The 69,619-nt window shown below is 43.7% G+C and overlaps 6 protein-coding genes across 6 annotated transcripts; 4 read left to right on the forward strand and 2 right to left on the reverse strand.

Moving 5' to 3' along the window:
• Positions 1-1,861: 1,861 nt before the first annotated feature.
• Positions 1,862-10,892, reverse strand: LOC115792609 (schwannomin-interacting protein 1). The gene is made up of 7 exons (XM_030747210.1): positions 10,709-10,892; positions 9,676-9,871; positions 8,204-8,301; positions 6,600-6,684; positions 5,361-5,474; positions 5,092-5,209; positions 1,862-4,750 (listed from the first exon to the last, which is right to left on the reverse strand). The coding sequence occupies exons 2-7, from the start codon at positions 9,868-9,870 to the stop codon at positions 4,656-4,658; spliced, it is 705 nt and encodes a 234-aa protein (XP_030603070.1). The 5' UTR covers position 9,871; positions 10,709-10,892; the 3' UTR covers positions 1,862-4,655.
• Positions 10,893-13,071: 2,179 nt separating this feature from the next.
• LOC115792611 (protein FAM122A-like) lies at positions 13,072-19,620 on the forward strand. The gene is made up of 9 exons (XM_030747213.1): positions 13,072-13,826; positions 14,571-14,655; positions 16,869-16,925; positions 17,048-17,094; positions 17,171-17,228; positions 18,863-18,927; positions 19,006-19,061; positions 19,165-19,249; positions 19,332-19,620. The coding sequence occupies exons 1-9, from the start codon at positions 13,726-13,728 to the stop codon at positions 19,453-19,455; spliced, it is 678 nt and encodes a 225-aa protein (XP_030603073.1). The 5' UTR covers positions 13,072-13,725; the 3' UTR covers positions 19,456-19,620.
• Positions 19,621-25,961: 6,341 nt separating this feature from the next.
• On the reverse strand, positions 25,962-31,336 carry LOC115792615 (chromatin complexes subunit BAP18-like). The gene is made up of 6 exons (XM_030747216.1): positions 31,018-31,336; positions 30,196-30,290; positions 29,360-29,461; positions 28,651-28,880; positions 28,031-28,135; positions 25,962-27,917 (listed from the first exon to the last, which is right to left on the reverse strand). Exons 1-6 carry the CDS (start codon positions 31,036-31,038, stop codon positions 27,853-27,855), a joined length of 618 nt encoding a protein of 205 aa, XP_030603076.1. The 5' UTR covers positions 31,039-31,336; the 3' UTR covers positions 25,962-27,852.
• Positions 31,337-31,421: 85 nt separating this feature from the next.
• LOC115792619 (ribonuclease kappa-B-like) lies at positions 31,422-34,034 on the forward strand. Its single transcript, XM_030747224.1, has 3 exons — positions 31,422-31,632; positions 32,588-32,670; positions 33,356-34,034. Exons 1-3 carry the CDS (start codon positions 31,555-31,557, stop codon positions 33,498-33,500), a joined length of 306 nt encoding a protein of 101 aa, XP_030603084.1. The 5' UTR covers positions 31,422-31,554; the 3' UTR covers positions 33,501-34,034.
• A 5,662-nt stretch (positions 34,035-39,696) lies between these two features.
• Positions 39,697-42,273, forward strand: LOC115792608 (uncharacterized). Its single transcript, XM_030747209.1, has 3 exons — positions 39,697-39,970; positions 40,973-41,203; positions 41,726-42,273. Exons 1-3 carry the CDS (start codon positions 39,713-39,715, stop codon positions 41,987-41,989), a joined length of 753 nt encoding a protein of 250 aa, XP_030603069.1. The 5' UTR covers positions 39,697-39,712; the 3' UTR covers positions 41,990-42,273.
• Positions 42,274-43,764: 1,491 nt separating this feature from the next.
• LOC115792598 (uncharacterized) lies at positions 43,765-58,383 on the forward strand. Its single transcript, XM_030747197.1, has 9 exons — positions 43,765-43,798; positions 46,150-46,438; positions 47,321-47,380; positions 47,489-47,545; positions 54,852-54,880; positions 55,074-55,094; positions 55,192-55,614; positions 56,578-56,808; positions 57,972-58,383. The coding sequence occupies exons 2-9, from the start codon at positions 46,150-46,152 to the stop codon at positions 58,233-58,235; spliced, it is 1,374 nt and encodes a 457-aa protein (XP_030603057.1). The 5' UTR covers positions 43,765-43,798; the 3' UTR covers positions 58,236-58,383.
• Positions 58,384-69,619: the final 11,236 nt, after the last annotated feature.

Genomic DNA, 69,619 nt, shown 5'->3' on the forward strand with positions numbered 1-69,619 from the left:
ATAAATCCTGAGTTTGCATGCTCAAAGTTGGAAATAAAATAATTTTAGTCGGCTTCAAAAAGCTGCGGATGGATTTAAAATCACTCACCTTCTCCTCCGGAGGAGCTCCTGAAGCTTTGAAGGGTCTCATTTTCTGCTCCTCGCTCTGCCTCCAGTTATCTGAGGCTTTAATTAGAAAGAAAAGTGAATGCATCAACCCCTCCTCTTCCTCTCCCTCCAACTCGTCTGCTCCCTTCCCTCCATCATCACCTCCATCAGCTCCGATTCATACAGTAATACTAAATAAACAGAGGACAGAGCTGCAGACCAAACACGCTCAGCAGTGTTGAGGGTGATCAAACACAACAGAGGTATGAATAAATATAGCATCAAATCACGCTGGTTAAAGTGCCGCTTCGCCTCAATTTCTGTCACATATTTTCTCTTTCTATTAAACATGGCCAAAGTTTCTAATAGTGAACTCAGTGTTTGTACAGTGATCCTTGTAAGTCAAAAGCTCAGGCTGCAGGCTGCCCTAAACACTCAGTTTACTGCAGTTTTTTCTACTCTTAGATCTCTATGATGTCATTGCAAGGGTATATTCCTAATATGGTCATCTTCAACTCATAGACTGGACATAAAAGATGGACTGGAGCCCCCCACTGTGGCATCACCCATTAGTAGTAGTTTTTTTTAAAGCCATAAGTAACCATTTTTGGACACATTATATGGTCGATGATCTCAAGCGCAGAAGCCCCAAAAGCTTACTGTTCAAGCCAGTGACTGTAGAAAACATGGATGACCTGACTGTTCCCCAAACATGAAGCCAAGAAGTCTTGATCGCCCCCTACTGTCTAGCATAGGTTATAAACCCCACCCTGTTCCATCTGCTAACAGATAAACTACACAAACTGATACAAGGAACCGCAGGCATCGCTGTACTTTCTTCATTATGTTAAATATGTGTTTCATAAGCTAACCAATATATAAATGTCAGCTAAGAAAACACGTAGTGATTAACTATAAGGGGCAAATAGCAGAAACTGTAAAAATATTGGAGGCAGGGCTACATAATGTGTGTGTGTGTGTGTGTGTGTGTGTGTGTGTGTGTGTGTGTGTGTGTGTGTGTGTGTGTGTGTGTGTGTGTGTGTGTGTGTGTGTGTGTAACCAGTTAAATTTTGGCATAGTCTTCTTTACAGTGGGAGGAAGTGGAGCCAGGTCATCCATCTTTTATACCTCCATTGGATCAAACCTTCTGCTTTTGCGGCCAGCCAACCAGAGAAGGTTGGTGTAAAGGCAGAGTGGTCTTAAAGGAGGAGGAGCTAAACAACCACAAGGTAAATAAGGATTATTATGGTCAGTGAATCATGCCGAGCTACTCTAGTAGAGTCCCAGAATAAAATTAAAGAACAGATCCACTTCAAGTTGGAAAAAACTTTGATCTTAGGAATATTAGAATATTAATACTACAAAATACAAATTTTTCAGATTCTTTACATCACCTGATGCACCCCAAACTATAAACTTCATCAAAAAGGATAGCTATGAGCCTACTCTTAAAAAGTAAAGAAGGTGACACAACAGTTTTGAGATTTTTGGGGTCAAATACAATAACCTGTTCATCCAGGTGTTTATGTCTCTAAAACATTCAAACCATTAAAACATTATGTAAAACTAATTAGTTTAACTAGGTGATTTGGTGTCATCTGGATTCATAGATAAATCTGGGTATCATCTGCATAGAAATGGACACATCAAAAATTACAGCAATTCCAAAGCATAACAATATCAGATCGACAAGTTTTGCTTCTCAAAATATATTTCAAAATTAATGTTTACATTTACAAATATATTTGTAATTAATTCTATTTACATTTTAAAATACTTCTCTAAATATTCTGAAAGTCACAGTGAAATGATAAACAGTCTTATATCAGTGTTATAACCTGCTAAGAAGGGTGCTTCATGGGGAAACACTTCACTTTATACATTTTTGCTTCCATAAACTCAAAACAGCATCATTTCAGTGTGACTTTAAATATTTAATTGTAAATGAGAAAGCAAATTTCCCTTTACAGTATATTGCTTTCAATGTAAATGACATTCAGCTTCTCATCACAGGTACTGGAGCACAATCCTAAATATCCTTGACTAGTGTATAAATGAAAGATAAACTGCTGCAGTCAGATGAAAACATATTCAGGGTGTTATTAAAACTATATGACGTTAAGAGATGACATCAAGTTTTAAGGAGGAAAATCAAAGTAAGGCAGCAATCATGGTACATAGTTGGCTAAATTAAGTGGATTATTCCCTTACATTAAAGTAAACAATGATAGCACAATCACCGACGGTACCTGAAGAGTTTAGCATCAGTTAAAGAGGAATTTCACCACTGATAAGTTATTTTTAGTTGTTTTTTGCTGTAATGTGACGACAGTACATTCAGTTTTGGTGAAATTCCCCTTTTATTTAAAAAACAACAGCTGAATATAATGTCCACAAATCAAGAGATCATTTAAGCTCTTTTGCTCCACATGCTATATATGTGTACTGTTCCCTTTTTATAGTAACAGGTAAAAGTATTACAGTAATTAATAAAATAAAACTTAAATAAGATAAGTTAGATTTGCAACAGTCCAAGCAGTTAAATCCCTTTTGTTGAATACATTTAATTAGTCTCGCCACAACTCAAAATCACTGAGTTGGATATGTTGGAAATATGTGAAGATATGATTTTTAATGAAATTTGATCCCAAACCTCCCAAATCTAAACGTACTGTCAGGAGTCAAATAGCTTGATCGGTTTAACTTTGCTGCTGATCGATCGGCAGGAATTAACACACTTCTTCTAAACTTAACCAAGTAATATTTAGAGCCCCAGTCGGACATGCCTAGAGACCACCTGACAACCACCGGTTTCTGGTAAAAATGTGTTTCACCCAACTGGTTAGTGAGCGGTTGCTGGAAGTTGCTAGGTGAATTCAGTTGCAATGAGGAAGAAGGTGCAGCACCAAAAACCTCTGTGATTGTTTTGGTTGCTAGCAGGTTGCTAGCAGTAGTTTGTATGGAAGAGGCCAACTTCTCTGTCTGTGAATACTCACCAACAACAAGCTGAATGGTAAAGAAACCTATTGCCTTCAAAGTAAAAGTTGCACCTTTTGAAATCTGTTGGTCTCAGCAGTAAAGCACAACTTTTATTTTGAAGGCATTTCCGGTTTGCGTTGCACTTTTTCCCTGCCGCTCAGATGGCAGTTGTTGTCTTCAATGCAAACTGTGGGCAAACTTGGCAATCTGCTGTCAACCAAAGCAATCAACGAGGAGGATTTGTGGTGCAGCACCATCTTTGCAACCCATTTTACCCAGTGACAACTTCCAACAACCATTCACCAACTGATGGAGGAATATAAATTTTTCCTTTTGGTTTGGTAACCATCAATATGTCCCACATTTCATGGCAGTCCATCCTGTAGCTTTAACATATTCCTCTGGAGAACACGAAGTCTCAACAGAACTCCTCTTGGTGGACGGAGTGAGGATAATAACACAGCTACGCTGTGAGCATGATGGCTTAAAATTAGGGAGCAAAAGTATTTTTTAAAAACAGCTTTTTACAGACTTCACATGTGGTTCAAATCAGTCGAACAATCCGGCTGATTTTTTTTTCTTGCAAAAATATTAAAAATGAGCTAAAACTTCTGCCTAATTTACAAGTTAGCAGTATGTACGTGTCATTTTTAGGAGACAGGGTCATATATGAATCTGTGGTGCAGATGGTCCAGTAAACGATCTTTGTCATGCAGCAAAAAGTGTTTGAATTCAAACTTTGTGAAGTTTGACACTCACTAAGAAAAACGCTGGCTTCCTTTTTAAGATCTCACCTGCTGAAAACCCATGCAAGAAGATTACATGCAGGTTCCATAAAGGGGACTCATTATGCTTTGGCTTATTGTGTATCACATGATTTTCACATCCATGAGATGAGCAATCAGAAGAAAGTGGGCTTTTAGGGAGGGGGGCCTTAAAGAGAGGAGCTTTAATGATTGGGTAAGAGGATGAACTCGGGGGGGACGACATATGAGGGGCTCGTATGAGATGAATAAGGATTATAATTAACTGATTCATTCAAGGCTACTCTAAAAACAGAGAGCTGGAAACAAACATATCAGCTCCCATTTAACCATCAGAACTGGCCTCCCAGTCTACTAACCCATAATCCCACATGTCTGATGAACCCGCCTGTTTCCTCCACCTTCGTTTCCAGACACAGTAAAAACGTGAAATCACAGATCCTGAGCAGCTTGTAAGCAATCGTGCCAAAGCCAGAGATCTGCATTAGCTGTTATTTTGAATGTTTTAAAGATCTCGTCGTCTGGGCTGCCTTTACACTGTTGGACGTGTTGACAAATGGGTCCGACTTCCAAAAACAGCCGTCAAACTTGTCGTGACTCCCCTGTGAGGTACCAAGTCGCACATGAACCTTCCTTCTTTTGTGTAAAGGCCGACCTTCTGTTCCCATTGAACCCGATCCTCCAGTATTATGTCCCTGTTGTTTCTCTGGATGCTGCTGATTGGTCGGTTTTGATTAACCGGCCCATCCTGGTCCCAGAGAGGCCAAAAGAAGAAGCGCTCTGCAGAGACTGTGCGGAGCGTCCGTCCGCCGTGTGGTTCTGGTCTTAGGTCAGGTCCTGGACGTCCAGCAGCATGGCGTCCTGCTTCGTCCTCAGCTGGTCTCGCACCAGGAGGTGGGCCACCAGCTCGGAGCTCAGAGCTGGAAAACAAGGAAAACTGAGTCAAAGGGTGACGTTTCCAGGATTTCTGTTGGCGGTCGACCGTCTAACCAGACCACAGGAAACACCATTCCAGCACCTCGTTATGCTGTTTCCGAATGGTCTGAACTGCCTACCCTGTGACATCCCATAATGTTTCTAAAAACACCTAAAAAACTAACAGAAGTCAAATTTTTTGTTTTTGTTGAGTAAAACTAACAAAGACAAAATTAGTTATCAGTAATTTAAAAAAGAAAAACAGTAAATGAAGTCCAGATGTGAGGCTGCGCGCAGTGCAGTCGTGTTTCCGGCGTGTTCGCCGATCTTCCATGAGACTGCGTACCGTGAACGTCCTGTTCCAGAGACGTTCTCAAGCTGCTTAGCTGCTGCAGTGAACGCTGCTGCAGCTCCCAGCACTCCAGATGTTTCCGCTGGGCCACGCAGCTGGTGCCGGCCAGACGCTGCAACACACACACACACACACACACACACACACACACACACACACACACACACACACACACACACACACACACACACACACACACACAGATGAGCTGCAGATCATTGAGCAGCAGGTCTGTCTCAGTCACATCTCGTTCTTTCTCTCACCTCCTTCTCCTTTTGTTCAGCCAGCAGTTTGTCTCTCAGCGTCCTCAGAGCGGTGGCCACTTCCTGTTTCAGCCCGGCAGCATGGCAACCATTGCGCCCTGTTCCCTTTGTAGCCTGACAGGGGCAGAGGTCAGAGGTCAGACTACGGACAGCACCAGGTTACTGGTGAGTTAAGGGTGGGGTTGGTGTTCATTAACACCCGTTTTTATAGATTTTCATACAGATAAAAAAATCTCATGACAGAAAAACAGCAACAATATCTGAAACCTTGTCAAAGACTCACTGTGCTGCCCCCTGGTGGTGGACAGTGTAGTTAAACTCTGCGGTGCGTAATTACCAAAAGTCCCTTTGAATCATTGTTCTCAGACAATAACAGCTGCAGTCAAAATTATTCAAAGTTGGAAACCAGGAGGACAGTTTGAACCAGAGGGAGTGAGAACATATCTAACTATATCTGAGGGATTTCAGAGCACATGACACTCACACAGAGATAAATAAAACTATTCCTTAGACTAATTATTTAACCCTTTGTGGCTTCCAATCAGTGTTTCAGATTCTTTTAAAATTTTAGCTCTGCCTCACGTATAAAAACTTCCAGCTCATTAAAGGGAACTTCAGCTTTTGTTTGCACTCGTGTTTTATCTCTCCTTAAAAACTCCTAAAGGCTGATTCAGTTTTTCTGCATCATCAGGCTGCTTTTTATTGCTGCTTGGTGATGAATGGTCTCCGTGATCTTCTTTAGGCCCTGCTCCTTCAGCTCCTGCTTCGGTTAGACCCCCCCTGCAGATCTCTGGCAGTGACACTCACTCAGTTGCTGTTTTGAAATGTTTTGAAATGTCCAAATATCCTTTGAGAAATGTTGCATCCACGCCCAGAAAGCTGTGCTGCCACTCTGCCAGACGTGGAAGTTGTTTTTCCTTTTGTGTTCTTTCAGCTTAACAAAGTGCTGCAGGCTGCACGTCGCTGTCAAACCTAAAGTCAGAGCTGTTTCAGAGTTTCAAACACCTCTCTGTGTTTGGCAGTGATCTGGGAGGCCTTGTAGAATATTAAGTGATTATAAACAACAATTTTGGAAGGTTTCATAAGCAGGTGAGACAGAGCATGAATTTCCTAAATCTTAGAGTCTAAATCATTTTGCTGCATTTGCAGGAAAACACGTTCATATTTCTCTGACTGTATCAAACTGTTGGTGTGGATATTTGTCCTGAAACCAGCTCCAGTCAGTAGTGAAGGACACACCTTTTTATTGGCTCCCTCCTCCTCCTCCTCTTCACTGTCGCTGTTGTTGATGAAGCACAGCTGCAGGTTTCTGTGGTTGTGAAATCTGTAAGCAGATAAAAAAAACATCCTGTGTGCATCAGACTGAGTCTGATGGGAGATTTCTGCTGATGTTTTCTGTTTATCTCAGCTGTGTATTTATCCTCTTTATTCCCACTGACTTTAATCTAGAAATGAAATCACACATCAGCAGGTTTTTACTCTGTTCATGGCTTATTTTCAACAAACTCCTCGTGACACACAAGCAGGGCAGATACGGTTATCCAGCTAGCTGCAACTCATCCACGGATCTGCTCATGGTTGATCCGTGATGCAACGGTTCGTTCACACTGGACTAAAAATGAGGCGTAACCTTGTTGTGACTAGGAAAAATTGCTGGTTGCCTGATGACTGAATTGAAATTTTTCACATCCAGCAACTGAGTGCAAGTAGTTGTGATGACTAACTGCACAGACACACTGCCAACATGTTGCAATTAATCTGAGTCAGTCTGCACCATGAGGGCAACTTGCCTGCAACGAGCCTCGATTCAGCTGGCTGTGTTCAATTCAGTTCAGTTTTATTTATATAGCACCAAATCACAACAAACAGTCGCCTCAAGGCGCTTTGTATTGTGGGTAAAGACCCTACAATAATACAGAGAAAACCCAACAGTCAAAACGACCCCCTATGAGCAGCACTTGGTGACAGTGGGAAGGAAAAACTCCCTTTAACAGGAAGAAACCTCCAGCAGAACCAGGCTCGGGGGGGGGGGACACTGTGGAAGAGAGCTCTGGTTATTCCTGTATTAAAGCACAGTTGCTGAGTGCCTGTGTCATTTTGCAGTTAAATTGCCATCCTGCAGCAACTACATCACTAATTGTGTAAGAGCTTCTAAATGTCTGTTTCAGATCTGTGAGGTTCTGGCTGGACTCTGAATGGAACATGTTAATGTGGATTTCTGTGTAAGCAGAGGGCCACAAAGGAGCAATTTTTGCCAAATCATCACAAACAGATTGCATGAAACTGGCAACTTGACTCCATTCAATTGCAAACTGACAGTTGAATAACTCCATCTGACTGCGAGTGGTCGCAGACCTGATCTCTATCTTTGAAGCAACCATTTCACAGGCAACAAGATTGCAAGTTCATCGCACACAGCTGAAATAACTTTGGTTGTGCAGCAGTCTGCAGCCACTGTTTCCCAGCGTGACGTGGCTTTAGCTGATGAAGCCATTTAAAGACGTTCAGCTGAGTCATCAGATCGGCCCTGAGTTCGGATGAATCACAGGCACGCAGCCAGAATAAAGATCACTCAGGGCTGATTCTGATGCCGAAGACTAAACGATCCAAGAATCAAATATCCTGCCAACAGAGTGACAGTGAGAACCATCTCCAGGCTTCGCAGCAGACCTCTCTAACCAGCAGGTGTCACCATGGTCACTACATCCGGGCTTTATATCTGTGTTCCTGTGTAGGAGCTAGCTGGCTAACTGGTTTCACTCAGGGACACTTTGTGAGTCAAATTCAAACCAACAAACACAAACTCATCAAAAAACAAATGGTTATGTATGACGCTGCATTACCGTGCCACTCGACACTTCCGGAAGTCTTCCCCATCTTCCTCCCAGACGTCACTCCACACTCCACCTGGACCCCCCTCCATCCTCAGCCCCACCCCCCTCTGCAGAAAGACAGTATTAACTAAGTTTATTCTTTGCAGATCACCCAACAACCAACCATCAACCTCCAGGACTGAAAACTGAAGCACCGAAAGCTGCAGTTCCTCTGATGGCCTCTAGAGGCTCCAAAGCAAATCCAGGATTTGGACTGTAAGGTTTAGTCTGATTGGTTGCTGCATTTGGTTGCCTTAGTTGCAGTATTTTGGTTTAGTTACAGAAGCTGGTGTTTAGTTAAAGGTGTTGCTGTTCTATCAGTGGTTGTAACTCTGGTTTAGTTGCTAGTGTTTGGCTCAGTTGCACAAATAACCAAGTTTAGTGTTGTTGCTTTAGTTGCAGTAGTTTGATTAGTTGCTGAAGATTCTTTAGTTGCAAGGCTTCTTTTTCATATTTTGTGTTGTAGTTGCAGTGTTTGGTTTTCATTGCACAAAGGTTGAGATGGTTTCTTTCAAAAATCCTCTCTGTGGGATTTAGCTTTGAATTTCCCGTTCAGAGAGCGCGGTCTTTCTTGCTAAGCGTTTGTCAGCTGTGTGTTTTAGCTCCCAATTAAATGTTTGTGTCACTTAAATTTAATTAATTTATTCGGGTCTGATTTTGGTATCAATTGTGCAAGAAAATGTGAAATAATATTAAAATTATAAAACTACAAGTATGGTTACTAGTGACTTTAAAAACCATGTGGTCGAGAAAGCTAACACTGAGCTTTTAATAACCCTAAGCCATGCTGACTATTCTCTTGAAACCTGCACTGTTTTTTTTTTTTGCTTATTTTTGATAGAAACTGCAAATTTCATGGTGAAATTTCAGTAATCAGAAAAACCACTTTCAGACTGGAACGTCCTCTTGAGACAACTGGTTGTATTCTGGTTGTATTCTGGTTGTATTCTGGTTATATTCTTGCAAACGTGTTTCTAACATTTCATTTATAATCTGGTCTCATGCTGTAACTGTTAGCTGCTGTCTAGGTAACAGGGTTAGAAACCGATCAGCCAAGTTGCCCAGTGGTTGCTGAAGGTTGCTAGGTGTTGCTAGGCAGTTGCAAAGAGGATGATACACCAAAAACATGGTAAGTGGACTGACTCACTGCTGGAGCCCCTAGTGGACATTAGATGAACTGCATGCTCTGGTGCTTCAGTTTTCCCAGCAGAGTGCAGCCTGTACTGGATTCATAACCTCACCTGAGCCCGAGCCCAGGACCCCCTTCTGCCTGCTGATTGAGTTTAGGGTTAAACTACAGCTGATGGAAACCATGAAAGGACTACATCATCAGTTTTGCTGACAAAAACTCAGCTTTCCACTTCTCAGCTAATGCTGAAGCGCATCATGGGAAATGTAGTCTAAAAAAGAGCCTCAAACCCTGAACATTATCCACAGCTGACCTTTGACCTTTCCCTGCGCTCCTGCTCCTGCTTCTCCAACTCAGCTATGCGCTGGCTCAGCTCCTCCCAGTGCATGATGGGACGGTCCTGGTAGTCCACAGAGGACGCCTCTGCGAGGTGATCATAATGAAGCTCCTTCTCCTCCCCCTCCTCTTCTTCCTCCTTCTCCTCAGACGTCTCTTTCTCTCCCTCCATCCTCCTCAAACAAAACAGAAGATCAACCAAAAATAAATAACAGCCACTAATGTCACTTTTAATAGTGTAAAAGTAAACTGATCATTTTTTTTTATGTAAAAACTTTGAAATTTGTTCTCAGCTGTAGTTCAAGCTGAGGGTCCTTGATGGGCGGAGCCAAAGCAGCCATCGAGAAAGAAGAAGACATGGATAAACAGACCAAACTTCAGCTAAGAGAACATCTGAGATGATCCATCCACAACATGAGGTCATTCACTGTGTTACAGCCAGGTATTTCCACACCTGGATCCTTATGATGTCACAGAGAGAGATAATCACTAATGTGGTCATTTTAGGGACAGAAGCCCCGCCCATCTGCTGTTAGCGGTCTGTTAGGAGGGGCAGCCAATCAGAAGCTTAAAGATGGAGGAGCTAAAAGGGCTTGTTTCAGACAGATGATGAACTAAAGTCTCAGTTTAAGATAAAGAGGCTTATTTTGAAGTGTAAATCATGCAAAGCTGCTGTAGGATCTCAGGAGGTTATTAACACCCATAACCAATCAATAATCATGTAAAGCTGCACTTATGTCAAATAAAATCAATGGGGATCAATTACTAAGCAACAGGTTCAACAATCTGGAAAGGTTCAGATATTTTTAAGACAAATTTGCTGGCTTAAAATCATCTATCACCACTTTCTCTGTGTGGTTGCACACAAAGTTGACTGATGAAGTTGTAAAGGTTGACTGCAGCTCTTTAAAGCCTCTGTGCGGCTGGAGCTCTGCAGCGGCTCCTGTCGCCCTGCTCTGCCCGCACGTTGTTTACCAGCAGCGGGGACTCCTCGGAGCATTTTTACCCACCTACCAGTCACATCCAGACGGCTCCGGATCTCTTCGACATGTCGCCCCGCGGCTCCCCTCCGGCCCGCGGCTCCTCTGCGTGGGCGGCCCGCGGTGCGAAGCTTCGCAGTTTTTACGGAAACATCGGAGAAAAGTTCATCAAAGTTTCCTGAAACTATTTTAACTCCGTCTGAGGAAGGCAGGATCTGCCCCTTCCCTCCTCCTCCTCCTCCTCCTCCTCCTTCCGCTCTTCCAGATTTAACCTCCTGGCTTCGGCGGAGGTTTGATCGTTAAAGTGACCGACGGCAGCAGCGCTGCAGCCCCGGGAGCGGTACTGCTTACTGTCGTTACACGGGGTCGTGAGCCCGGGGGGTTGGACTGTAAGGGGCTGCACTCAGTCGCTTTGTTGGACTGGTTGCTTTAGTTGGGAGTCACAGAGTTGCCATATTTAGTTGCAGCAGCTGTTGTGTTTGATTGCGGGTGTGCGCTGAAGTGTAGGCTGCCTTGTCTCCATGTAGGTGTTACTGGTTTTTACTCTGGTTACTGGTAGTTACTCTGGTTAATTAGTTGCGTTTGCATGCGTTAGTTGCAGTGTTTTGCCAATATTTGTCATGCTTAGTTGCATATGTTGCAGCTGTTTGCCTTGTTGCCTGTGTTGCTGTTGTTGCAGTGTTTGTGTTGTTGTGACTGGTTTAGTTGCATAAGTTCTCAGTGGAGGTCTTTCTATAGTTGCAGAGGTTGGTTTATCTGAAGAAGTTGGTACATTAAATTGCAGAAGTTGCCTTTTCTAGTATTACTGCTGTTGATAGTTGCAGTGATTGTTTTTAGACCTTGCCATGTTGATTGGTCTGTATAGCTGTAGATGCAAAGGTTGCCGTAGCTGCAGGTGTTGCAGAGGTTGGTTTAGATTTGCCATGCCTAGTTGCAGGCATTGCTGTAATTACACTGTTTGACATAATTGCAGAAGTTGCCCCGTGTGGTTGCTGTAGTGTCAAACATTGTCTAGTTGCTGTGTTTCTGTTGCTATTGTATTTAGTTTCTGTGCTGAGGCTGCCGCGCAGAGTTGCAGTGGTTGGTTGAATTGAGGATGTTGCTGTAGTGTTGGGGTTGCTATGGTTAGTTGCAGGTGTTACACCTGCACAGAAACTTTTGCTCCAAGTGTAAAACTGAAGGTCTGGATGTTGCAGAGATTCATGTTGCTGGATCATGATCAGAGTTGAATCAACTGAGACACATTTTGGGTGCTTTTGGGTGTAAAATCTGAATATTTGAATTAACTTTATGCAGCTGTTTGTGTCTGACGCTGCTCCGGGTTCAGGTTCAGGTCCAGTTCTGTCTCTCCTGGTGGGAAATGTCTGCTCGGCAGTGAAGGGGTTAAGGGCTGCCGGTGTCCCGTTTCACCATATTTTGGAGATGACGACTCAGCACAGATGGAGAATTCACAACAACAAAGGAAACACCACAACATTCCGGCAACATTCCTGCAACCTAACTGCAGAGCTCTCCTGACGTTCCCTGTGGGACCTGCTGAGGTTTCCCCCCTGAACGCCTGCAGCACACGAGCGCAGGTTAATCGTGAGGGCACTTCCTGTGAGGACAGCCTGAGCTGGACGCTCAATTTAAGCTTGAAATACAAAATATTCCTTTGAGTTCTGTTTAAAGTCGCTGTCCTGGACAAATGTGACTGTTTTCTGAATTTTTAAAAACTAAATTATTCTTATAATGGTTAAAAAAAAAGCATTTGAAAATGAGCCGATAGAGTGGCCTTCATTTCTTCTCAGTTAATATCATCTGTTCCTTATTTTCACTGCACCTTTTAAAGTGTTACAATAAACCCAGATAAAATCCAATCAGATTAAAGTGTTTCATTTAAACAGTTACACACAGATTCTTGGGAGTTTTTTGACTGATTATTATTAAACAAATTAATATTTTAGCTGCACCTTCATTTACATCCATCCATAAAAAGTTTTAAAAACACAGAAAAGTACTTCATATAAAAAAAAATCAGATACTTTATTAAAGATTGATCACTGTTAACACTACAGTACACACAGAACTCCATTTAACACCAGTTTCACCTTCACACCATCCAAAGTGACAGGAAACTGATATGAACTAGTTATTTGTTATCATACCACATATTCTGCTGTATATTAGAATTAATAATAATAAACTGAATCAGTGGGAACTAGATTAAACAATTAAATGTATTTGGAAGTTATTTTTTATTCAGATGTGTTAGATACTGATTTATTTGAGCTAAAAGTGTGAGAATATCCGTCATATATGACGATAATCTGAGTTTTGGAGTTAAAAACAATTTAACTTTTTTGTTTTTAACGCGTCTGTCCTCCGGGCTGCAGTTCCGCTTGTCTCCGGGCGGCGGCGCTGTTTCCACAGCTGGTGAGCTGCCTGTTTTTGGTTGAAGGACTATGTTGTAAAAATCTTTCAAACTGTTAATTTCGGACTTTCCGCGGCTCCCCTGGAGGTCTGCTCGGTGGGTTCGGGGCCCGTGTGACCGCCGCTTCCCGGGGACAGGCGCACTGGTCCGGGTCGGAGCGTCTCCTTAGCGGTTTTCTTCTCTCCGGAGCTTTTTATTGCCAGTTAGCTCCGCGGCTAATCTTAAAAGTCGCGTCAGCTGCGCGGATTAAAAGTTTCCCCGCAGAGTCGGGCCCGTCGGTGGAGGCTCCGCTGGGCGCTTTTAAATAACTTTATCGCGGCTGTTTCTGCGTGTTTTCCTCTGTTTTACGCAGTCGTAAAATTTACGTTAGCGGCAACTGCAAGTGAAGCGCAGTTGCGTGCAATAAATGTCGCTGTGGCCGGCAGTCACACACGGATAAGGAGGTTTTCGTAAAGAGATGCGGTAAAGACAAGCGAGCTTCGGTGTTCCGCCCGCTGACTCGGTGGCTCTGGATTTGCTGCTAGTGAGGCCTGCGGGTCGGGCTTCCACCGGGCTCGAGTAGAGCCCGACGCCGCCGTCGAGAGGTTGAAGCCCGGCAGTCGGCGCAGCTGCAGCCCGGCCTGTGGACCAAGGTATGGAACGGATGGAAGTGGACCAGTGCGCAGGCGCAGCTGGCGGAGCGGGAGGCGGGGCACTCCGCAGGTCGAACAGCGCCCCCATGATCACAAGTGTCAGGTCTGTGGTACTACACCCAGCGATGAACGCCGTCCAAAAAAAACGTTAATTTTAAGGTTATTGATCACAGAAAGCTCCCAGGTAGCATTTTAATAAAATTCGTTTTCTTAATACAACGATCCAGTCTTTAATTCGGCCTTATAACCGGTACGATGTAATAAAATTAACTGTTTTAGTTGTGTTTATTCTGTTTTCCCCAGCTATCCTACAATATAAAGAGGACTAGCGAACCAACATAATACTGTTTATATGTCTGCCTGATTTTCTTTATTTCCTTAATCTGCCAGTTATTTTTGCAGCTGATGGAGCAAAGAAAGGTTTATTCCTTTTTTTATCCTCACTGATATAAACTGTACAGTTAAACTACAGTTTGTTTACTTATTATTTCAGTTAACAAATAAAAATATGTGAAATTAAATAGTTCTGCAGTTGTTTGGTTTGAAAAACACTCCTCTTACCCACTTCTTGTTTTTATTACCCTGAAAACCATTAAAAGGATTTAAATATTCATCAGGTGGTCGTCAGGAATCCTCTTTAACCTCGAACATATGAACATAAATTGTTAATCACTCAGATCTGTTTAAGGTTCTATATTGTGATGTAGACAAATAAAGATATTTATAGATGTAAATGTCCAAATCTCTTCTTCAGTTGCAGCCATTACCTGACGCTCTGTCACATTTGCATGGGAGGTTATTGATCGTGTTATTGATGATGTTATTGGTGTCTCTCTCTCTCTCTCAGTGACGGGATGACGGTCTTCAGTCCCGTGTCCTCGGCTCGGTACAGACGCAGCAGTGTCTCCATCAACCCCAGCTGCCCCTCGCAGGTCGGTAACAGCTGATAGAAGAGGAACAAATGAGAATGTAGACAAACATAAAGGTGTGACTGTCTGTTTACAGCCCTGAAGTAACAATTAAATGCCAATGATCACAAAAACTGAAGCGTCGACCTTTCCGTCAGAGCAAGAACTGTCAGTCATTTGATATTAAATTTGATAAACAGATGTTATAAAACAGTTCTCGAACAGAAGCTTTCGTTTGTTGGAAAATCCAACAGGAACATCCAGCAGGTGGTGACGTTGCATCTCCGACGTCAACAAAACTTCAATTTTTAAAAACATTTTTTAGCTGAGGCCAGACATCGAGGAAAGATGGTCAGCTGACGGTTATTCAGCCTCACAGTGTTTGCTGGGAGTCACGGTTGGCTGAAGAGTTTGAGTTGAAGGAAGCTGGGCGTCTTCACTGGTCATCTTCAAGGCTCATGGCGAGTCTGGGTATTTAACCCTCAGTGGGGGCGTCACATTGGCCCTGCGACAGGCTGGCAGCCTGTACAGGGTGTACCCTGCCTCTCGCCCTATTTCAGCTGGGATAGGCTCCAGCCCACCCCCCCACCTCAAAACCTGAACAGGATAAGCAGAAGAGAATGGATGGATGGATGGATGGATGGAGGCGTCACTTGAGAGTCGCTGATCCACCCTGTCATCATATGAGTCGTTGGGGTCGCAAGTGTGAGTGGGGGTTGGATTGCCTTGGAATAATCTCAGGACTTGGTTATGGATGGCTGATGGTTGTGTTGTAGACCACCACCTCTGTTCAGTGATGGTGGTTCTCTGCCCATCAGCCTCTCAGCTGAGAAGGTGAAACATCTTCAGGAACTTCAGGAGCAGTTAGGAAAGCCGATTAACACGTGTTTCTTTGAAGAGCCGGTCTGACCTTCACGGCAGTGTCTACATCCGTCTGGTTACGACTCCATTTTTCCCATCCTTACCTGAAGGAGTTTGGACCAGAGCGATGACGTCACTGTATCAGCCATGTTTGCTGGGACCGAGGTCTTTATTTGGTTCAGGTTTGCTGTTGTAGACCTCTGAAACTCTGGAACAGTGAGTTTAAAATAATGTTCATAATAATTGAACTTTATTTCTTACAGCAGAGTTGGAAGGTGCTTCACAGCATTAAAAACAGCATAAAAACATGAAGCCAGTTTTTAAAGGGTTTTTTAAACTCGGGGAAGCGAGTGAGGAAGCTCGTGTCACCGCGTTGGAGCTAAAAGAGTAAACACAGTCCTCTGAGCTGAGGGGTCAGGTGTTTCCTGTTGAGGGCATAAAGGTCGGCAGGCTGTTACAGCTGCTGAGACCAGAACTGAAACCAGAGGGAGACGTGAAGAGAGGCTGCACAGGAAGTAGATCAGCTGCATCAGCGTGGAACAAACATCTACAATGAACGCTGAAGTTTTATCGAGGACTGAAACCAGAAGGTCTCTGCAACCAATCAGCTCCAACCCTCACTGAACCGAAGGGGGAAAGACCGAAGCTTATGGAACAGCACGAGGCACAAAAATCATGTGACTGCTGTATCCTGGCAGAAGGAAACAAGGAGCCAAGTCTGAATCATAATCGGGGAACGGCTTTGAGATTATATTCTGTCAGACGGGGTCGCCTTTAACTGCATGCACACAGAGCCTGCTCACACCTGACGGGACAGCAAGACTGCAGAGCAGTCTGACTGACTGTGTTAGTTAAAGTACGTGTGTGTGTGTGTGTGTGTGTGTGTGTGTGTGTGTGTGTGTGTGTGTGTGTGTGTGTGTGTGTGTGTGTGTGTGTGTGTTTAGAGTTAAATGATGAACAATGGAGGTCACGCAGAGTTTTCAAATCTAATCAGTGTTAATAAAACTTTGATTTATGTCACACTTTATTAAACGAAACTCGGGCAGAAGCCGGACATCAAACTGTCAAAAATGATAACAGAGATTAACAAATGCCACACAATCATTTACAAAACGATAAGTGATGATAGGATCATAATAGAAGCTGAAAAATGTGCTTTTAGATGCGACTCCTGACGGTAAAAGCGTAGTTACAGTCTGCAAACTCAAGATGGCAGCACAGCTTACACACTCCATGCCTCCTCCTCCTCCCACAGGTGTTTTCTTTGTTTTCTGTTGGAGGAACAAACTGAAACTTGTCCTGATATATTAGAGCTTTGGTGATGCTGATGTTTTAGCCTCTTTTAGCTCCTGTTTTACACATTTTTCCTCTTCCAGCTCGTCCCTCTGTCTCCTTTCTCTCTGACCGCAGACAGGCTCGACCACAAGAGGCAGGTGAGGACAGATGACTTCCTCCCGTTTCCCACCGACAGCACGTTCTTCCTGTATTTGCTCTGTTTGTCTTCCACATAATCAAAAAGCGGTGCTTCAGTGTCTGCTTTTCTACTTCACCTCAGGAGGAGAACACGGAGATGACGCTCAGAGGGACTCTGCAGAGACTCAGGTAGTCCGAATACTCTCCTCTGGCTCTATGAGGATTAAACAAGATCACATTAACCCTTCCTCTCGCTCTCTTCCAGTCCTTCCAGTCTGATCCCAGTTCCTCCAGTCAGCCAGTGGCATGACCACACATCAGTGGTGAGCATCTACACACCAGCTTTCATGCTGCCTTGCTTTTATTTTGATGGTATTTGATGGTTTATCCTGTCAGGATGTTTTATTCCAGAGGTCCCCAACCCCCGGGCCGTGGACCGGTACGGGTCTGTGGGACATTTGGTACCGGGCCGCACTTAAAGAATAAATAACTTACATTATTTCTGTTTTACTTATTATCTGAGTCTGAACATTTTATTTTGAAAAATGGCCAGATTCTCTCTGTTACTTCCCTCTATGACTTCCTCTTGACGTGCCAAGATGCTTCTGGTCATGTGATACGTCACCACTAAAATTAAAGCTTTGTGTCTGTCTTAACAAAATAGGTTGGTCGGCCTACATAACACTTGTTTAAATATTTGAGTGCTCAACTAGAGTAGAAAAGCACCATATAAGAACTGGTCCATTTTTATTCAGCAACACCGGGGATAGCAGCGAGGCGGACCCAGCCAAGTCAAGCCGACTCTCTCCGATGCTTGACACCGCAGCTCTGCAGCCTCTCCTGTGAAGTCAAGGCTTGTATTGGTGTGTGTGCTGGCCGAACCCAGCCAACCCACAAGCTAGCAAAAATGAGTAGCAGAGAAACAAGCTCAGGGCTCACACTGATTCAGCGTTATGGTCAGCTGTATTTTTCATGCACGTTATACAGTAAAAAAATCGCCGAAGTCGCACAAATCAGATTTTCGCTCTAGTCGGATGGCTTCTGCAGGTCATGATTTTTCCTGACGTTAATTCCAATAAAATATCACCTAAATCAGTCGGATTTTCACCTACCTCGGATGAAAAATCTATTCCCATTGTAATACATTTCCAATTAAATGTGATCCATAAGTCGGATGAGTTTAGCACACTAAACCCTCCTCAGCTCCCGTCCCTCCACTTCCATGCATCGGCTCATTCATGCACAAGTACACACACTAACAACACCTGGAGACGCTTTAGTGTCTGTATCAGTTCATTTCACCGGAGACAATCATGGCCGCAGGAGGCAAGCGTAGGCTACAAACTCGCACTTACGAGCAAAAATACGAGATTATAAAATTTGTTGAAGCAAATCCAGAGATGAAGCAGAAGCAGAAAATTTCGATATTAGACCCCAAACTGTCGGATATTTTGAAGAATCGGATTTTATCCGACTTACACTCAAGACAGATTTTTAACAAGTCAGATGAAATTCAATGGGCCACGTGAATCCGACTGAGGCGATTTCTACTATCTTATTTTGAAGGCATGTTTAAATGTTACCATGGCGACCAGAGAGGATGTTATTCATGCTGTGGCGCGATGTTAGGAGTGGATTCATGTTTATTATTATACTTTGAAACTACTTTGATTACAGTCGTATCATTCATTTTGATGTATTTATCCACTTTAAAGGGCCAGTCCGGGGAAATATTTTCTAAAAGTAAACCAGTCCATGGCTTGAAAGAGGTTCGGGACCACTGTTTTATTCTAGCCTAGAGCTGAGCTGAGGCTCATGGGTAATCTAGTTTTTAGACCAATAAGAGACTTTATTGGATTTAGTTTAACCATCTTGAAGTCCTGAAAGTAAATCCGGATCAGGAGGTTTCACAGTGTGAGAAGTTCAGATCATTTAACCTGGAACGTTTCTTCTTCAGTGGTTTCCAACGCACGACAGCGGTGTCACGCCCAACTCGTCCCCGAGCCCTACCAGGAGGTTCAGGTTTGTTGAAAGTCAAAAGCAGATTTATTCTGTATTTAATGCATTGGTGTGCTGATGAATGTGTCGATTGCCCCGCAGACCTGCGGTCAGCGCCACGGTGAGGTGGCCGGCGTTGACTCCGCTGAAGAGGAAAGGTAAATTCAACAATAAATATTAAACATTTTACTGTTAATCACCATTCATTTTTCTACAGTTTTGTCATAAAGGTGTATAAATTTGGGAAACTTCATCTCTCAGGAGGGGTGGAGTCAGACGGACCTCCAAAGAAGCTTTTTGTTGCTGGAGTAACAGACCCCGCCCACCGCAGCAGCTACACAGTCAGGTGAGGATCACCTGAGAGGTGCATTTGTCTTAAAAATTTAGAATGTGAAAATTGATCTTTTTTTTCCATCTCTTCTCCTCAGTGTCTCGCAGTCAGCAGCAGACTCTCCTCCTGTGGGAGGAGTCAGTCCTCAGTCCCGCCCCCTCTCTCTCTCTCCCCCAACCTCCTTCACCCCCTTCACTTCCCACCAACACCCCGGACACTAAAGCCCACCTCACCTAGAGCCCTGACCCGTCACTGTGGATGCAGACTGACCATCAGCAGCCGGAGGAACTTCGACCTTCATCAGAGCATAAATCCACTCCAGTCATCTGTCAGCATCCCTGTAAGCCCCGCCTCTTCCTGCAGCAGAAAGAAGATGTTTTTTCACTTCTAGTTCAGCTGATTTCCTGCCCTCTCAGAGGGCCTGGATATTTTTTTTTTGGGGGGGGGGGGGGGGGGGGGTCAATGCTGTAGATTTCCAGCTGTTCCCATTGGCTGATTGGAGTGTCATCTCCAGAATCATGTCACTTTGTGGCTCCACCCCATGTGTAGGCCACACCCACTGCAGATTAAATGACCTAGAGAGACCTCATCATCATTGCAAGTAGAAGTGATTTTGGGAAAATTTGTGGAGAAATTTAAGACACACTGGTTGTGTTGTGTTGGGCTGGAAATGTGAAAAGACCCGACTTGGACTGAAAAGGATTTTGGGTAATCCTTACATGAACATCGAGCAGTAATTAGGACTAAAGAAGGAAGCAAAAAAGCCAGAGGATGTCTCGTACTTTGGCTTCATTTCTCTAAAATCTCTTGAAGCCTGAGATGGAGCTCAGCTCATGGGTGGATGAAACCACAGGGCTCCTGTCCGATTGGACCAGTCGGGTGATGCTGTTTATGAAGTTACGCGTTCTCTCCGGTTAATTACTTGGATAGGTCAGATGAGGTCTTGAGTTGTAATCAAGACTGAAATGCAGACTATTGTCAAAATGGTCTTTGGAGGAACTTCAAGAACATTTTGGTTTCACTTCAGTCGACGGGATCTGAACCAAACTCAGAAACTTCCGCAGAACCTTTTTTTTTTTTCCTGAAGTCACATTTGTAAAATCTTTCTGTAAGGAAGATGTAGAAATGATGAGGCTGATGTAGACGAGGAAGTCATGAGTGTTCATGACTTGTGGATCAGTGGAAGAACATCTGGACTGGCACTTCACTGAATCCATGAACCAAGGCTATCATTCCTAATCCCAAAACCACATGAAGGCGGGGCAAAGTTCTCCCACTGATCAAAGTCTCAGCCATCGAAGACTTTTGTGTTTTAATGAAAACTTTCAGTCATGGCTGAGACTGAATCCTTCTGTTTTTCAGGAAGAATCTCGACAGACTTTGGTCGGGTTTCTGGCTGGTTTTCCAAACTGGTCCTCAGTTAGTGGAAATGTGGAGAGGTGGTCTTGTTAATAGTGTATCTATATGTGAATAGTCGGAGCAGCTGATGTGCGCTGACCTTCCTTCAGCCCGCAGGGTCTGATTGTACATATTGAATCTGCAGAAAGAAGCCGTGCTCTTCCTCCTCTGAGGTACATTTATGCTTTAACCCTCCCTCCCGTCAGTCTGTTCTGATTTGTCAGAACCACCAGGACCTCCAGGAGAGTCTAGATTCTCACTGAGTTCTTCCTGAGGTCGTCAGAGTGGTAAAGATCAGACTGTTGATGGTACAAACCCCCTTAAAGATAATAAGATAAGTATTGACATTGTGGTAATATATCAGTCATAATGCCTGGCCTGGGGTGTGAATAGTTTAATAGTTTTATTTTAAAATCTTTGGCGCCTCAATGGGAGTGTGATTACAAGAAAACATCTGAGAATAACCAAAAACTTTCCAATACACACCAAAAAAAACCATCTCACAAGTTCACCACTCACCAGACTGTTTGGGGTAGATAGTTCCTGATGGGTGCTGGTGTACTACCCTGTGTCCATCAGTGCTTATCCAGCTCTACCTAGAAACTGTCCGGCACTCATGAGTAACCATTTGCCAAACTATCTTGCACTCATCAGAAACTGCTTGGCGTACTATTCTGTGCCAATTGGAAATTATCCGAGACTAACCAGAAACCTTCCACTGCACACCACAAACTATTGGGCAGATCATCCATCCCTACACAGTCAGCTCGCAGCACTACCCTGCAGTCAGCAGTTTCAATCAGCTACCCTGCAAACACCAGGATGATGTTTGTGAGTGGCTCACACACCCATGGAGGCTCCGTATGATTCAGAGTTCACTCCGTATGGCAGTAACCAGGTTTGTACAGGCGTCCTATAAAAATGTCACTTCTATAAGCACCAATTCACTGATCTGGATTTCATAGTATTTGAGTTTTGTCATCTCTGTGATGACTCAACACATGAGCACAAAGCTGACCTCTGGTCAGGGGTCGGAGGCGGAGATTTTATGTGGGCGGAGGTTTCAGAAGCGAGCTGCAGTTCTGCTTCCAGCGTTTGCACTTGCACAGCACTGTACAGTTTCTTAGGATCACTCATCGTGCCTGAACATGTCTTCATTTCGGAGGAGCGGTGGTCGGGTTAACGCGCTCGTTAAACGTCAGGTCTGAGGTTTTTCTTCCACCGTCACCCGTGAGATGTGTTTGTATATAGAGTCTCTATAAGCTCTTTTTATTGAAGTGTCTTCATTCCCAAAAATAATGAACCGCTGAGTGCCGGTCGCTGCTCCAGCGTCGCCGGCTTCAGAGACACGAAAGCTTTGTAGGTTTTTTTTTTTTAGAGGCAGATTTTTCTGTTGTCACGACTTTGCACAGTTAGATCATTTTAATCTTTCTTTCCATAAAGAGATTGATCGCATATCCTCATGGAAGAAATGCTGTTAAGTTTTGCTGCTTTTTCTGTTTTCTTGCTTTATTTCATGACCTGTTACCATCTCTGAGTCTGTCCCGCTCCAGACGAACGCACCCAGCACATTTACGTCCTGAGGTCGGAGGATGAGGCCGACGCCAAACCAAGTTTCAGTTCTTTAAAGAAGCCAAAGTTGTCACAGGCTAAAATAAAAACTGTTATTTCAATAAAATCCAGGAAAAAGTGGCAAAATTCAGATTTAAATCAGACATTTAATCATTTATTGAAGCTTCTGAGGCCGGACAGACTTTCCTCAGAGGTAACAACATGCTGCCAAATTCTTGTTGCTGTACAGACAAACCATAGCTTTAAGACAACTTCCTCTGTCTGTGTGTGTGTGTGTGTGTGTGTGTGTGTGTGTGTGTGTGTGTGTGTGTGTGTGTGTGTGTGTTTTAAACTTTGCACAAACACCATCCCAGGCTGTCGGTAGCTCTGGAGCGAGGAGGAGTTTTTATGTAGCTGGACTGAGCTGTGGTGGATTCTGGTGTCGAGCGTCTCTTTGGTGTTCGTTAAACTTTCAGCTTTAAACGGAAAGAGAGGAAGTCTGTCTGACGGCTTCATCCTTAAAGTGTCTCAGATTACAGTTTTGTGTTTAACGCACGTTTCCAGTGTGATTGGAGATTCTGCTCGTCCCTGTACCCGTCCCTGTGAGATTAAAGCCAGATGTTTCCTTTGGTTTTACAGAAAAAGTTGGTTTGAAATATTAAAATGAAAGTTAGCATCCAGTGACTAAAAGAATCAGCCATTATTTATGGTTCATTTTAATCCATCGGTGAGTGGTAAGTCCTCTTGGTGGCTCCCTTATTTCACAGCGGGTGGATCCACACGCCCTTCCTGAGGCAGCCCTCTCGTGGATCCGGCTTGTGTTTCCTCCCGGTTTATTTTTCAGGGTCTCCGGTGTCACCAGCAGATCTCTGGGCCCAGAGTTTCCTCTCTGAATGCTGCAGAGTGCAGATAGATTAAAAAGCTCAAAATCACTGTCAGACGATCAGCTGAGGACAGTATGATGTCACCTTTGGTTGGCGAGGCCTCCAGATGAGCGTTTTCGCTGTTGCCGCTCTTGGTTTTGAAACTTGATGTTGAGCAACACTGAATTCTCATTGGCTAACCACATGTTACCAAGGATACCATGTTTGAGTGGCTCTGATGCTGCACGCTCCTATTTGAGCTGATAATCATGCTCAGTAACAGATCTGATGTTTTACTGAAGCTGACCCCTGACCTCATAAAGTTTTCCCTGAAGAGCTGGAAGCCTCACGCCCCCTGCTGGCCTGCAGGTTTGAGGCGCGCCTGCGTTAGCGTCACTTTTCAGAGCTGCCGTTCCTCTTTAAAAACTTTCAGCAGGTCTTACCTGCAGCCACAGCCAGCCCTAACATGATCATCTTACACTTTCAGGTTGATCAGCAGCTCTGCGTCCTTTGTTTAATACTTGTTCAGAATTAGTAAATGAAATTGTTGTAAGCCCGGTAACGTTTTTAAAGCCGGTGACCGTTGTCAGCACTTGGATCTGGTTTTTAAACCATTGTGACTGCAGTACAGGTTAAAGCTGAGCGCACATACTTCAGGGCCTGCCTGCAACATTTGGCATTTCTGCACAAACTCACACCTTCATCACTCAGATGACCAAACATTCAGAGTAATCCCTGATCTGCTGCTTCCACTTCTCCAGCTGTGATCGTTGCTGGTTTTCTTGGGATTTTTTTCGGCTCAGGCTTCAGGAGCAGATGAAACGGTTGATTATTGAAGAACTCTGCAGCACTTTGGTTTAAAATGAGGAGAAACCCTCCAGTCACACTGGGATGTTGTAGTTTCAGGACTTCCAGACGTTGCCTTTAGCTTTTTATTTTGGATTTGTGCTCGTTAAAGTTGAAGCATTACGTTGGTATTGGTCAGGGTTTGGCGGCGAGTACTCGCTGAAGGTTTTTCAGTATTAAAGGAGTATTTTACTCTGGAACGCTGCGAGTCAGTCAGAAATGACCTTTCCAGGGTCCCGTACTTCCCCTACATCAGACTGCTTTGAGAGTGTTAGTTTGCCATCAGCTCAGAGTATTCTGGCTTTCATCTCACAGTCTTCATCAGTCGATGGGACTTGTGTAAGTTAGCGTCGCCGTGGGTCCCTCAACAAAAAGCCAAATAACCTGTGCATTAAATAAAACTTTTGTTTCGTTCTGCAAGATAATTTTTACAAACAGACACCACAGCGCCAACGTCAGGCTCGAAACCCGCGACCCCCACCATCCTGAGGTCACGCAGCATAAAGAGACGCAGAGCCACGAGTTCAGAGCTTTAACTCGTTTCAGGGTTTTCAGGCTGGGCGGAGGCGTCACCTGTGATCATGTGACCAGGATACCTGTTACCTGTGTATGGTGTGACTGAAGTTAAACAGTCAGCCGGGTAAAGCTCTGTCTTGTGTGAAGATCATGAGCTGTGGTTGAAGCTGAGAGTTTCACACAGTTATAATAAACATGAAGTATTTAATGTTTAACAAAGCTTAAGATCCCCGTCTTAATACAAACCTTTAATTTTGAGTGATGATGAGACTGACAGTCGATGAAGGACCAGAGTGAGATACGACTTTAAAAAAGGGCTGCTAAGAGTTTTATTGCATAGACAAAGGGAACTAAAAGCACATCACATTCAAGTATTTTCACACTGTAGATACTTTAAATTCTCTACGTGAGACAAATGAGATGATGTATTTTTATGCAACTGAAGAGTTAAAGTCTATATTCAAGTGTTCATTCCCTCGAGACGATCTCACGGCTGTAAAGACGCAGAATGAATTTTTAGTGGAAACAATTCATGTACACACTATAAATATATATAAATATTATATTGTATATGAAACTACCAATAAAAGAAAATCTGTACCTTCACGTCGAGTGTTTGTTTTTTCCAGGAAAACTTTTATCCTCATGTTTCCTTTCAGATCGGCTCTTCCAGGAATTCTGGTCCCAGTTTGGTCCTGATGGTGCAGGTATGACCCTACAATGATTACAGAGAAAACCCAACAATCAAAACACTATGAGCAGCACTTGGTGACAGTGAGAAGGAAAAACTTCATTTTAACAGGAAGAAACCTGCAGCAGAACCAGGCTCAGGGAGGGGGGGGTCATCTGCTGAGGGGGAAGAGACAGATTAATAATAACTAATGATTAAATGCAGAGTGGAGTATAAACAAAGTAAATAAGGTGAATAAAAAGAAACAGTGCATTATGGGAACCCCCCAGCAGCCTAGGCCTATAGCACTATAACTAAGGGGGGGGTCAGGGTCACCTGATCCAGCCCTAACTGTAACTGACGGCTGACAGTCAGCCACAAACAGGAAACTGAGACTCACCAAGACTGGAAGAACGTTGCCTGATCTGATGAGTCTGAATTTCAGATGCTAGGGTCGGAGTATCCTGCCTTGTATCAGCCGTTCAGGCTGCTGGTGCTGTGATGTGTGGGGGATATTTTCTTGGCACACTGAGCATCATTTAAACCCCACAGCCTACCTGAGCGTTGCTGACTACATCCATCCCTTTATGACCTCAGACGGCCTCCACAGCAGCAGATCTCAGTCCAGCAGAGCACTTTGGGACTCGGTGGAGGTTCTCATGCAGCAGCTGTGATGCTGTCATGGCAACATGGACCAAAATCTGAGGAATGTTTCCAGCAACCTGGAGTCCAACCTGGTACCAGTAAGGTGTACCTAATGAAATGGCTGGTGAGTGTGTATATTTCCAAATGTGTCCTTTGGAACAGTAAGAGGTTAAATGTTTATTATAAGTTTTACAAACTCCTCAGATCTGCACTGAAGCAATGAACACATCATCACAGCTTTAAGTGTTCTGAGTTTATTTCACATAATTAAAACTGGTTTACATCAGTCACTGATCGATGAGTCAGAATGCTCGCCCAGATACCGTTGTGGTCGCCGACTTCCTACTAAAACAAGACTGAAGGTGACTTCCTGCTGACTGACCCCGTGTGCTGACGGATCGTATCCCTCTGAGCTCTCACACCACCTCAGAGACGTCATCAGAGCTGAACACGGACAGCTGACGTGGGAAACCTGAGCAGTTTCAGCTGCTGGTGGACAGATTTAAAATTCATGAGAACTCCGACTCCAACCACTCTCCGAATGACTGCGTACAGCCAGCTTCAGCTGGACCTCTTATTATTTAGTGAGGAGCGCCACGTTTCACGTTGTCTGGACGTTCCTCTGTTTGTGTTGGTAAACGGCTTCGCCGCCGGCGACTAGTCAGCATTTATACGCCGCTGCCCTGTTAACCTGATTATTCTTAAGTGGCATCCACACAGGAAGTGATCAGCAGCAACCAGAGACCGCAGAACGTCACATTCAATGACTGAAGAGCGAAAGGACCACAGCTGACTGACATCTGACACAGAGCCTGGAATGTCCAGCAGCATGTTTCACTAACGTACGCCGCCACTCAGCTGATGTTACGACAGTATTATGTGCACCCCCCCGACAGGTAGTTGTAAATATGTGAGGTGGAACGTGAGACGATGACAGTCGGCAGAGCTCCGAGATGAGCCGCTGACACTGAACTGTCGGTGTGACATTTAAAACAATCAGATTAGTGAAGAATCATCAAAAGGTGCTGAAACCGTGTTCGTGCGGTCGGTTTAACGTCGCCCATCAGATTCTGCTCAGTGCTGATCAAACAGCTGGTAACACAGCTGCAAGGAACATCCAACTAACCACCCTCTGGCTGCAGTGCTGCATTACATCCTACCAGGCACCCATTCAAGCAGGAAGTATATATTTTAAGCCAAGCAACAGCTGCCTCTGTGAGTGTGAATACTCAGGAGGAGCTCAGGGTGGAGCTGCTTCTCCTCCACATGGAAAACCCACGACATCAACCCAGACCAGCAGCAGAAAATGGAGGATGGACTGAACTATTCAATTTAAAAAAAACAAAACATTTGAAACATCACAACCACTCTTCTGATCAACTTGATCACAGTAACGATGCAGGCAAGCGTCCATAATGCTTGCTCAGGTGGGAGGAGCCACAGACTTTGTGGCAGCGCTCTGGATTACAGCTGTTAGGTCACGTTCACACGTCCAGGAGAGCGATGAAGCCTCTGCACACGAAGAGGCTTCATCGCTCTCACCTCTGCCACCGTGAACGAGGTCACGAATCTGGATCTGCTGCGTAGATTTCCTCGACCTGAAAGTTCAAACCCGTTTTTGCAGCTCCGGCCAATCAAATCGTGTTTGTTCTGATGTTCGAGTGCGGCAGCACGTTCACTGTCGTTTATTGAAACGGATCCTCAACTTTCAGGAACTGCTGTCAAAACTGGAGGTCTCCAACAATATCAAGGTGGGTGGGGGTCAGAGTACTGACAGGTGGATGCGTAATCGGAGCCATCAGGCTCTGAGCTGAGGGCCACAGAGAGGTCAGAGCCGAGTCTGCACACGAGATCTAAAACCACTGAATATCGGCGGGCTGATTCTTTCACGTCCTGGCTGCGTTTGAGGAGCAAAGCTTCTCTTCATGATAACAGAAAACATCAGAAACAGACTTTCAAAATAAAAAAATTAAAACATGATTCATATCCAAAGATCTGCGTCACTACAACAGAAGAAAAGTCTGACCGAGCGCCATCGCAGGTTTTATAAACTCGATGAACATCGGGAACAGAAGCGTCCAGAAAATCTACAGAGGGGGAAACTGAGGTGGCTATAGAGAGGTCAGAGGTCAGCGGGACAGGAGGGGGAGGTCACTGGAGTTCATGATGAGGCTGGAGTCCAGGTTGAGGCTCTCTGAGGAAACAAGAAGAGTTCATGGATCAGGAATAACTACAGCAAACCTTTAACCTGGCAGAGGCTGATCTAAAGGAGCCCCAGGCCATCCAGCAGACCTGCGGGACCCCGACCTTGATCAAAGTTCAGCTTCTTGTTGGAGGAGCCGTCGCCGAGGCCGTCGATGTCCACCAGATCGCTGTTAACGTCCGAGTCGTTCAGAGCGCTGAGTGTCACATCTGCAGGGACGAAGGAGAAGCCAGATTAACAGAGCAGACTTCAGGGAGAGGAAATAAGATGCTAAGTAACTTCTGGAGCAAATGAAGACAGGACAGCAGGACGTCTGAAAGGAACTTTGATCAGCTGATATGCTACATCTTAACCAGCTGTTCGCCGCTAGTAAGGGCAAGTAACCGGCGCTTCAGCGTTGATCGCCTCTTGTTATAGAGTTAAAGGTCACCACACGGTGGCAGGAAGTCCAGAGGTCGTTTTCAAAGAAAGGATCTACGGAGAAGCTTCACATGATTCCGTTCAAAATAATCCTTCTTTGTCTTCTCCTGGGCCTCGGCTCATGTGTCTGAAACAAGCTGTGGTAGCTCCTCCCCTCTTTCTAAGCCAACTTTCTTCTGACTGGCTGCCCTCTGAGATGACCATATCAGAGCTAGCCCCTCTCTGTGACATCATACAGATCCAAGAGTAGAAAAACTGAAACAGAGCGGAGAGGAAAAAAAAAAAAAAAAAGGTGTGGTCTCACCTGCCGTCTTCTGCTTCTTGATGGGCGGGGCCAGGGAGGGGCTGCTCTGCATTCCCGTCGAAACAACGACCTGTGAGGTCGGCACGGATATCATGGCGGGCGCAGCGGGAGCCGGGGCCGGCGTCATGGCGGCTGCAGCTTTCTTGACGGCCTTCTTGGGAGACTCGGAGGAAATGGGGACCCGGCTGTCCTCGTACAGCTTCCTCTTCACCGTGCTCTTTATCTGAGCTCTGCAGAGGAAGAGGAGCAGCCGTCAGCCAATCAGTATCCACCCTCAGAAATTCAGCCCTTTTTTTAAATCCTTAAATTATAGGAAAAGTCTCACATTTTGTAACACTGGATGAAAATATTCAACAGTAAAGTCTTTATTTTTTATGGCAGTTGATGTAACTACACCCAACAGTAACTACACCCAACAGTAACTACACCCAACAGTAACTACACCCAACAGTAACTACACCCAACGACCACAGAGACGAGTCTGACTAGATTTTTTTTGGCCTCCATTGTTCCCTGGAACCATTTAAAAAATTAAACCTCTGAAAACAACAAACGTGAGGTGAGCTTCGTGCAGTTTCGTACCCCTCCTTCACTTTTCTGTCTGATTCTGCTGACGGCCTCGTGTGATCTTTGTCTTCTGTTTTTGGTGAATAATTCTAAATCTAAACGGCTTCATTAATAAAAATGGAACCGCTCCTTTAACACTCACACTGTGCGCTCTTTGATCACGGTGCTGATGTTGTTGAGGTCGTCTCCAAACCGACGCACGGCCAATCGCAGCATCTCGATCTCCGTCTCCGTCCATTTGGCCCTGAGGACCCAAACACTGCGTCAGCTCACAGAAACATCCAAACATGAGGACAAACCGTCCTGCATGATTCACAGTTCATATAATCGCTCTGTGTCTCTGATTTGACCCTGACCCCGTCTGCAACATGAATGATCTCAGTGGAAAAAAAGGAGAAAATTAAAAGAAAATAAAATTGTTTTACTAGAATGTGGTTCATTGATGGGATATGATATCACTCAGTGAACCACACTGACTCTGTATCAACGACCTTACTGCTGAGATAAAGCAAAAACCCCCAAAGTCTGTCACAGTCTGCACACATCTGCTGCCCTCCCCTCCTCCGGGGAATGATTTACTGATGGCTGGGTGCCTTAGGTATACAAGTACATGAAAACTGAATGAGGTCGACTAACACCAAAAGAACAAGACGTCTCTCTGGTTAGCACGTAACAGGGTGGAGGTGTACAGCATGCAGGTGCTGTGACGTCTAAACATGTAAACCCAGTGAGGCCGGCTTACAGCCCACCGAGGATGAGAAGCTGGCTTTAAGATTATTTAACTGTTCTGGAATGTATCAGGTGACAGGCACGTCTAACCTACAGCCTCTCAAACAGACTTAAAAAAGAAGAAAAAACAGTTTTATTGAAATAAAATTGTAAGAAATTAAAATTAAAATTAATTAATTCCACAGGTCAGTGGGAACCCTGTAAATATGTGTGTGTGTGTGTGTGTGTGTGTGTGTGTGTCTCTCTCACCCTGCAGGGCTGGAGTCAGACACCGGGTGGAGCTGCATGGTCAGCTCGCCCAGCTTGGTGAAAGCAGCTCCAGCTGCTGAGAAGATCTCACCCACCTGCAGGAAACAGAATCAGAGGTCTGATTTAAACCTGAACGCAGAAGCTACACCGAGCACCACCTTCAACCACACACACAGTGTGCCGTTTACCTCACACACACACAGCCAGCACTGAGCCAATACTGCACCACCAACAACTTCAAACACCTGACAGGCGGCCTGTCTGAGTCCGGCTCATCTCGCAGGTGTGCACCGCGTGCATGTGCGCACATTCACGGTGGTCTGGATGTTGTCTATAAACTGTACGCAGTCTGAGGAAAAACTGAACCAGCAAGCAGGACTTTTAACCCGGGCTGAAACAATGAGGTGACTCATCAAATAAACTGCAGCAGACTGTTAATGCTGTTTTATTCACTGATGTCTCAGAGAATGATCAATCCGCAGCAGCATTCAGGTGCGCAGATAATACCGCAGCATCACGTTTAACACACCTGTCTGTGAGGAGGGAGGACCACAGTAAAGGCTGGATTTCTGCTCAAACACGAAACGCTCAGGCGGGTAACTCTGTGCCGAAATGACTTCTACATTTTATAAATTCAGGACACAAATATTTAAAGCTGCTTTCATGAAGTCCTCATTAGTGCTGCAGTAAAATAAGTTAAATTGACTGATTTGTGAATGGAGTTCTGTGCGCAGCTGCATGGCGTGCTCGCTCTGAAAGTTGGCTTTAAAGCTCAGTTCGCCCTGCTGTAAAAGAAACGACCATAAACAGGTGAGAGCTTACCTTAGCAGAGGCTGACGTCATTTCTGACCCGCAGGTGAGCTTTTTATTTATTTCCTCCCGAAATGAAACAAATAAAACAAACCGCAGCTAGCTGCTAGCTACGATTAGCTCCGGTAAGGTTAGCTAAAGCTGGCTTCCGTTAGCGGGATGCGCGAACCTTATGACCCCAAACTCCCAAAGCTGTGACAGGTTCAGTAACGATGAGGTGCTCCGGTTTAATTTGGCTCATTTATTAATTACATATTCAAAAGAAAAAAATGTAAATATCACAACAAAGGCAGACGGGAAACAGAGAATGTTGCGCGACTTTGCAACTTTAACGCCATTGGTCAGCTTGACAGGAAAAGGCGGGGCGTGTGGCCACCGGACATTTCATTGGTCGCTGCGTTTCTGCTCACGAGCAGTACCGAACTACACCGAGTGAAGCCGAGCGGCGAGGAACAGCTGACCGAGAGGCTCGTGCCGTCGATGGATCGCTCTTCAGTTTAGAGGATAAAAATATTTGTAATCAGCTGGTGATCGATCAGAGGAGCGGGCATGCCGTCGCTGCTGTTCTGCGGGCCGAAGATGGCCGCGTGCGGGAGCGTGATCAGCATCTGGGGCGTCATTATGCTGGTAAGATCCGCGGGGGGCGACTATTTCCTGGACGGCAGGGGGTCGTCAGTGCGGATGCTGCATTCTGATAAATAACTGATTTTATTATGAATGATTTCTCTCTGCTGATTTTATCTGATGGTGGGAAAACTCCGCACAGTGCAGCAGGGTCTGGCTAATCTCCGAATTCCAGTCCATCTCCGGTACATAGACGGAGCCCCTGTAGGCCGAGCTGAATGTACTTTCGCTGGTTTCACCCTCCTCTGACGCTGCACCAAATAATCAATGATTAATACACTGATAGATCAATCAATGAAGAGCTGCACTCGTCTAATAAACGTGATGTAGGCGGCTAAAGTCTGGCTTTCCAGTCAAATGAATGAACCTCCTGTGGTTCAGTCCCCGACAAACAGAAAATCTGTGATTCCTGATCGCAGGTATTGATCAGCACGGCGGGAATCATTATTATTGGCTCAGCTGTTAAAGGCAGGTGTATGCACAGCTTTTTATGACGGCTGATGATCCGAAAACATGATTTTAAACACGTTTTTAATCAAAGGAGTCTTTAAATGGCTAAAAAAAAAAAATCAATCATGTGACTCCTCATGTGACGTCTCAAAACAGGAAGTCAGTTTTTCCACTTCCCCTCTGGCATATCAAGAAAACTGTAAGAGATGTCCTCTGGAGTCTTTCAGGACAGATTGTTCAGTTTGAAGTGAAGCAGAAAAATGAAGCTAAAAAATTAACGAGTTCATTGTTTAAGGATCATTTTCAGTTTGATATTTGGTGATTTCAGCCTTTAGATAAATGAATTTTCTTCATTAATCGTGTTTGTTTGCATGTTTTTAGAGTAAATGATTAACTACAAACTGTCTACACCCAAAATAAACCCTGCAAACACAAAGCTGTTCACTCAGTGGAGACGTTAGCTGGGTCCCTGAGCCTTATGTTGACCTCCCTTCCTGCTCCCTTACAGGCGATGCTGGGAATCTTCTTCAGCGCCAAGTCGGCCGTGCTGATCGAGGACGTGCCGTTCACTGAGGAGGACATCCACAACGAGTGAGTGTGATGACACTGATGAAGGATCATAAACCTCAGCCGAGCACCACACACACACACACACACACACAGCACCGGCTTCATTTAAAGCCTCTTAAACCTCGTTTTTCATATTTTATTAAAGCAGGAATACAAAAATGCAACAAAGACACAACCTGTGTGTGCAGGACAGAGACTCTGTGAGGCTCCACAGCTCAGTTCCTGAAGAACCCGCTGGTTCTTCAGAGTTGAAAGCTGCTCGGCTCAGTTTGTTTGTTCCATCTGCAGCTTTAATGTTCTCAGACGCTGGAACATCTTATAAATGTGACCCAATCAAAACGAGCCGGACGGGATATTCATGGCCAAACACACAGCAGTCAGTGCGCGGGATTGTGGGTTCACGGAATGTTCTTAGCAACAAAGGAGAGACTGCGCTCTTATTGGCTACCAGTGATGCCATTATTAAAATGACTTTGAATATTAAATATGCAAAGTCATTTTAATAATTTTGACAGTAAGCACGCTCTTGTTGCGGAGAACGTCCTGCAGAGAACGTCCTGTGTATCCCACGTATTTGGCCATGAATTATTCCATGTGTCATCCGACTCATTTTTCCAGACTGGGTCAGAAATGAAAAAGCTGATTTGGTCCCTTTAATGACCAAAGATGGAGATAATAATCAGATCTTCTCCTCTTTTCTGCGCAGTAAAAATCCTCCTCAGAACATCTACAGTCTCTACAACCAGGTCGGCATCAACTGCTTCATCGCTGCCGCCATCTACGTGGTGGTGGGCGCCATCTCGCTCTGCCAGGTCCGGCTCAACAAGCGGCAGGAGTACATGGTGACATAAAGAGCTGCGGCGACGGCCTGACCTCTGACCTCTGACTGCGAGGATCTGGTTCCTGTCCATAAAGTGTATTTGCGTTTCAGCTGTGGGTGATGTGATTGGCTGGGGTTAATGAGGGGGCGGGGTCAGGCATCCACTATGTAATTTATTTTCTATTTAAATGTGTTTGTTGTCGTTTTGTTGTTGTTGGGTGAAATGTTGCCATTCCTTTCTAACGGGCGTGAAAGCGACCAAACGCATCACATCAGATTTATTCACATTAAAACAGTTGATTATGACAGCAGGAGGCGGAGCCCTGAGGACGCCTTCAGCGTCAGCTGAGGCGGTTTTATCATGTGACAGAAACACGGAGGCGTGGCTCAGGCGCTGCGTCCTCCTGCTGCTTCCTGAACAGATCAGAGGCGCTGCTGTCAGTCACATTCAGTCCTTCTGTGTTTGCTGGATGATCTTTGCAATAAAGTGTGAGTGGAAAAGTGAATGTTTGTTGTGTTTAATGGAGTTTAACATAAACACAATAAAGCAGCTGAATATTTATCAGATTCATGGAGATTATTAGTTGGTTCTCTCCCACCTCTAAAGCCCAGCCGGGCTGAGGAGCAGCAGATCTGAGGAAATGGGACGTCCTCGAGTTCCTGCTCTTGTGCCACGTTTGATGGAGCAGTTTTCATCCAAACTAATAAAGTTCATAAATCCAAGTTTATCAGGAGGTTGAAAAATAAAACTGTGCTCTACGGTGTCAAACACTGTGTAAAAATCTATAAATGAAGCCTCTGACTTCAATAATCCAACAGGAGCCTGTTTTAAAACAGAGTTTCATACCAGAGAGGACGCAGAGGATCTTCAGCTTGGTGTCCTGTTTACTCTTTCTATATGACCTTATAATAATTATGAGAAATGGTTTATTTTTGCTGCATTTCCTGTTCTGAGCGCTCACAGAGAGCCGACCTACTCTAACCCGAGCCCTGATGACAATATATTATTGATAATAATATTATTGATAATAATAATGGCGCGGGGTTAAAAAAATCAGGCAGGCACGCGGACGTCCCTCACCTGACGCAAACTTACGTCAGCCGGATCCGAGAGTGACGTCGCGCTCTCGCACAAAGGCGCGCCGAGCTCAAAGTTCCTGCACGGAGACCGGGACGCAGCAGCGGGATCAACCCACGGACACGGGATCAACCCACGGACACGGGATCAAACCACGGCTAAAAATAAAGTGAGTCTCCTCTAAACGCTTCGCGGCTGTTTCGTTGCTGCTAAACGAACGTGAAGAAACGAACAAACCTGAGATTAATTTTCTTTGATCAGTTTGAGTTTTGTAACAGGAGCGGAAAGTATCGATCTCTTTATCCGGGAGATCACCGTGGAGACTGATGCCGAGTACCTGATATGTGCAGCTTGTTCATCAGTTTCTTACTAAAACGACTGAAGCGGCACACAGATGTGTGTATTAATGGATGTGTGTATTAATGGATGTGTGTATTAATGTGGTGATGCACTATAAATGTTCTACTTCACTCTGATCTGCAGCTGAGCCTCTTTTACCTGATAAACCACAAGAGGAGGATCAGATCACGTGTTCATTCTCCCTGTTAGTACACAGGAAACCAGCTGTGAGTCAGACATGTAGGAAGTGCTTTATGAGGATCATGAGAGGACGCTACTGATCTGCATAACAGACGGCATCAGTGTTTGCAGATAATGATACCACTGTGAGGTCGAATAATAAACCCTGACATCAAAACTGCCCTTAAGCAGAAGAGGAGAGACAAGTCAGGAGACAGGGAGGAAGTGAGGAGTGCTCAGAGAGAGGAAACTGTTCCAGAGGGGGGGCTGGAGAACCAGCTTCTCCAGCCCCCCCTCTGGAACAATGTCAGCGGGTCTGGAGGGTCTCAGAACCATCTCAGGGACACACTTTTTTTAATAGGTTTGATTGATCATCTGCCCCTGCTGGAGACTGCCCCACCCCCACCTTAGCTCCTCTTTGCACTTACAGTACCTTTCCAGTCTGCTGCCCCTCCCCCTCCAGGAGGCAGCCTTCCTGCTCCAACATGTCTCACACTAAACCAGGTGAGCTGTGAACTCAGGAGGATCAAAGGAAGGAAGGCGTCAGCTCGAGGCTCCTCAGGTCTGAAGGACTGCAGCAAAACTGTGGAGTGAAAGCTTTTTGGAAACGGGGGCACTCGCACATGCGTACGATGGTTGCAGCTCCTATATCCACACCGCCAACTTGTGGCCTGACAGTAGGAACTTAAACGGAGATCATTTCTGAAACATTTCCGTGTGAACGCGTCACTTTTCAGAAACGACAACAGCAGAACGACACCGTTTCCTCTGGAAACGTCGTGTAACTGGTGCCTGAAGTTTGGGAAAATCCCACAGCTTTGGAAAACCCTGGAGTGGCTGATCCTTGCTCATCTTTGCCCCCCAGCTGAGCTCAGTGCTAGACCCACTCCAGTTCGCCATCCACTGTCATCCACCTCCTACGTCGATCCCTCACTCACCTGGAAAGTGCTGGGAACACTGTGAGAATCACCACAGTACCCACAATTCTGAGGGGCAAGCTGGGGTACCCAGGTACACCATCAGTGATCATCTCACCACATGGATCCTGGACGATCTCACCGATCTGTTCTGGGACGCTCCCTTGACCCAGTGGAGGTAGTGAGTGACGGGATGATGGTGGCTGAGCTGTCGTCCCTGTCTGACCCCCCCCCCCATGCAGGTCACTCCAGAGCAGATTTAATTGCCTTTTACTGATGTTAAAATAAAGACCTGACACTTTAGAGGATGCCTCAATAGTTTGAATAGTTATGAAATCGAGTCCTTTTAAAAATAAAGTTGGATCATCTGCCAATTTGTGTTTTCACAACTACAGAAATCCCTTTAATGGGACTAAAGTTAATGTGAGAGGCGGATCAAGTACAAACGGATACGGGGAAATCGGACGTCCTTGTTGAATTCCTCTACCACCCCCGCGTTAGATGGAGCTGTTTCATCCAAAGCTGTAACAGCAGTAATAAAGTTCATGCTGTGCAGATGCTTCCAAAATGAAGAAGAATAATCCAAAATGCCCCGGACGACCCTCATGTGTCACCTGCCTGTTTTTCATGAATCCTGATTGTGTTTCATCAGTAATGGAGTCCAAAATATAATTGACTCTTTTGGCAAGAATTTTATAAGAAGCAGGACGGCAGAGATCAGTGACCTTCCTTCAGAGAGTTCAAAAGGGCTTCAACAGGTTTGTCGACGGTGCTACAATACTGAGAAATGAGATAATGATCATCAGTGCTTGCAACAGTGGACTTTTAGTTTTTGAGGCATGTATCAATCAATAGTTACACAATAATACACATCAGATCTCCACAGGACACAGAATAAAGGCTGAAATAAGAGTTTCTGTCTCAGTGATCCTGATGTTTACAGGTTTTAGAGGCTTTAATTGTTGCATGGATCTGATTTACTGTTTAATATTTCCTCAGATGGCAACGGTTTCAGAGTCGGAGTGGAAAAAAGCTCTGACCTCCATCATCGAGGAGCTGGACGACTCACAGCTGAAAGACATGCTGGAATTTCTGGAAATCCCCAAACAGAGGACGTCTACAACGAGCAGAGAGCTGATCCCCCAAAGAATCATTGAGAGCTGTGGAGTGGAAACATCCATCCACAAAATCAGGGAAGCAGTGGATCGAATCCCACAGAGAGACGGAGCAGTCCTGAAACACCTGCAGCCCTTTGTGGACGAACTGAAGAGCAAAGAGGAGGAAAAAGGTGTGTGTGTGTGTGTGTGTGTGTGTGTACAGGTTTTCCCAAAAATATAAGATGAAACTTTAATGATCCCACGATGGGGAAATTTGCATATTACAGCAGCTCAAATACAGAGAAGAAGGATGAAATAAAATAGAAAACACTATAATTTTATTCTAAAATAAAAAAAATGATCAAACAGAATGAATTGCAGACGGTGTCTGAAGTCTTTGAGTTGCGGCTGAGGAAATGAAGGCAGCTGGACACTGTTTGGTTCATGAAGATATTTCACTTTTTATAAGAAACTGATGGAGAGTCTCAGAGATTCATGTCTGCTGACCCAGCTGTGATCAAAGCTGTGACTCATTACCATCACGGGGCCAAAGTGTGAGACACTGCCCCTCCCCATCACAAGCTTTTTAGATCACCTGAGGCAAGATCTGTGAGTGGGGGCTGAAGCACCTGGGAAGAGGACTGCATTATACCCTAATCCCCCTCTCGGTGTCCTCCCTGGTAAAACGTGTGTATTTATCCACTGAGCTGATGTGGTAAAGGTCGGCTACAATGGGAGACACTGGGGAGCCCATGACACATCCATGTTTCTGTCTGTAGAAACCATCATTGTATCTGAACTATGCTGTGGTCAGGCAAAGGTCTAACAGTGTGCAGATCTGATCTGGGTAAAGCTGGTTCTGTTCTGTAAGGAGTCGACTTCCTGTAGTCGTTTTCTAACGGTCTCCACTGCCTCAGTTGTGGGTGTGAAAGCGAAAGTGAAACCACATCAAAGGTTTCATCTGGATTTAAGTTTGCAGCCCCTGTTGGTGAAGTCTGTGGAGGTTTCACTGTGATGGGGTGTTACCCACAAGCAGCGCCAAGATGGTGTCAAGATGCTTGGAATGTTGTAGGTGGCTGAGTTTCTCCTGATGATGAAGCTCCTGAGGGACTCCTTCTCTGTGGAGAAGTCCATTTATGCATGTAGCATCCCCAGGGTGAAGGCGGAGTTTTGTAGGGCAGTCGGTGACTTTCTTTTTGTAGCTGCTTGTAGGGTCTCACCTTAAGACCTCGTAAGTGTTGCTGCCACTCAGGAGTGAAGTAATCTTAGAACAGTGGGGCCCCGCCCTTATTGGCTGGGAGTGTGTTGATGCTTCACTCAGGGATGTGATGGCCTTCTCTTCTTGAATCAGAGAGCCGTTGGTGCCGTCATCCTGATTTGTTCTGCTTCAGTTTATTAATCCCAGAACGTTGATTCTGTTCATCCCGAGAAAAGTTTCACTCATCCAGGTGACTTCTTCAGTCTCAGCTGCAGATTTACCCGAAACTAGAACCACTGACTAAAATGTGTCACGAGCGACATTTCATGATCAATGACCATGACAGTTTGCATATTAATAATCATGAAATGTCGCGCATGGCTCGTTTTTAGTCAGTGAAAAAGTTCAAAGGAAACAGACTTTATGCTGAAAAGCTCTGAGACGTCCAGGCTCCGACCATCTGTGTTCAACATGGATACGTTTCTTTTTCAGGACAGAAGAGGAAACACAGAGAAACTGAGTCAGAGGATGAGACGTCTGAAGCTGGTAGGCAGACACGTCCTGGGTCTGTGGCAGCGACCAGTGAGCTGCTGAGCTGGGGTCACAGTTATGATCATGAATATTATTTGAAGTCAGTCTGATGTTGAGCTGTGTGTGTGTGTGTGTGTGTGTGTGTGTGTGTGTGTGTGTGTGTGTGTGTGTGTGTGTGTGTGTGTGTGTGTCCAGGCTTTAAGAAGAACAACATTGTGAGTGATTCGTGTTCAGATGAAGAGGCTGAAGCTGGTGAGTTAACTCTTAGAGAACAGAGACAGTGAGCAGTGAAGGCTCGCTGAATGTATGTTTAAATAGAATAAAACTCACCTTTACCTGCTCGATCAATAAATCACGTGTTTGTTTGTTCACAGATGAACTGAAGAGCCCTCAGCCTGACAAGGTAGCACTCACGAGATATAATACTGCATATTACCAAAGTCTGACATTATTTTATGATTTATGGACATTTATGCCGTCTGTATGATAAAACTGTTCACAGTAAAGGTTCTGCTCTGTTACTGTGGGACTGCACGTTCATAATAATCAGATTGAGTGCAGTTCAATAACTGAGCATTTACCAACTGTTTATTTCCAGGAGAGAAAAATGCCTCCGTGGGTGAGTGGATTTCTTTGTTTTATGATTTATGATGTTTTATTTTATGATCACAGCATCTGATCAGTTTTGACATGTCTGAATGTTTATTGATTTATTTTTTTCTCTCCATCTGTGTCCAGAGAATATCCATCCATGATCTAAAGATCGTTGGTCAACTTGGAAAAAAAGCCATTGCAGGCAAAGTGGTGCAGAAATCTGGTCTTCGTACATATCAAACCAAAGACAAGCAGAAAAAGTTTTTCTTCTTCCTCGGGGTGGCGGATGAAACCAGCAGCATTAAAGTGATGGTGTATGGAAACGAGCGCTATCAGGTTTTCACTGTGGGGGACTGCTACCTGTTCAGAAACGTCCTCATGGAGGAAAAAGTCATGAAAGTGACCAAAATGAGCAACATATCAAGGACGGCAACTCTCGATGTCCCCCAGAATCTGGAGATGGAGGCTCGGATGCTCGTTGATTTCCAGATCCCAGTTTGCTCCATCGCACAGGCCAACAGTGCTGCAGAGAGGACCTCAGTGAGCGTTGAAGGAACCATACCAGAGGTAAGTGTGACCTGATACGCTGCAGCACAGCTGGTGAAGACTTCAGAACTTTAACATTTCTTCAGCATTAATTTGGTGACAGTTGTGAGCACGTCCACTGCTGCACAGCAAGGAAATGGTTAATTTGGCAAACTTCATTTTCCAAAATATGAACAAATGCAGTGCAGAACAGCCGTAATGAGTCTGCCACAGTAACAGTGAGTGTAACATGGAGGTTGTGGAGTGACTGCTCTGAAAGTGACCAATCACCTCAGGGCCCTTTGACCTATGACCTCCACTGACCTGTAAAGTGTCAGTCTTAACCTGGACAGTGAGCTAAACACTAATGGATCCAGCAATGACAGGACGCTGTGACGGGGCCTTTATGGTCTTTACTGAGACCTTTTTTTACTGTAAAACTGCAACAGAGAGAATGAAGGATATGCATTAGTGCTTTGTCATAACACAAATTTATGTCCAAAAATCATCACGAGTCATCACAGAAATAAACGAATGAACAAACAAACAGTCTCGTGTCCTTTAGCTAGGACTAGCATAGACAGAGCTAAAGGCTAGTACCATTAGCTTACTCTCACTCACACTAGAAACCTGGTCAGTAAGCATAATGATGAAGGAAGTTACAATAAAAACAATAATTAACACACAAGCTATAGTGCAGTTCTACACTTACAGGTTATGAATGTTCACGGATGGCGTTAACACCTCAAATGCTTGAGCCAACATGGCTGCTTCCCTAAGCTAGTTGCTGCTTATGGCTGTTGACCAGTAGATGGCAGTGTTATTCACAATCAAAAACCCAGAAAACACAACAAACATGATACTTGTGACACAAAAGAGGATTTAAACATTCACCAACTTGGATTACAACAAATGAACACAGTTTGTATCATGTGTGAGTGGCAGAACGTCAGACTGAGAGCAGAGTTCAGGATCAGTTTTTGGTCTGTAATTGAAGGCGAGTTGTTTCCAGTTGTTCTGATCTTGTGTTGTTGGTTTGTTCAGATCGCATCGGTTGAAAACATCAAGCTAAAGTCCAAACGGAGAAAGAAAGCCAAGCAAGAGCTCAGACTTGAAGACAGCACCGGTTCCATCAGGATCACCTTGTGGGGTGAAGACATCAAGCAGCTCAGAGGAAAATCACATGGAGACGTCGTCAGGGTGACCAACGTGAGGACCAGCCGCTTCCATGATGCAGTATCGCTGAACTCAACAACTTTCACCAGAATTTTCCAGGTAGCTTCAGATGCTAGCTTTGGCCTGAAATGTGGTTTTTTTTCCCGAGCAGTGTTTTTGACTCCTGATTGGACAGTTTGCTCACTGTTGGTGAGTCTGCTCAGCAGGTAACCCGGCTCCTTGTTCAGGTGTCTCTACCAGATTGCTCAGTGGTCTTTCTCGTGTCAGGTGGACTCATCTCTGCCATCTTGGACTGCAGCTGCTGACATTAGTCTTTGTTCTGCTCTGTGAGCCGGAGGGTGGAGAACATGTTCATGAGCTGCTACACTGAGCAGAACCAGAACAATCTGCTGCAGAACAAGATGGTGGATTTGAAGGATGCAGGATGAGAGACTCACTGTAAAATCAGCTCATCATAGCTCTCGGTTATTTTAAGTATGGAATATTAAAAATGAGATTACAGCAGTGCTGGTTCATACAAAGATATCCAGCCTGTTTACTTCCTGTGCTTCTTTTTCAGTTTTACTTACAGGCATCAAAGATCTCTGCAGAAGATTTGATTTATTTGATCTTTCTGTGCAGGTTCAAAGTGCTGCGGTGCAGAACGTCACCATCAAGATCATCGGGATCATAAAAGCCAGCAGGACGCAGACGGAGCTGGATGCGCAGATCAGCGGCAGAGAGGTGCAGACATTTGTGGTGGATTCGTCACTGCTGGCAGACGTGGTTGGAGTCAGGCTGGAGGGCGACTTTGAGGACAGACTCCTGAGCAAAATGCCGTTCTCAGCAGATGTAGAAATTGAAGGAAACAAGATCAATAAAATGAACGCCGTTAATGAGATGTGAAGATGACGTCCAGTGTTTGGCTGGGCTGCAGCTTTGATGGCGATGAGCCGACAGCAGCAGAATGATCTGAACTGGAAGTTTACCAAAGATTTTTACTGCTCTCTGAAATCAGGCTTATGTTCTGAACCTGTGTGTTTTTATCTTTCTTCAATTCTTTGTGCAAATGAGTGGTTCTAGTTTAGTTTAGTTGTGTGTTCATAATCACGCTCTGCTGAATCTCTGTGATGGTGACGTGTGCCTGCTTGGATTGGTTTTGTTTATAAATCTGGAATTTAATAAAAATAAACGTGTTTAAAAAATCTTCCTGTGACTGATTTCATCTCACAGAAAAAGGTTCCCAGCATTTCCAACAAGAAGATCCATCATCACACTTTCCTCGGCGTCTGTCATCGTCTAATAATTGTTCATTAAAAAAAGTTCTGCAGGACTTCCTCCTTGGACTTTCTATCAAAGTGGAAGTCTGTTGGTTTAGATCTTTTTATTGATTAGAACAAAAATAAAACTGATCATTCTTCCTTATGACAAAATGTCAACCACGAAGGAGAAAACAGCAAGAAAGAAGGATGTGTTATGTGTGTACTGTCCCGTCAGTCACAGTCTGTGAATTGAATGTTTACATTTTTTAAGGATATTTATATATATGTTCATGTTCTATAAAAACTGTTTATATCTCTGTGTTCAAATAACAGACTAGTGTTAATAAAAGTTTATGATTAAAGTTTATCTGTATTTAGAAGATGGCTGAAGAGTTCAAAGGTCCTTTGGTGCCCCCTACTGACTCACACTGAATAGAGCGATCCACAGAGAAATGAATGTTTGTTTATTAATTTATTAATTTGTGTTATGTTTATTTGTAGACAGCCACAACCTAAAGATTTAAACTGACCTCAAACCTTTGCCATCTGTTATCAGACGCCTGTGATTGGCTGCTGTCACTTAAAACAACATCCTTACTGCTCCCAGAACAGTTCAGAGGGTAAGAAGCAGCCAGGTGGTGCTAATGTGAGCTCCTCTATAGAAGCAGAGGTTTTGTCAGTTTGCAGGTCTGCAGCGTTCAGGAGTGTTGACACAAGGCCAGGAAGCAAAGATGCCAGCAGTCCTGTTACTGATGCTGCACATCAGTCTGGGAAGGTTATAAAATGATTCCCAAGAGGACCACGAACTCCTCTGGACACCAAACTATTCTAGAGTCACATGTGAGGCCGTCTGTCCCACAGCTGAAGCTCGGACCACACTGGGTCATCAGTAGGACTTCACTGGACTTCAGTTCTGTGAAATAATGAAATGGTGTCACAGTCGTGCTGTTGTTCATCTCTGCTTGGATTTAGATCACTTGAACACCTGCTCTTTTTTCTATTGTGTCCTGATATTTAAAGCTTTAGCACTCTGAGCAGCTCTCTGCAGAGTTACTGATGTGAGTCACTCTCAGTTTACTATAGAACATCTGATACATTCATGGTTATTTGATAGAAAGCAGATTTGAGGGTTCTGTTATTGTCAGGAAAAATAGGAAGTCCTCTGGACTAAACCATTCTTTGCAGAAGGGGGGACCGTGACTGAAACTGGGTGTTTAAATGATCCAAAGTTGAATCTGAAGAAATAATTAGTCAATGTTGAAATATCTCCCTGTATATGAGTGTTGTGTCGTTGATTATCAGTGAGTTTGTGTCAAGCAAACAAACCTGAAAGATTATCTGAGTTGGGCTCTGCCCCCCGCAGCAGGGGAAACTTCGAGACTTCAACCTTCCCGCCTTTTCTTGAACCTGAAACTTGAAGCGAAAGAAAAACTGTGGATTAAAACGAGCAGAGGTGAGTTTTATAAATACTTTATTAGTGAATATGTAACAAAAACATTGATTTCAATGAATAATTCATTTGTAAACAAACACTGAGGGTGCAGTTTGAATTTGAAGTCTGAGATTCTGACCTGATATGGTTTCTGTTTATCTATGCGTTTCACTGGGATGATCCGACTCCAGGTTTAAAATATGTGCGCCTTAGACTCTACTGCTGAGGTTATATCATTACGAACCTTTAAAACAGCTGCAACACATCCTTTTCTGCAGTTAAAAGAGAAAGACTGAAAATGCTCATCAATGGTCCTGCAATGATCGGAGTGGCTGTTTTAAAGAATAATGGGGCCATTAAGGCCTGCTGGTTTTTTAGCATTTAAGGAGAGAATTCCTTTCTAAACTCCTTCCTAAATTTCTGAGGAATGGGATGAAGGCCGGATCGAAATAGTAAGAACAGAACCTGCATGAGACGGTTTAGGCGAGTTCAAGACTTATGAACTGTTTTCTGAACTTGCAGATGTGGAAGCAGAAACACAGCCAACTTTGGTGAAATGCTCTTTAAAAACGTTAGCCACATGCACCTTATGCATTACTATAATATTATCCACTCTAAGAGACAGGAGTGAAGAATAGAACAGCTTTATTGTCATTATATGTCACATATAATGAAACTACAGAAGCTGAAGGCTTATTCTCCAAAATACCTGCGGATCAGAGACACTTTGTGTAAACTGATCTTTAAAATAATAGACTTTGATTGACACACTACTTATGTTGCTTTATTGTGAAGTTGACGATAAGCAAGCCAATCATTGCCTTGCCTCGTTTGCCGTGCAGCTGCAGTAAGACTGACAACTCATGAGATTACAAAGGACCACTCTGATCTTTTATTCATAGTCATTTGATCGATCACTATTTCAAAGTAGTCTCTAAACAATGACCTGCTTCCTCTACTGCAGGGACAAGGTCCATACTGCCCCAATTAACTTTTGCCAAGTCATGTAAGAAGCCCTGGACATCAAAGTATTATAAATATATTTTTCCAGAAGAACAGAGCATTACAAATGCTCCTTTGCAAAGATGGCAGCTCCTCCACCCCTGGTTGACCGAGCTTGCTGATAATGAGGGCACCTGGACAAATACAGACAGACAGACAGTAGATTTAAGCTGCCAGAAACAAAAACAAATTCAGGTCTAGAGCATTCAGCCCACACCCTGAGCCGGTCCATTTTAGGTAGTAGACTTCTTGCATTAATATGGACAGAACCCATACTATTACAAGAGCAGAAGTCATCATAGGAAAGGTCCATTGACCACGAAGAATTACTTGCAATGTCCAAGTTACTACTGCTGGACCGGAGTGAACATGAACATTTCCTGAGATCAATAAAAGTAGTAGAATTAGTGCACACTTAAAAAATACAAAATAGGTGCAGCAGTGAGGATACTCTAAAAACATCATTCATAGTGTGATAATGTAGAACAGAACAGTCATGAAATAACAGGTCAGCTGGGCTCAGCACAGGTAACACAGAAACAAACCTCGTCCCTTTCAGACAGACTGAAACAGTTTCAGGATTTGGCAAAATTAAATGCTGCCATACAAAAATCCAATTCCAGCTACAAAATAATAAAACTGACAAAATAACAAACAGCTGAGCGAGATGTCATGATGACACCAAATTACCAGCTAAAGATTAGCAAGCAGAGCCAACAACAAATGTCTATCTTTAATTTATGATCAATCCGTCTTTATTAGTTGGCTGTGTACCACAGGCCTTCAAGGTGGCTGTAATTAAACCTCTGCTTAAAAAGCCATCACTGACCCAGCTGTCTTAGCTAATTATAGGCCAATCTCCACCCTTCCTTTTCTCTCAAAGACACGTGAAAGAGTAGTTGTAAAACAGCTAACTGATCATCTGCAGAGGAACGGTTTATTTGAAGAGTTTCAGTCAGGTTTCAGAATCCATCACAGCACAGAAACAGCATTAGTGAAGATTACCAATGATCTTCTTACAGCCTCTGACAGTGGACTCATCTCTGTGCTTGTCCTGTTGGACCTCAGTGCAGCTTTTAATACTGTTGATCATAACATTTTATTACAGAGATTAGAGCATACTATAGGTATTAAAGGTACTGCACTGCAGTGGTTTGAGTCATATTTACTTACTTCAAGACGTATTAATGTTGGTCTCACGTGTCTGCAGAATGTAGATTTCAAGTTTCATCCCAGGAAACCACACAGATGGTTTTGGTAGCGTGTCTGTGTGTCTGTGATGGTCTGTTTCAGAGTCTGCAGAGTTCATAGTCGTCTCTGAGCTGTGTGCTCACGGTCAAAGGTAATAAAAGTTTCTGTCTGTGTGTCAGATGTCAGCGATTTCAGAGGAAGAGTGGAGAATAATTCTGACTGAAATCCTCGAGGACCTGGATGAGCAGCAGTACAACAAGATGCTGATTTGTTTGTCAGAAATCCCCAAATGTGTGAAGACTAAGTCCAGAGAAGAGATGCCCCAAGCAATCATTGAGCGCTACGGAGTGGAAACATCTATTCATAGAATCAATGAAGTAATGGATCAGATCCCACGGAAGGATGCTAAGGTCCAGGACTGGCTCCGCCCCTTTGTGGACAAACTGAAGAACAAACAAGAGAAAACAGGTGTTTTTTTTTCTGTGTGTGTGTGTGTGTGTGTGTGTGTGTGTGTGTGTGTGTGTGTGTGTGTGTGTGTGTGTGTGTGTGTGTGTGTGTGTGTGTGAATACATCCCTAAAGCTACTTTTCAAAAAGCATCAACATAAAAATTTCAAATGAGCAGAAGTTGGCCAGAGAACATGAAAGCTTGATATTTAATGAGCACAAAGAACTTTATTCTGAAATTTAAAACATATAATTATAAAACTGCAAATCAAGAAAGTGCCTAAAATACACAGGATGCTAAAAACGCTGCAGTTCCTGTCAGGCCACCAGTGGGCAGTGTGGATAAAGGAGCCACAACCATAGTGCACATGTGCCCCCGTTTTCAAAGAGCTGTGTTATTGTCCGTTTACACGGAAATGGAGCCCATTTTCATAAAGTATCGTTTTCACAGCATTCTCTGTAAACAGGAGGCTGAAACACATCCAAACTTTACTGTTCTCATGTAAACGGGGCCTCAGATCACCCGAGACAAGGTGTGAGTGGGGGCTGAAGCGCCTGGGAGGAGATCTCAGGACTGCATTATACCCTAAACCACCTCCTCTGTTCAGTGATGGTTGATCACAGTGGACACTGATGCTTCTTTTACTCCTCTTCCCATGTTATTATTGGCATCCTCAAAGAGTGACCTTTGACCTTGCAGGTGCAGATGTTCAGCAGAGTTGAAGTGGCTCTTCTATGTTGTGCCATGTGTTTGTGGAGTGACTGGTTCTTCCAGGGTAGCGGTCCGAGCACTCCTCACTGCACAGTCTGTGGAATGTTGCTGATCCTGTGTTTGGGTCCTGTTTATAAAACTGTTTGGTGTATCAGTGAAAACAGGCTCTAAACATCTGTGTTCAACTTTTCAGGAAAGAAGAGGAAAAGCTGTGAAATGGATTCAAAGTCAGAGGATGAAACGCCTGAAGCTGGTAGGCAAACATGTCCTGGGTTTGTGGCAGCTGCGGCATAAATATGAGCATAAATATTTGACTTATTTGAAGTCAGTCTGATGATGCTGTGTGTGTGTGTCTGTACAGGCTTTAAGAAGAACAACATTGTGAGTGATTCACCTTCAGATGAAGAGGCTGAAGCTGGTGAGTGCTGGAAGCCTCTGACTTCTTTTTTGGTTTATGAAGATGAAGATGTTCAGTGTCTCATCTGAGAAGCTTCTTCAGTTCTAGAAACTGATGGAGAATCACAGGTACTGATCCTCTAGTGGGGTTTTCACCTTGGAGGGGGTCACGAGGGTCCTTCATCCAACCTGTCATTGTGTGAGTCTTTAAGGTCACGTGGGTGAAAGTATGAATGGAGCTGAAGCTCCGCTTGGATCTCAGCTGTGCATTATAGGTGGCTCATAATTGCCACCAACTGCCATTTACATCATTTAGGTTTAAATGAAGATTTTTATCCTCAAATTTCAAAACTTGCCATCGACACTTTTTTCTGCTGAGAAGCACTTTCTGTTGCAAAGATGCCGTTTTTACCATTTCTTCCTGTATCAAACGTGACAATATTCTGGAAAAAACACATTGTGAATTATTTATCATAAATCTGGCTTCATTTGGCCTGTCAACACAATTTTAAAAGTGTTACATAGTTTGAAGTCTGCACTTTTGATACAAGTTGAAGTGGAGCCTCAGCGAGGCTGCATCCTACTGCAACATCATCTTAAATTGATGATGTCATTTGGATGTGTCAGCACGTCTGTCGACTCCAGAGGGTTAAATAACCAAAAGAAATTACTGACTGTACCTTTAAACTTTACTTGGATTATGATGCCTCCATTAAAGTAGGTCTCAAAAATGAAAAATATGCATATATTCAACAAAATTAAGTTCTCAGTTTTAATTAGAGCATCGTCTGGAAACTCCAGAATTTTGTTATATTCAGATCTTTTTTTTTTTTTTTCTACCCAGAGAGCTAACAGTAGTGATCGTCACAGCTGTGTATATAGCTCCCGATGCTAACGTTAGCATGGCGCTCTCTCTCCTGCTGAACGCCATTAACGAACAGCAGCGGCTCCACCCCGACGGTGTTCTTATTATCGCGGGAGACTTTAACAAGGCCAACTTAAAGACTGTACTCCCGAAATTCCACCAACATGTCAAATGTTCTACAAGAGGGGAGAACACTCTTGACCATGTTTACTCCAACATTAAGCACGCTTACAGAGCCAAACCCCTCCCCCACCTCGGCCAGTCCGACCATCTTTCCCTGCTGCTCACCCCAGCATACACCCCCCTCAGACGGAGAGCCAGGCCTACTGTAAAAACCATTACAACCTGGCCTGAAAACGCACTCTCCGACCTACAGGACTGCTTTGCATACACAGACTGGGACTTATTCGAACATGAGGACCTAGAAACATTCACAGGGACGGTACTGGACTACATTAAGTTCTGTATCGGAAATGTGACTGTCAGCAAGAACATCCGGGTTTTCCCTAACCAGAAACCCTGGATGAACAGCCAGGTCCGTTCACTCCTCAAAACCCGTGATACTGCCTTCAGGTCAGGCGACAGAGCTCTGTACAGTGCTGCTCGAGCTGACCTGAAAAGAGGAATTAAAAAAGCCAAAACGGACTACAGGAGGAGAATAGAGTCCCATCTGTCCAGCAATAACACACGGGAGGTGTGGCAGGGCATTCAGAACATCACAAACTTCAGAGGCTGTGATGTGACTGCAGGAGACCTGAGTGTGTCACTAGCAGAGGAACTTAACTGTTTCTTTGCTCGCTTTGAGATGCCTCAGGACCACCCATCTGCTCCAGTCCTGCCCCCCCCTCCACCAGGCTGCACCCCACTCACTGTCCAGGAGCATGAGGTACGGCGCGTGCTCCTGGCAGTGAACCCCAGGAAGGCTGCCGAACCAGACGGAGTACCTGGCAAGGTGATCAGAGCGTGTGCCCACCAGCTCACCCTGATTCTCACCAGGATTTTCAACCTCTCCCTGGCCCAAGCAGTCATCTTCCCCTGCCTAAAAACAGCCACAATCATCCCCGTGCCCAAAAGGTCATCTGTCACCAGCCTAAATGATTACCGCCCTGTGGCCCTCACACCGGTAATCATGAAGTGCTTTGAGAGGCTGGTTCTCCAGCACATCAAAGACCATCTGCCCCCCACTTTCGACACCCATCAGTTTGCATATCGTGCAAACAGATCCACAGAGGACGCCATCGCTGTAGCTCTCCACTCTGTGTTGAGCCACTTGGAGCAGCAGCAGAGCTACGCTCGCATGCTCTTTGTGGATTACAGCTCAGCGTTCAACACAATCATCCCGGACATTCTTACCACCAAACTGCACACCCTGGGCCTCCCCCCTCTCACATGTTCCTGGATTACGGACTTCTTAACCAACCGGCCCCAGACTGTGAGACTTGGCCCCCATCTCTCCTCCACCCGCACACTGAGCACTGGCTCCCCACAGGGCTGTGTGCTGAGCCCCCTCCTGTACCGTCTCTACACCCATGACTGCAGTCCGGCCCACAATAACAACCTCATCGTCAAATTTGCTGACGACACCACAGCGGTCGGACTCATCTCAAAGGGAGATGAGGCAGCTTACAGAGAGGAGGTCTTGAGGTTGACAGCCTGGTGTTCAGAGAACAACCTGGTACTGTACACCATGAAAACCAAAGAGATCATCATCGACTTCAGGAAGCACAGGACTGACCCAGCTCCCCTCTACATCAACGGAGAGCGTGTGGAGAGGGTCCACACCTTCAGGTTTCTCGGTGTCCTCATCTCTGCTGATCTCTCTTGGTCAGATAACATCACAGCTGTTATCAAGAAGGCTCAGCAGCGACTTCACTTCCTGAGGGTCCTCAGGAAGAACAACTTGAACTCAAACCTGCTGCTGACCTTCTACCGCTCATCCATTGAGAGCCTGCTGACGTACTGTATCACATTATGGTACGGCAGCTGCACTGAGGCAGACAGGGTCAGGCTTCAGAGGGTAGTCAAGACAGCACAAAGAATTGTTGACTGCCCTCTCCCCTCCCTGATGGACATCTACACCTCCCACTGTATCAGCAGAGCAGGAACATCATCAAGGACAGCTCACACCCTGGCTTTGACCTGTTTGACCTGCTGCCCTCTGGCAGGAGCTACAGGTGCATCAAAGCCAGAACAAACAGACTCAGGAACAGTTTCTTCGCCAGAGCAATCACCACCCTGAACTCACACACTCACCCACTGTAACTGTGCAACACCCACATCTCTGTGCAATATTATATTATTCATACTGAACAATATCTAACATTCCTATATTGGTAATATCCAGTATTCATTCACTAGTGCAGTATTCATTCACCAAGTGCAATATTCATCATCTTCATTATTATATGTATACACGCATTTACTTCTTACAATGTACAGATGCACCAATGTAGGTATGTATGTATATACTTTTATACATTCTATTTTTTGTATATTTTACACATTGTTTATTTTCTGTATATCTCTTGATCATATTGATTATACTAGATTATAATATTTTTGTAATATTTTTATTTTCATTTAGAGAGTTTGATTTTCTGTTACATGGCACTGAACAGGAGTGGCCCTCCAATCTCATTGTACATCCTGTATAATGACAATAAAGGCATTCTATTCTATTCTATTCTATTCTATTCTATTCTATTCTATTCTATTCTATTCTATCTTACTCAAATATCAACTGATATTTTTGTCTTTTTGGGGCAGCTTGTCACATTTGCTCAATCCAGCAAGGAAGTGGAATTAAAAAAAAAACCTTTTCTTCCTTGAGAAATTGTCATTAGTTTTCTTTTGCAATGTGAAGTTTTTATCAGTGTGTGCTGAAATATGGAACTTTACAAGGTACAATGTGGGAAAAATTCAAACTAGTGTCAGGTAAACAGGTTTTTTATGAAGGAAGACAGCTGAAACACTTTAATTAAAAAAGTAATTCATTTAATGTATCAAAGAATCAGGAAAAATACACACATGGCCATGTGGGGAATCAGAGTAAGAGTGTGTGCTCTCTCTCTGAGCCGTGTTCCTGTCTAACCAAAACATTTTTATACACCTCGTTGTTATCGAAGCATAAACAATCTCTGGGTGCTACGAGTTGACCTTCGTCATTCAGTCTTGTTCTGGCTGGTTTTTCATGACCCAGATTCCTCTCAGTCATAGGCACGTCTTCTTCCTGATGTTTTAATTTAATCAATACAGAGAAATCTTGTCCAGATTAATAACAGAACATGGTGACGTTGGTGATGTTTTAATTGTACGTTCTGTGGCCGGTCCTCAAGATAAGATGCACTGAAAGAGAGAAGTTAGTCAGCACTTTCTGATCTGTTGCTCTCTGTCTAATGTATTATTTAATTGTTTATTATTTGGTTGATTCACCATTTATTAATTAATTTACTGGAGTTTACTTATTCACTGAGTAAAAAATAATCCCTAACACTAGCCAGTATTCAGACAGTTTTTGATGTATCTGACCCAATTTAGAGCTCCTGGTTCGTTTTGTGGTTTGTTTTGGTGGTAAGAAAGACCAGCAGCATTTCAGGCTCTTATCTTAAATAGTTTTTGAGATTTTCATGTTGAAATGTTGCCTCGGATTTCAGTGCGTGAGGGGAAAAAAGACCTGAAAGTGGATCGATGGACCATTTTACAAAAGGCTGCAGAGGTCTCAGCTCTGCCCACGTCAGTTTGTGCTCTCGGTTTGGCCTGGGATGTTTTTGTGGCCATCTTTTCCTGCCACTATTGCAACATCTGAGCGACTGTAAAACCAAACACACCGTGTTATGGGCCAAAGTAAAATTCATTTCTGTATACGCTTAGCTTGCTCAAAAGCACAGGACAGACAAAAGCAAAATAAAACATGCAATAAAAATCTATTCATTAAAAAAAGACACACATTTAAAGCACACAGAGTAAAATACTAAAATTAATCCACCTTGTGAAACGACTGGTATTAAAGGAACTGTGCTGCAGTGGTTTGAATCATATCTGTCTGAAAGATTCCAGTTTGTTCATGTAAACGAGGAATCCTCATCACACACTGAAGTTAGCCATGGAGTTCCACAGGGCTCTGTGCTGGGACTAATTTACATTATACATGCTTCCCATATTAGAAAATACTGCATATATTTTTGTTGCTATGCAGATGATACTCAGCTTTATCTATCCATGAAGATACAATTACAAATGATACAAATCAGCTAGTTAAATTACAGGAATGTTTTAAAGACACAAAGGCCTGGATGTCTTCTACTCGGCCCCACAAATCTTAGAAACATGGTGTCTAACCAGATACTTACTCTGGATGGCATTACTTTGGCCTCCAGTAACACTGTGAGTCATTTTTGACCAGGATATGTCCTTCAATGCACATATTAAACAAATATGTAGGACCGCTTTTTTGCATTTGCGCAATATTTCTAAAATTAGAAACATCCTTTCTCAGAGTGATGCTGAAAAGCTAATTCATGCATTTATTACTTCTAGGCTGGACTATTGTAATTCATTATTATCAGGCTGTCCTAAAAGCTCCCTGAAAAGCCTTCAGCTGATCCAAAATGCTGCAGCTAGAGTACTGACAGGGACTAGAAAGAGAGAGCAGATTTCTCCCATATTGGCTTCTCTTCATTGGCTCCCTGTTAAATCTAGAATAGAATTTAAAATCCTTCTCCTCACCTACAAGGTCTTGAATAATCAGGCACCATCTTATCTCAAAGACCTCATAGTCCCATATCACCCCAATAGACTCAGACTGCTTATTTTTCATTTTTTTGCTTTTATTGTCAGTGGTGGCATTTACTAACTGAGGACTGTCTGTAATATTTGTTAGTTTATTTACTGAAAAAAGTTAAAGGAACTATTTGATGTTTGTTATTTTATTCAGTTTAATCTTTATTGCCTGTATTTTGATGGCTGGTTGTCTTGGACATTTTTCATAGAACTATAGTTGTTGCTACAGTAACAATTAACGAGGATCTAAAAAAAAAAGAAAAAAGACTGCAATAAAGAATATTTGTATTCTCAGAAATCTGTTTTTGTTCAGGCATTGGTCCAAATTTAGCTGACTGTAGCTCTCAGTGGAGACAGTCCCACTTTTCTTCTCTCTCAGCTCTTCCTTTTTCCCTGCTTTGCTGCTTTACAGCCTCTCTTCATACAACTTCCGATCTGGAATTTATAATTATGGATCTGATCAGCTGGTCTCTCAAAGACCAAAGTTTCACCATGAGGAGATTGGGGGAAGGAGAACCCTATTCCCTCCTATCAATTGACATTCCAGCTGGCTACGTTGTGGATTCCTGTGTGGTGTGGAAGATGACGTGCCTGGCCGTAGTGTCAATGGAGGACACACACATTTGGCTTATTGACACCTGGGTTTCTCCGAATTGGACCTGGAGATTCCTGGCTTGTCGTTGCAATTCAGGAAGTCTAGGCAGCTGTCTGGCCTTGGTAAGGCTGCTTATGACGGGAACGTGGGAAGGTACAGACTCAAACTCAGACTCTGTATATCTGCAGCTGATTCTGAGGGGTAAGATCTTGGAGATGTATGTATCTGTTTCTGCACGGCAAAGGAACGAACCAAGAAGATTCAGATGAATTGGATTTTTTCTCCACAGAGAGGTGCCAGTAAGACTGAAGGCTGTCAACAAATTAATCAGTACAGTCTGTACCAAAACAAGTCGTAGAATCAGGAATTTGGCTCCCTGGTGTTCTTGGACTGCTGCTTATCAAATTGTCTCCTGGATGTTTGTAAACAGATGCTCTACCCCCACCCCCCCACTGTCCTGTCTTCTTCTGACCTGTGTTGGACTGATCTCCCTGACCGAGCTGCTGATGAACTCTACATCTTATCAGAACTGTTAGCTGAGGGGGGAGTTTAAGTTAGCCCCACAGTAGCCCGACCCCCACCCTCGCCTCCGCTGGCTCCCCTTTCCATCCCTCCCCACCCTAGTGCTCCCATGCTATTAAATGTGCTGCTGCTTTGCTGAGGTGTTTTTTGGAACCTCGTAAGGTGTTCATTATGAACACAGTATGAGATGATTTTTTTGAACCTACCTATCCCAGTGTATCTCTTTCTGTTTTCCTGCCAAAGGTAGCACCGGTAAAACGGCTGCATGACCTCAGACGCCTGTCTCCCGTTTGTGTTTGTCACTGTGTGCCTTGGATGGGTGTTCTGGAACGTAATTTCATTGTGTGTCTTGATGTATAATGACAATAAAATCTTCTTGAAATCTTGAAATCTAAACTCCAGCTGCTCTGTGAAAATCTCCCAACAATAACAACAACGTTAATGTTTCCACTAAGACTTGAGGGTCATGGAACCGACGATAATTAATAAAATAAAATGAGATCAGGAAACGAGCTGTACAGAACAAAAAAAAAACTCACTGACTCGTGTTTGTTTCTTCATTTACAGATGAGCTGAAGAGCCCTCAGCCTGACAAGGTAGCAGTTATGATTTTTTTTTAGGTTAATATTACATTACACCAAGTGTTAAATAATGTAGTTTCTTTATGCTGTATGTATGATAAAACTTGTTCGGCTCTTTAGGCTGGTGGGAATGCTATTCCCATGAAACTCTGCTGTGTTTGTGAGCGCAGTTCTGAAAAACTTATTGTGACCAATGTTTATTTTCCAGAAGAGAAAAATTCCTCCATGGGTGAGTGGGTTTTGTTTGAATGTTCATTTAATGTTCACAGCATCTGAATTGTTTTGATATGTTCGTCTGCATGTCTGCTGCTGTTTTTTGTGTCCAGAGAATATCCATCCATGATCTAAAGATCTTTGGTGATCTTGGAAAAAAAGCCATTGCAGGCAAAGTGGTGCAGAAATCTGGTCCACGTACATATCAAACCAAAAACAAGAAGAAAAAGTTTTTCTTCTACCTCGGGGTGGCTGATGAAACCAGCAGCATTAAAGTGATGGTGTATGGAAAAGAGCGCTATCAGCGTTTCCAGGAGGAGTCCTTCTTCCTGTTCAGAAACGTCATCATGGAGAAAGATCTCATGAAAGTGACCAAAAAAAGCACCATATCAAAGACGACATCTATTGATGTTCCTGAGAATCTGGAGATGGAGGCTCGGATGCTCGTTCCTGCCCAGATCCCAGTTTGCTCCATCGCAAAGGCCAACATTGCTGCAGAGAAGACCTCAGTGAGCGTTGAAGGAACCATAACAGAGGTAAGTGTGACCTGATACGCTGCAGCACAGCTGGTGAATGCAGTGGAGTTGGGAGGGCATTCCCACAGAAGTGCTCATGTTTAGTTTAGTGTCCTAAAACATAAAAATCTGAGGACGTAACCTTCAAATGACTTTCTGCATGAAGAGCAGACAGCAGTATGATCAGACCTGTAGACATGTACTAAGTATTTGCTCAGCTTAACCTTTACACACTGTTCATATTTCATGCCTTCACAGTGCCAGGCCAAGAATTCCCTCAAAAGTGTCTGTATCAAACTGTGAACTCCAGATTTATTCAGAAGAGAGAGACAGAGAGAGTACTTTTTAGGTTTTATAGGCCACGCGGGCAGATTATTCTTCCATATCAGCCCTGGAGGTGGCCTGTAGATGCAGCTCTGGGCATATCTGCTCAGACTGCTGCCTCTGTGACTTAAATAGGTGATGGAAAATTGGATGGATGCATGGATCAAACTCTGGGGCTTAAAAATGAAGCCAACACAGATTCTCTAATACAGGGGTCGGCAACCTTTAACACTCAAAGAGCCATTTGAACCAGTTTCCACGGAGAAGAAAACACTCAGAACTGCAAATACTACCGGAAGCCGGTAGCTGCTACCGGCTTCCATGAGTGATGCATATACTGAGAGACAAAAAATAATAATAAAATAATTTTATTTTAATACTTCAAGATCCCAGTAATATTCCAGTTTAGAACTACAACAAAAAACACACTAACAAAAATAAAATGCATTTCAATTGGATACTTATAATTTACTTCCCCAAGCTGCACAGAGCTGCACTCTGGAGCCGCGGGTTGCCGACCTCTGCTCTAATGGGAGCTTGAGGCTGGCTTTGACTCCAACATTTACAGCAGAAATAAACATGCACAGAATCAGTTTTTGGTCTCTAATTGAAGGGGAATTGTTTCCAGTTGTTCTGATCTTGTTTTGTTGGTTTGTTCAGATCGGATCAGTTGAAAACATCGAGCTGAAGGACAAACAGGGAATAAGATCCAAGCAAGAGTTCAAACTTGAAGACAGCACCGGTTCCATCAGGATCACCTTGTGGGGTGACGACATCATGCAGCTCAGAGGAAAATCACAGGGAGATGTTGTCAGGGTGGCCAACGTGAAGACCAGCCACTACTATGATACAGTATCGCTGAACTCGACGACTTTCACCAGAATTATCAAGGTAACTTTGGTTTGAAATGTTTTTGGTTTTTAACTGAAGCAGTTTTCCATGAAGACCGGCTGCCCGGGTCTGAGCTCAAACTGGACATTTCCCTCACTGTCCTTTTGAGAGTTTACAGCTCTCCAGCTTGTCCAGCTCTTCCTCTCTGCATACCAGGTAGGCTCACTGTGAGTCTCCCTGTCAGACAAACTCATCTCCACCATCTTGGACTGCAGCTGGTGACAGCAGCTTTGTTCTGCTTTGAAGGTCCTCTGTAAGGGTGGAAAATTTCAATTAAATTCAATTTTATTCATATAGCACCAAATCACAACAAACAGTCACCTCAAGGTACTTTATATTGTAGGTAAAGACCCTACAATAATACAGAGAAAACCCAACAATCAGATTAACCCCCTATGAACAAGCGACAGTGGGAAGGAAAAACTCCCTTTTAACAGGAAGAAACCTCCATCAGAACCAGGCTCAGGGAGGGGGGGTCATCTGCTGTGAGGGGGGGGGGGGGGGCAGGACAAAAGACATGCTGTGGAAGAGAGCAGAGATTAATAATCAATTAATAAATGCAGAGTGGAGTATAAACAGAGTAAATAAGGTGAATGAAAAGAATACGTTACTATGAGGTCTTTGAGATAAGATGGGGCCTGATTATTCAAGACCTTGTATGTGAGGAGAAGGATTTTAAATTCTATTCTAGATTTAACAGGGAGCCAATGAAGAGAAGCCAATATGGGAGAAATCTGCTCTCTCTTTCTAGTCCCTGTCAGTACTCTAGCTGCAGCATTTTGGATCAGCTGAAGGCTTTTCAGGGAGCTTTTAGGACAGCCTGATAATAATGAATTACAAGTAAGTGAGTAAGTATCTGGTTTGACACCATGTTTCTAAGATTTGTGGGTCCGAGCAGAAGAACTTCAGTTTGATCTGAATTTAGAAGCAGGAAATTAGAGGTCATACAGGCCTTAATGTCCTTAAGACATTCCTGCAGTTTAACTAATTGATGTGTGTATGCAATACTTTCTAATAATACTGACTAAGGGAGTATTATGTTCATGTGCTGCAGAACAGGATGGGGTTCCTGAGTGAATCTTATTGCTTACTTATTTAAATAAAAAACAGTTATCTTTGGTTTTATTTATGTAGCATGTCCTGCTCTTGGTCTTTCTGTGCAGGTTCAAAGTGCTGCGGTCCAGAAGATCACAATCGAGATTGTCGGGATCATAAAAGCCAGCAGCACCCAGACTGAGCTGGACGCAGAGATCGGCAGCACAGAGGTGCAGTCGTTTGTGGTGGATTCTTCACTGCTGGCAAAAGTGTTTGGAGTCAGAGTGGACAGCAACTTTGAGGACAGACTCCTGGGCGAAATGCCGTTCTCAGCAGATGTAGAAATTGAAGGAAACAAGATCAATAACATGAAACCTGCTAAAGAGAAGTAGAGATGACGTCCAGTGTTCAGGCTGAGTGTAAATAACTGATTTTTTTAAACTTGTATTTTATGAGGCAAAATGTTTTAGAACCAGTTCTCATGTAGAATAGAATGCCTTTATTGTCATTATACAGGATGTACAATGAGATTGGAGGGCCACTCCTGTTCAGTGCCATGTAACAGAAAATCAAACTCTCTAAAATGAAAATAAAAATATTATAAAAATATTATACAGAAAATAAACAATGTGTAAAATATACAAAAAATAGAATGTATAAAAATATATACATACATACCAGTGACGTGCGGTGAGGGTCGTGACTGGTGAGGCACTGACGTCATCACATCAGATTTACAAACATATAGCTTATTCACCATTTGATTGGCAACAGTTGTTTTGTTTAACATTAACATAGTCTGAAGCAAACCTTTTAGCTCCGGTGTTGGTCTTCCTTTAATTATTATCTTCTGCTTCGATTGAAAGTCCAGTTTAGAAAATTCTTTCAGTTGAGTTATGTAATCTTCCATGTTGAACATAAGGCCAAGCAACAGGAAAAACTAACTGGCCTTGCTAACTGTTTATGGTAGCTTGCCGCCGAGGAGTCGTAGAGTCCCTGGGATCACCAGCGCCCCCTACCATGAGGCACGAGAACTGCGTGCCTCACCTAGTGTCTCTTCGCAGCAGTTTCATGATCGCTCAACACAAGAATGCATTACACACACATACAGTTGTTAATGAAAAAAACAAAACAAAAAAAAAACTGTGCATTATATACACCAGCTAAAATATAGAAATTTAGTTCATATAGTAAAAGTGTTAGAACATTTTAATAGCCACATGCAAAGGGAAAGTAATCCGGTCTCACTGCATAGCATGCCAGCACAGTTAGTAGTCATTGGCAATGACTATACTGAGCCGCACCACGGATTGCGCAATACGTGGTGCAGCTCGCCGGGCTGGTGCCTCACCGTTCGTCTCTTAGTATTTGACCGGCAAATGCGAAAATTCAGCGATTTTGAAAAAACTAATCTAAAAATGGTGTAGTTAAATGGAAAAGAACTTTAAAATACAAATCACTGAATGAATATAACCATTTAATTTATTTTTTAATTTTATATTTCCACGATGACAGGTGAGGCCGTGCCTCACCTGCCTCCCCTGACTGCACGTCACTGATACATACCTACATTGGTGCATCTGTACACTGTAAGAAAGTAAATATGTGTATACATATAATAATGAAGATGATGAATATTGCACTTGGTGAATGAATATTGCACTAGTGAATGAATACTGGATATTAAACAATATAGGAGTGATAGATATTGTTCAGTATGAATAATATAATATTGCACAGAGATGTGGGTGTTGCACAGTTACGGTGGGTGAGTGTGTGAGTTCAGGGTGGTGATTGCTCTGGCGAAGAAACTGTTCCTGAGTCTGTTTGTTCTGGCTTTGATGCACCTGGAGCGCCTGCCAGAGGGCAGCAGGTCAAACAGGTCAAAGCCAGGGTGTGAGCTGTCCTTGATGATGTTCCTGGCTCTGCTGATGCAGCGGGAGGTGTAGATGTCCATCAGGGAGGGGAGAGGGCAGCCAACGATTCATGTACAAACATGACCTGATAAATCAGATTCAGATTTCTGATCGTGAACCATGTGTTTCACTTTTTCTCATTTGTTGTTCTTGTTTCTTCTTCTCACCTTTTTTCTGTGTGTGTTTTGTGGGATTGAAATGTGTAGCAGGATTATATCACTGAAGATGTTTGCTTTTGCTTTATATCAGTAATCATATAATGTAACCTTTGTGTGATACCAATAAGCATCTCATGTAACCTTTATACACAGTAGAATACACTAGAGTGAAAAACAGGAAAAATCTGTGTTCTTAGTGACAGTGCTCCCTTATCCTCAGTGAACAACAGGAAACGACACTCTCCTGAGTGAAGGAAGCTGTTTTATGATCAGTGTTCTTAAAATATAGGGGTTGGCTGCCATATAGGGAAGAATTTTGCACCATAGCCTCAAGGCGGGGGGTGAGAATATATAAGGGGACAACACAGAAAGAATAGTTGGATTGTCAGACGGCATCCAAGATAGTCAGGGTAAGGGTGCTGACAGTCTCCAGATATCTGTAATCAATTGCTCATATATTCTGCTCTGCTTTATATTAAAACTCTTGTTAAACTGTACATGTCTTTGAGTGTTTCTCCTTTCCATCAACCAACTCGGGAGGGATTCACCAAGAGGAAGGAAGTAAATCCCAACAGTTTAAGAACTGTGTGTTCATATTCATGTTATCAGTGAAATGCATCAAATTCTTATAATTAATGAACTTGATATAAAATGTTTATATTGGAATAAAATAAATAAAGTTATTGCTTTAATCTGTAATTAAAGAAAAATAAAAATGTTTACATAATCTTCCTGTAGCCGATTTCCTTCACAGTGCCCGGCAAACATTTCCACTTATTTCCATCTTGGACTTTCTAGCAAAGTGGATGTTTTGCTTTTTATTGATTAGAACAAAAATAAAACTGATCATTCTCTCTTATGACAAAATCTCATCAACCATGAAGGAGAAAACGGTCTTTCTGTCATGGTCCTGAGCCGGTGGCCCAGTGTTTGTTCATGTATAGCTCTGTTTTATTATGGTGTCTGTCTCCCCATACTGATGTGCTGTCCTTAGGTGTTTAGTCTGGGTGTCGAGTTACTTCCTGTTTTATTTTGGTAGGCTCTTGGTCTGTGTGCTTTGGGTTTAGTTTGTCTTGTACTGCCCTCCCAGCTGTTTTCATTCGTTCATTACCTTCTGTGTATTTAAGCCTTGTGTTTCCCATGCTTGTTGTTGCGTCATTGTTGATGGTTGTTGTTCCGCTGTTCTGTTTTCTTGCCTTGAAGTCTGGTCTGTTTAGCGTCTCTCCCCCGTCTAGTGTGTTTCCGGGGAGAGCTCAAGGTGATAGTGTAAAATATTGTAAATAAACGTGTGTGAGAGAACTACACCCGTCTTGGAGTCTGCATACTGGGGTCCTCCTTCCTGCCTGCGCAGCGGCCAGCCATGACACTTTCCTCTCATTCGTGCCTCCTCGTCTCCTCTGTCCTCCTGCCTCTCCAGACCAGCTGTGAAAGGACCAAAGAGAGCAGACGCTTCCAAACAGGAAACAGCAAAAACAGAAGATGGAAACTACATCAGTGAACTGACAGCACAGCTCTGCCATCTCCACTGACATTTAAGGTCTGATCCATCGGCTCCACCTGTGATGCAGCCGTGTACCAGAGACAGTCATGATCCCGATGAAGAGGCAAGAGATCAGGTTATAAAGGTTATAAAATGATTCCCAAGAGGAAAGCAATTCAGACAGCTGCCGGTCTTCCCAGGAGCGGGTGACCCAGCAAATTCCCCCCAAGCTCAACTGAGTGGACCATGAACTCCTCTGGATACCAGAGTATTCTAGAGTCACATGTGAGGCCATCTGTCCCAAAGCTGACGCTTGCACCACACTGGGTCACCAACAGGATGATGATCCAAGCACAGCTGACTCACATATCCACCTACATATGTGAGTCAGGGTTTTTAGTGTTGACTCTAATTAAGGGCAAGAAGTGCAATAGACTCACTGACTCATATCTCAACCAGTGCTTGCACATTGCCTTGACATCTCACAAACCAAACTCTGAGCAAGCTCTCAAAGGAAATGATGCGTTACTTCACATTAAGCATGTAGTCAATAACTGATAGTGTGTGATGCACGAAGTGATTAAAACATAAACATCTGATCACATACCTGTGCGGCCTGTTCCACACTGTAAAATAACTTTTTTTTTTAAAGAATAGAGTAGAATACCTTTATTGTCATTATACAGGATGTACAATGAGATTGGAGTTATTGTGATTAGAACTATTGTGTTTCTGAACTATTACAACATTTGCACTGTGCAGTTATGCATTTGTTAATATATTTTATAAACAGTTTTCACACCAAAAGAGCTGAAATATGTCCATTCTATACCTAAGAATTGTTAATAATCATTTGCATTTTTGAATTTGTCCACCATTTGTCTGCATGATAAGAAAGGTTCCAGCTATGCTGTTAAAGATGGTTCAAAATATATCTTGCTGAATTGCAATGGAACTAATGAAATGCACCAAAATATGAGCACCATTATCTGCCCCCCTCCTGCCCCTGCACTGTGCAGGCTCGTGGTCCTCCCTGTGAGACTGGTGCTCTGCCACTGTGCCTGGCTCTCTGGGGTGTGGTGGGTGCCCTTTGCTCTGTGGCGGGGGTGTGGGGGGCTTGGGTGGGTGTCCTGTGAGTCTGGTTGTCATGTGCCGCTGGGGCTGTGCCTGGGCGCCTGGGTTGTGCTGGCTGGTGTCCCTCATGGGCTTTGGGGCTGTTCGCTGTCCCTCGGCTTGTGCAGTGCTTTGGGCTCCTCTTTCTGAGTGCCCGTGCTACCTGGGTGGGACCAGGTTGTGCTCTCGGCCTCTGTTGGGTCTTGGCAAGGGCACCAGGCACTGGTGGAGACCTTCTTGCATGTTTCTGTCTTGGCTCAAAGGTTTACACTACTTCTTGGCCTTTGATGCAGGTTGCAGACACTTGGGTTTTTATCACCATCCTGTGTTGTGATGCTTGGACTCATCACACTTCCTGGTTTGGTTTGTGCTAGTCTCTTTATCCTTATTTAGAGGTCTAGATGCTGGCTTTCACTGAAGTGCATTTTTCCTGGTTACTTTTCTGTAAAAAAAAATCTCTCATATAATGAGTTAAGCTCACCACGTTGGATTTGGGAAAGAACACATGCATGTCCTCACACACACACACACACACACACACACACACACACACACACACACACACACGCACATGCGTGCGCAAATAAATAAATATGAGCACAAGCTATCAGTCTTTCTCAAAGTTTGCTCATTTTTTATGAATGTAGTTTTATAACTGGCCCTCAGCCACTTCTCATTTTCCAAATGTGGCCCTCGGCTAGATCAAGTTGAGTATCTCTGCTATAGACTGCGAGTAGAGCACCGCTTTCCCCTCCTGACCTGCCTGATGGTTTGCCGGAATTGCATTGAGGCTGTCTGAAAGTCTTTTTCCATGGCCTCATCGAACTCCTCCCACACCAGAGTTTTTGCTTCGGTTACCGCCCAAGCTGTGTTCTGCTTAGCCTGCCTGTACCCATCAGCTGCCTCTGAATTCCCACAGGCTAACCAAGCCCAATAGGTCTCCTTCTTCAGCTTGATGGCTCCCTTTATCTCCGGTGACCACCATCTGGTTCGGAGATTTCTGCCACGACAGGCGCTAACCCTCTTGCAGCCGCAGTTCTGTGCCGGTGTCTCAACAACAGAGGAGTGGAATATGACTCAGTGTCCTCAGCCTCCCTATGAATGCTGTCGAAGTTCTGCTGGAGGTGGGAGTTGAAGATCTTGCGGACTGGGGCCGTGTTCAAAGTCTATGCACCCCAATCGAGCCATCATTCTATGTGGGGAGAACACGCTCTGGATTTTGTGAAACTCATTGTCCAGAAACCAGTTCATCAGGTGTCTCGGTTCAGTCATTGTACGTCTGTAAACTGTTATGAACTGCAGCAATTCAGTCTCCTGTTGGCTCAGGTTGTTACATGGGTTGCAAATATGTTTCATTGCCTCTGCTACATCACCCTCCAGCCATGGTCTAAACACCAATGTAGGTCCTTCGGTACCAGCCACTTCAACCATGGGCATGGTGGTTGCAGTGGAACATCAGATGTCACTGGAGCTTTCTTGTTGCTTCTAGACTCAGCCAGTGCCTGGTGAGCCTGCTGTCAGGTCATCACAGGCATGCAGACTGCTGAACATTGGTGATGAGGGTGGGGAACCAGGAGAGAAAAAAAAAGACATGCTCTGGAATAGAGCCTGAGATTAATAATAACTAATGATTAAATACAGAGTGGAGCAAAAAGTAAAAAGAGGTAAATGAAAAGAAACAGTGCATTATGGGAACCACCCCCAGCAGCCTAGGCCTATAGCAGCATATCTAAGGGAGGGTTCAGGGTCACGGTGATCCAGCCCTAACTATAAGCTTGATCATAAAGGAAAGTTTTTAAAAACAGAGAGGGTGTCTGTCTCCTTAAGCTGGGAGCTGGCATTTAAAGACATATCCTGGTCAAAAATGACTCCAAGATTCTTTACAATGTTACTGGAGTCCAAGATAATCCCATCCAGTGTAAGTGCTTTTCTACTCTATCTGAGCACTCAACACATACAACACATTCACACAAGCACTTCCATGTGTAACTAAGCTAAGTGCTGTTATTGTCTAACATTCATACTCCAACACTTATGTCAGAGAACAACTTGGGGTTCAGTATCTTGCCCAAGGATATTTTGGCATGCAGCCCAGAGCAGCAAAGAATTGAACTGTCAACCTTCCGATTAGTAGGTGACCTGCTCTATCCCCTGAGCTACAGCCACCCCGACTATCTGGTTATCATCTGCATAACAATGAAAATGTATACAATGCTTTCTAATAATACTGCTTAAGAGAAGCATGTATAATGTAAATAAAATTGGTCCTAGCACAGAACCCTGTGGAACTCCATAATTAACCTTAGTGTGTGAAGAAGACTCCCCATTTACATGAACAAATTGGAGTCTATTAGCTAAACATGGCAGCACAGTGGTGTGGTGTTAGCACTGCTGCCTCACAGCTTGAATGACACCTAGAAGGTCCGAGTTTGATCCCACTTTGGCCTGGGCCTCTCTCAGTTTGCATGTTCTCCCCGTGTCTGCATGGGTTTCCTCCCACAGTCCCCATGCAGTTACTGGGGTTAGGTTAACTGGGCATTCTAAATTGCCCATAGGCGTGAATGGTTGTCTGTGTCCCTGTGATCAGTGGTACAAAAAGTGGGTATACACTATATGCAATGCATAGGGGCACCACACAAGGGGGGGGGCAAAGTGATGTGGGGAAATTATTTCTCTAGTCGGCATTTTCTGTATTAAACAGCTGTGCATATGATACGATCAATAACAGAGGCACGGCGCTGATTAGGTGCCCCTGTGCTCCTTCACCTCTCCTCCTCCTCCTGCCCCCCCCCCCCCCCCCCCCCCCCCCCCGGAAGAAGGAGAAGGATAAAAATGTTGTTGGGATGAAAAACAGCTTTTTAAAGTGGTTTAAAGACAGTCGGTTATGTCATAATTCCATGAATAAGTAAGATCTGCACACATGAACACAGTAAACCTTGAGAGGGTGCGTTGTGTGTGTGTGCGTGTGTGCAACTTTCTCTCAAAGATTCTTGAAAGAGTAGTTGTAAAACAGCTAACTGATCATCTGCAGAGGAACGGTTTATTTGAAGAGTTTCAGTCAGGTTTCAGAATTCATCACAGTACAGAAACAGCATTAGTGAAGGTTACCAATGATCTTCTTAGAGCCTCTGACAGTGGACTCATCTCTGTGCTTGTCCTGTTGGACCTCAGTGCAGCTTTTGATACTGTTGACCATAACATTTATTACAGAGATTAGAGCTTGCTATAGGTATTAAAGGTACTGCACTGCAGTGGTTTGAATCATATTTATCTAACAGACTCCAATATGTTCATGTAAATGGGGAGTCTTCTTCACACACTAAGGTTAATTATGGAGTTCCACAGGGTTCTGTGCTAGGACCAATTTTATTTACATTATACATGCTTCCCTTAGGCAGTATTATTAGAAAGCACTGCATCAATTTTCATTGTTATGCAGATGATACTCAGCTTTATCTATCAATGAAGCCAGATGACACACATCAATTAGTTAAACTGCAGGAATGTCTTAAAGATATTAAGGCCTGGATGACCTCTAATTTCCTGCTTCTAAATTCAGATAAAACTGAAATTCTTGTTCTCGGCCCCACAAATCTTAGAAACATGGTGTCTAACCAGATACTTACTCTGGATGGCATTACTTTGGCCTCCAGTAACACTGTGAGAAATCTTGGAGTCATTTTGACCAGGATATGTCCTTCAATGCACATATTAAACAAATATGTAGGACCGCTTTTTTGCATTTGCGCAATATTTCTAAAATTAGAAACATCCTTTCTCAGAGTGATGCTGAAAAGCTAATTCATGCATTTATTACTTCTAGGCTGGACTATTGTAATTCATTATTATCAGGCTGTCCTAAAAGCTTCCTGAAAAGCCTTCAGCTGATCCAAAATGCTGCAGCTAGAGTACTGACAAAGACTAGAAAGAGAGAGCAGATTTCTCCCATATTGGCTTCTCTTCATTGGCTCCCTGTTAAATCTAGAATAGAATTTCAAATTCTTCTCCTCACATACAAGGTCTTGAATAATCAGGCACATCTTATCTCAAAGACCTCATAGTCCCATATCACCCCAACAGAGCACTTCGCTCTCAGACTGCTGGCTTACTTGTGGTTCCTAGGATACTTAAGAGTAGAATGGGAGGCAGAGCCTTCAGCTTTCAGGCCCCTCTTCTGTGGAACCAGCTTCCAGCTTGGATTCAGGAGACAGACACCCTCTCTATTTTTAAGATTAGGCTTAAAACTTTCCTTTATGATCAAGCTTATAAATAGGGCTGGATCAGGTGACCCTGAACCATCCCTTAGTTATGCTGCTATAGGCCTCGTCTGCTGGGGGGTTCACATAATGCACTGTTTCTCATTCACCTTATTTACTTTGTTTATACTCCACTCTGCATTTAATCATTAATTGATATTAATCTCTGGCTCTCTTCCACAGCATGTCTTTTTTCTCTCCCCTCAGCCCAACCGGTCGCGGCAGATGCCCCCCCCTCCCTGAGCCTGGTTCTGCTGGAGGTTTCTTCCTGTTAAAAGGGAGTTTTCCTTTCCACTGTCACCAAGTGCTGCTCATAGGGGGTCGTTTTTACTGTAGGGTTTTCTCTGTATTATTGTAGGGTCTTTACCCACAAAACAAAGCGCCTTGAGGCGACAGTTAGTTGTGATTTGGCGCTATATAAATAAAATTGAATTGAATTGAATTGAATTGAATTGAATTGGAAAGACTTCTTTGAACAGTCTAGTAGGAATGGGATCTAATAAACATGTTGCTGGTTTGGAGGAAGTAACTATTGAAGTTAACTCTGAAAGATCAACTGGAGCAAAAGAGTCTAAACAAATACCAGCAGTGCTGAAAGCAGCCGAACATGAAGAATAATCTTTGAGATGGTTATGAATAATTTTTTCTCTAATGTCTAAAATTTTATTTGTAAAGAAATCCATGAAGTCACTACTAGTTAAAGTGAAAGGAATACTCGGCTCTACAGAGCTCTGACTCTTTGTCAGCCTGGCTACAGTGCTGAAACAAACCTGGGGTTGTTCTTATTTTCTTCAATTAATGATGAATAGTAAGATGTCCTAGCTTTACGGAGGGCTTTTTTATAGAGCAACAAACTCTTTTTCCAGGCTAAATGAGCATCTTCTAATTTAGTGAGACGCCATTCCCTCTCCAGCTTTCGGGTTATCTGCTTTAAGCTGTGCGTTTGTGAATTATACCAGTGGTCCCCAACCTTTTTTGAGCCGCGGACCGGTTTAGTGTTAGAAAATATTTCCACAGACCGGCTTTTAAGGTGTGGCGAATAAATACGTCAAAATAAATGATACGACCATAACCAAGTGTGATATTTTCTACGTATAATAATAAAAAACGTGAATCCACTTTGTATTCGTATGCAACTCTATCAGCAGCGTTCTCGTAACATCCCGCCTCAACATGAATAACAGGCTCTCTGCCCACAGCGCTCCCTGGTCAGCTGTTAGAGCCATGGTAAAACATGCCTTCAAAATAAGATACACCGCAAAAACAAATACAGTAGAAATCACCTGAGTCGGATTCAAATGGCCCAGTGCAATGGCTTCTGCTTCATCTATGAATTTGCTTCTGCAAATTTTATAATCTGAAATTTTACTCGTAAGTGCAAGTTTGTAGCTTACACTTGCCACGATTGTCCCCGGTGAAATGAACTGATATAAACACTAAAACAATTTCCAGGCGTTGTTAGTGTGTGTGTAGTTGTGCATGAACGAGCCGATGCATGGAAGTGGGCGGACAGGAGCTGAGGAGGGTTTTAGCGCTAAACTCATCCAGTTTATGCGATCACATTTAACTGGAAATTTATTACAATGGGACCAGAGTTTTCATCCGAGGTAGGTGAATATCCGACGGATTTATGTGATGATTTTATTGGAATTAATGTTAGAAAAAATCAGGACCTGCAGATGCCATCCAACTAGAGCGAAAACCCGATTTGTGCGACTTCGACTTAGGTGATTTTTACTGTATAAAGCGCATGAAAAATACAACTCACCATAACACTGAATCAGTGTAAGCCCCCTGAGCTTGTTTCTCTGATACTCATTTTTGCTGGCTTCTGGTTTGACTGGGTTCGGCCGATTTCACATGGAGCGTGGCTGCAGAGCCGCGGTGTCAAGCGCTGGAGAGTCAGTTTGATGGCTGGGTCTACCTCACTGCTATCCCCGGTGTTGATAAATAAAAATGGGTAAATGGACTAGTTCTTACATAGTGCTTTTCTACTCTTGTTGAGCACTCAAAAATTTAAAGAAGCGTTATGTAGGTCAACCAACCGATTTCGTTAGACAGGCCTGAAGCTTCTGGGTTTAATTTTAGCGGTGACGTATCATGTGAGCAGAAACGTCTTGACACGTCAAGAGGAAGTCATGGAGGGAAGTAACGGAGCGAATCCGCCCATTTTTCAAAATAAAATATAGTTTAGGCGCAGATAATAAGTAAAACGGAAATAATTTAAGTTATTCTTTATGTGCGGCCCGGTACCAAATGTCCCACGGCCCGGTACCGGTCCACGGCCCGGGGGTTGGGGACCTCTGAATTATACCACGGAGTCAGGCACTTCTGATTTGAAGCTTTCCTTTTCAGAGGAGCCACAGTATCCAAAGTTATACACAGTGAGGATGTAAAACTATTGACGAGATAATCGACCTCACTGGGAGCAGAGTTTAGGTAGCTGCTCTGCACTGTGTTGGCACTGAAGAGCATAACAATGAAGGAATTAGATCCTTAAACTTAGTTACAGCACTTTCACAAAGACTTCTACTGTAATAAAACTTATTCCCCACTGCTGTGTAATCCATTAAAGTAAATGTAAATGTTATATCTTTTACTAAGAATTTCATATTAAAAAGTATTGTACAATTTTTTTTGCATTATTGTGAAATTCAACTATATACCATTCAGAAATTGTTACTAATTATCTTTAGCAATATGGGACTTTACAGGACAGCTTTGAAATCTTTTTTCATATTTTAATTAGCAAGTACACAGACATTTTTTGATTTATCTGAACCAAATCACAGATCCTGGTTCAATTTGATGGTAAGAAAGACCAATGACAATTTCAAGCTTTCAAAAAAAAGC

This window comes from Archocentrus centrarchus, chromosome 14, assembly GCF_007364275.1.
Source record: "Archocentrus centrarchus isolate MPI-CPG fArcCen1 chromosome 14, fArcCen1, whole genome shotgun sequence".
NCBI classification, from domain to species: Eukaryota; Metazoa; Chordata; class Actinopteri; order Cichliformes; family Cichlidae; genus Archocentrus; species Archocentrus centrarchus.

Coding starts and splice junctions, on each gene's coding strand:
- LOC115792619 (XM_030747224.1), top strand. CDS start 31,555: ATGCCGTCGCTGCTGTTCTGCGGGCCGAAGATGGCCGCGTGCGGGAGC. Junction 31,633..32,587: donor TCTGGGGCGTCATTATGCTG/GTAAGATCCGCG, acceptor GCTCCCTTACAG/GCGATGCTGGGAATCTTCTT. Junction 32,671..33,355: donor GAGGAGGACATCCACAACGA/GTGAGTGTGATG, acceptor TTTTCTGCGCAG/TAAAAATCCTCCTCAGAACA.
- LOC115792608 (XM_030747209.1), top strand. CDS start 39,713: ATGGTGTATGGAAACGAGCGCTATCAGGTTTTCACTGTGGGGGACTGC. Junction 39,971..40,972: donor TTGAAGGAACCATACCAGAG/GTAAGTGTGACC, acceptor TGGTTTGTTCAG/ATCGCATCGGTTGAAAACAT. Junction 41,204..41,725: donor CTTTCACCAGAATTTTCCAG/GTAGCTTCAGAT, acceptor CTTTCTGTGCAG/GTTCAAAGTGCTGCGGTGCA.
- LOC115792615 (XM_030747216.1), bottom strand. CDS start 31,038: ATGACGTCAGCCTCTGCTAAG. Junction 29,462..30,195: donor TCTGACTCCAGCCCTGCAGG/GTGAGAGAGACA, acceptor TTGGGTCCTCAG/GGCCAAATGGACGGAGACGG. Junction 28,136..28,650: donor CAAGAAGCAGAAGACGGCAG/GTGAGACCACAC, acceptor TCGTCCCTGCAG/ATGTGACACTCAGCGCTCTG.
- LOC115792598 (XM_030747197.1), top strand. CDS start 46,150: ATGTCAGCGATTTCAGAGGAAGAGTGGAGAATAATTCTGACTGAAATC. Junction 47,546..54,851: donor AGATGAAGAGGCTGAAGCTG/GTGAGTGCTGGA, acceptor CTTCATTTACAG/ATGAGCTGAAGAGCCCTCAG. Junction 55,615..56,577: donor TTGAAGGAACCATAACAGAG/GTAAGTGTGACC, acceptor TGGTTTGTTCAG/ATCGGATCAGTTGAAAACAT.
- LOC115792609 (XM_030747210.1), bottom strand. CDS start 9,870: ATGGAGGGAGAGAAAGAGACGTCTGAGGAGAAGGAGGAAGAAGAGGAG. Junction 5,475..6,599: donor AGGAGGGAGCCAATAAAAAG/GTGTGTCCTTCA, acceptor TGCCCCTGTCAG/GCTACAAAGGGAACAGGGCG. Junction 5,210..5,360: donor CTGAACAAAAGGAGAAGGAG/GTGAGAGAAAGA, acceptor TGTGTGTTGCAG/CGTCTGGCCGGCACCAGCTG.
- LOC115792611 (XM_030747213.1), top strand. CDS start 13,726: ATGGAACGGATGGAAGTGGACCAGTGCGCAGGCGCAGCTGGCGGAGCG. Junction 17,229..18,862: donor GGCATGACCACACATCAGTG/GTGAGCATCTAC, acceptor TTTCTTCTTCAG/TGGTTTCCAACGCACGACAG. Junction 19,062..19,164: donor GACTCCGCTGAAGAGGAAAG/GTAAATTCAACA, acceptor TTCATCTCTCAG/GAGGGGTGGAGTCAGACGGA.